This window comes from Bidens hawaiensis, unplaced genomic scaffold, assembly GCF_021521415.1.
Source record: "Bidens hawaiensis isolate Kalapana, Puna unplaced genomic scaffold, B.hawaiensis_p1.1 tig00037226_1, whole genome shotgun sequence".
Taxonomy (NCBI): domain Eukaryota; kingdom Viridiplantae; phylum Streptophyta; class Magnoliopsida; order Asterales; family Asteraceae; genus Bidens; species Bidens hawaiensis.
Window position 1 is genome coordinate 116,236 of NW_027496494.1, and position 72,089 is coordinate 188,324.

At 34.6% G+C, this 72,089-nt stretch overlaps 5 protein-coding genes and 1 pseudogene across 5 annotated transcripts; all 6 read left to right on the forward strand.

Moving 5' to 3' along the window:
- Window positions 1-1,207: 1,207 nt before the first annotated feature.
- On the forward strand, window positions 1,208-2,967 carry LOC143589115 (protein JINGUBANG pseudogene; annotated as a pseudogene).
- Window positions 2,968-12,450: 9,483 nt separating this feature from the next.
- On the forward strand, window positions 12,451-14,558 carry LOC143589116 (uncharacterized). Its single transcript, XM_077069962.1, has one exon. It carries the CDS (start codon window positions 12,451-12,453, stop codon window positions 14,302-14,304), a length of 1,854 nt encoding a protein of 617 aa, XP_076926077.1. The 3' UTR covers window positions 14,305-14,558.
- Window positions 14,559-17,951: 3,393 nt separating this feature from the next.
- On the forward strand, window positions 17,952-31,427 carry LOC143589117 (uncharacterized). The gene is made up of 13 exons (XM_077069963.1): window positions 17,952-18,116; window positions 18,573-18,612; window positions 18,666-18,734; window positions 18,855-18,906; window positions 24,840-24,927; window positions 28,651-28,845; window positions 28,970-29,067; window positions 29,692-29,746; window positions 29,831-30,022; window positions 30,096-30,319; window positions 30,415-30,505; window positions 30,594-30,810; window positions 30,884-31,427. Exons 1-13 carry the CDS (start codon window positions 17,952-17,954, stop codon window positions 31,084-31,086), a joined length of 1,689 nt encoding a protein of 562 aa, XP_076926078.1. The 3' UTR covers window positions 31,087-31,427.
- A 402-nt stretch (window positions 31,428-31,829) lies between these two features.
- Window positions 31,830-38,652, forward strand: LOC143589111 (protein LATERAL BRANCHING OXIDOREDUCTASE 1-like). Its single transcript, XM_077069959.1, has 3 exons — window positions 31,830-32,356; window positions 35,901-36,228; window positions 38,233-38,652. Exons 1-3 carry the CDS (start codon window positions 31,884-31,886, stop codon window positions 38,491-38,493), a joined length of 1,062 nt encoding a protein of 353 aa, XP_076926074.1. The 5' UTR covers window positions 31,830-31,883; the 3' UTR covers window positions 38,494-38,652.
- A 21,860-nt stretch (window positions 38,653-60,512) lies between these two features.
- On the forward strand, window positions 60,513-61,538 carry LOC143589118 (uncharacterized; the record flags this gene model as incomplete). Its single annotated transcript, XM_077069964.1, has 4 exons — window positions 60,513-60,598; window positions 60,883-61,034; window positions 61,138-61,229; window positions 61,311-61,538. Coding segments are annotated over 4 exons (558 nt in total), but the record flags the coding sequence as incomplete, so codon positions are not given.
- A 1,379-nt stretch (window positions 61,539-62,917) lies between these two features.
- On the forward strand, window positions 62,918-66,028 carry LOC143589112 (protein LATERAL BRANCHING OXIDOREDUCTASE 1-like). The gene is made up of 3 exons (XM_077069960.1): window positions 62,918-63,411; window positions 64,295-64,622; window positions 65,690-66,028. The coding sequence occupies exons 1-3, from the start codon at window positions 62,933-62,935 to the stop codon at window positions 65,996-65,998; spliced, it is 1,116 nt and encodes a 371-aa protein (XP_076926075.1). The 5' UTR covers window positions 62,918-62,932; the 3' UTR covers window positions 65,999-66,028.
- Window positions 66,029-72,089: the final 6,061 nt, after the last annotated feature.

Consider the following 72,089-nt stretch of genomic DNA (forward strand, 5'->3'; position numbering starts at 1 on the left):
AATACAAAGTCAACATAAATGCAATAGAAAGTCAACTCCTTTTAGATGTCAGACTGATGTCATAACACCTCATCATCATCAATGGAAAAGTAGATATTTGTACTATGTGGTATACCTTTTATATCGTAATAAATTTAGAATTTACATATATTGTCACGATTCGATAAGTGAGTATTAATTTATCTTTAACATATGTGACTAAGAGTTTCATTTGATAAGTGATAGCATACACAATACATATATATATATATATTTATTTTTTCCTTTTGAATTACAGTATACAAAATATTATAATGATTTGTGATTAAAATTTGGAGTTTCTTTTTCTTATATTAATGTTTTACCAAAAATAATCATTGTAAGTTGTGACGGCACATAAAATTTATCATGCAAGTATGGGTCCATATTATTCTATAAAAATAAACAAAAATAAGAAGGATGAAAATGATTTATAATAAAAAAAGCCTTAAAATAATCAAATTATAACTCAAAACTTAATAAAAAACAAAAAAACAAAAAAAAAGTGGAAACATAAAAATATTTTTACCGTATTCCTCGTTCCTAAAAAAAGACACAATGTTAAGAAAAAAAGATCATTGTGTCTTTTAGTTATTATTGCGTTTGTTGTTTATTTCCGTCATCGGATATGTTTTTTCGTGACATTGTGTCTTTTTTTTCTTGATATTGTGTTATATTACTTAACATTATGTTATATTTATTTCATTGTGTTATATTTTGCGATCTGTTGTATTTTTTTTTTGTTTATAGTTATGCATTTTGTTTATTTTCGTCATTATATTTTTTTTCTTGCAATTGTGTCTTTTCTTCGTTTTTTAAATCGGAATGACGGAGAAAACATTTTAATTTTTGTTTTTCTTTCGTTTTTTATTTAGATTTTGAGTTATGATCTTTTTATTATTATTTATTTTTGCTACAAATCTTTCACACACCTCTCATCTTTTTCTTACTCTGTATTTTAACTTTTTCATGTAACTAAATATCGAGATGTCAACGAAAATACAACAAAAACCATCTTTTTGAAAAATTGGAAACCATAGTGTAAACACGCAAACGCGGGGTACCATTCAAGCCACCTTTGCTAGAAGGTGCTATAAATGCCCATTTTTTCTTCTCCTCCATCAACTTCCATTATCAATCTTTTTCAGTTTACCTACAAAATATCATACCCGACTTACATTAGTCAAACATGTCGAAGGACAAAACCGATAACCTCCCCCCACGGCGAACCAAGCTCGGGGTCCTTTTACACAGCCCTGAGCCAATCAGTTCGCCGTCGACTTCTAATCAAAAACAACAAGAAGTCACCGGAACCAGTTCACATGGCCGCCGTGGCACTACATCGGTTCCAAGCCCTTCCATGTCTCCATACTCATCTCCCGCTAATTACTTCATGTCGCCGTTCCATCAAACGTCGCCGTTTTCGAAGTCTCCATGGAACTTCTCTTTGTTTAATTCACACGGTAACATATCTTTCAACAAAATAAACTCTGATATATTTACAAATTGTTTATTTCTCTTTTATTTCAATTGTAATATTTTCCGGCCTCAGGTGGTGCCTCTATAACCCTCAACTTTCTTGACGAAGTGCAAAATTAGTGTAATTTTTTCCTTCTTCATTGTTTTGTGTATTGTTTATGTATATATGGGTATCCTAATATTTTTGTGTAGCCCTTAATTTTTTTGACGAAGTACAAATTTAGTTTAATTTTTTTTTCTTTTTAATTATTTTATGTATTGATACTGGCCTCTTAGTAGATATTAGGATACCCATAGGTCCAAAATTTATTTAATAATTAATACATCTGAATTTTTCTTTTAAATCCGTCTCTGACTATTGTGGTATATATATTTTCCCATTCTTGCAGGTAACCTACCGGCAAGCGGGTTAATCGGGTCGTTGGTCCGAGAAGAAGGACACGTCTATTCATTAGCTTCATCTGGCAACTTATTATACACAGGATCAGATTCGAGAAACATTAGGGTTTGGAAGGATTTAGCCGAGTTTTCCGGGTTCAAATCCAGCAGCGGGTTGGTAAAATCGATCATTATTTCCGGTGAGAAGATATTTACGGGTCACCAAGACGGTAAAATTCGGGTATGGAAGTATTCGGACTCGAATAATTTGAACAAGAAGGCGCATAAACGGGTAGGGAGTTTACCGACTACACGAGACTTCATCAAGTGCTCCATGAACCCGAATAATTACGTCGAAGTAAGGCGTCATCGAACCGTCCCATGGATTAAGCATTACGACGTCGTGTCATGCATGAGTTTGGATGAACAACATGGGATATTATATTCCGGTTCATGGGATAAAACATTGAGAGTTTGGAGACTTTCGGATTCTAAATGTTTGGAATCGGTTAATGTGCATGATGACGCGGTTAATGCGGTTGTTGTCGGGTTCGACGGCTTGGTTTTCACCGGTTCGGCTGACGGGTCGGTGAAAGTGTGGAGGAAGGAGTTGGTTAAAAATGATACAAAGCATATTTTGGTTTACACGTTGTTGAATCAAGAGACAGCGGTGACGTCGGTGGCGGTTAATGTCGTTGACGCCGTGGTGTACGCTGGGTCTTCGGACGGGTTGGTCAACTTTTGGGAGCGGCCGAAGGATGTGCTGGTTCAGGGTGGGGTTATGCGAGGGCATAAGCAAGCGGTGCTTTGTCTTGCGTCCGCAGGGCGGTTGTTGTTTAGTGGGTCCGCGGATAAGAGTATTTGTGTGTGGAAGCGGGAAGCTGGAGGCTTTCATTCGTGTCTCTCTGTTTTGACCGGTCATGGTGGACCGGTCAAATGTTTAGCGGTTCAGGAGAATCTAAACCAGGACGATGGTGGTGGTGGTCGAGAGTGGGTGGTGTATAGTGGTAGTTTGGATAAGTCGGTGAAGCTATGGCGAGTGTCGGAACCGTTGTGAGGTAGACGCGCTGCTGTGAGACGGTGGAGATGGTGTTCGTGTGGCATGTGTCCATGTGGGTCCCACATTGATGACGAGGATTGATGACTACCTATCCCTAAAAAGGTCCAAGAATTTGAAATTTTATGGATGATATGAATTGGATTTGAATTTTGAAGTATTCGAATGATGGGTATATATGTGATGGATTGATGTAGTGATTGTGTAGGTGTAAGCATAGCCATACATGGGTGATATACTGATACTGATATGAGACGTAAATTATTTATTTAACTTATGTAGGAAATAGATATACATATTGGAAATTATTTTGTTTTTTCCATTTGTTACTATTTATATTGGTCTAGTATTTACCTTTACAAACGTACTATACTGGTTTCTTGTAAGGGGGTGTTTGGCCTAGTTTTTATTTTTTTGGTTTATGCTTATATTTTAAAGTAGCTTATAGTTTATTTTTTATTATTTGATAAGCTCTTTTTAAGTGTTTGGATTAGCTTATATTCTACAATTTGATAATAAGTTGTTAAATTCACCATTCTTTAATTTGTTACATAAAGAAGTTGTTTCAATAATTATTAATCCACCACCATTTGAGGACAAATAAGTAACTTACACACTTACACTACTAAACTTCTTCATATAAGCTAAAAACCATCTTCAAATAAGCTTCTTTAAATTAGCTTATATAAGCTTATAAGCATAAGCGTAAAAAGCTAAAACAAACACCAAATTAAGCTTATTTTATAAAAAAAAAAAGCTATAAGCTATGTTAAAAAAGCTAGGCCAAACACCCCCTAAATACATGTATGGATAATTGATAAGTTATGTCACTTACGTGACTTTACATGATTTTCGCACGGGTCATTTCAAATAGACGGCGACGCAGTTTGTTACCCGCTTACCTATCTTTTTATTATAGTTGGACCCTTTTATTCCTGTTAATAAAACATTTAGAGTAACATAACACATGATAAGAAATCGTATAATATCTGCAATATTGTATGAGTCCATAATTTATATTATAGAGTTAAATGCTCTTCTTGTTTATCTATTGTTCATGCTTATTAGTTTTTTATCTTCGAAATTTTATTAACATGTTATTCAAACAGAGTGAAATGACTAATGTTCCAAAACAATGTAAATGCATCTTTTATTGTATACACGGTTAGGCACATTGGCGGACTCAGAAATTTTATCCAACGGGGTCCCAAATTTGGGTGGTTCGGATTTTTCGGGTCGGGTCGAGACAAGGAATATAATTAAAAAAAAAACAATATCGTAATAAACAGAAATTTGATCATTACCGTTACAAAATCAATCAATTAGCTCTAAAATTCAAGTTTTTAACAAAACTAAGTCATAGTTTGATAATACAACATAAATTACCATTACAAAATCAATCAATTACTCATAAAATTACCTTTTGTGGCTTGTATGAGACAAAGTCGGAGACTAGGTTAAGAGGGGCGGAGGCTGGAGATGGCATAGTCCGGTGACGTAGAGGAGGAAGGTGAGCTGTAAATTTTTTGTTGTTTCGTTGCTGCAAGTTTAAAGCCCTAATAAACTTATATCTAGTAGGAATTTGTCAAATAATACACACACGGTTGTTCCCAATGCTACTTCATATAAATATAGGAATTTAAAAAGAAAAAAAACAAGGTTCACAAGACTTGAACACATGACCTTTCACTTGGAAAACAAGAAAGTTACCACTCCACCACATAGAAGTTTGTAGTATGGGGTCCAACTACTAATTTATATGGGGTCATTCACAAATTTAATATACCGTATCTAAAGAATTTTTAAAAAACATTGGTGTCTCGGGACCCCAATCTCATATATGTGGGTCCGCCCCTGGTTAGGCATATAACTATTTTCATGCCAATAACAACATTAACATTTCATATAAATGTGACGTCTTGGGCTAAACTGATGCCCAATAGGTGCCTAACGCTCGTTGCCCAGGCTCTTCAAATGTCCAACTGTGTAGGTTATATTGATGTCTAGGCACTCGCATCTAGGTGGATTTGGAGCCTAGTCCCAGCACATGTGTTTTAGATAATAATACTAAGTGTTGGGAATAAGACTATTTTTGTCTAGATTTGTGCTGGGACCAGGCTTCAGGTTTGCCTAGGCGCAAGTAGTTAGGTACCATTTTGGCCCAACCAGTTGGGCATCGGTACAACCTAAACGACAATGATCAGACATTGTTTCAGCCTAGCAAGTCGTGCACTCATACATATTGTTGTGGGCAAAAATCTCAAGGATCTTGACATGCAGAAGCCACACAATGATCCTCGCAGAGCATAAGGATCACATACATAAGACGGTATCCTCAATAAGTATCGTTATTAACCTTCATTATCCTATCACCCTTGACTTGGTCTTCCAGGCAACAACCAGCAATTAATGCTCAGTTGAAGACTTCGTTAAGCCATTCAATATTAAGGATGTTGGAGGCTGCTCCAACATGTTAATGATGAGGATATGGTATTTGTAATTGTCTCAGGATCCTCGCCAGGGCATTAATGCTAGTTATTGATAGTTTTGACTTATTTAACTATATAATGAAGCTGCCTTGATCGTCTAAGATGTAACATCTCAGATTTTTCGTATTTGTTTAAACAGATTTGGGAACGTAATTCGGATATTTCAAACTATTTAAAACTTGTATTTATTGGTATTTAACTTGGTTTAACTTATTTTATAATTTCATAACTTTTAATTATGCCAGATAGCCCTTAGAAACCTTTAAAATCACTTAAAATGGTTTAAAAATGCATTTTTGAAACTACGGGGACTAAAACTGCCAAAAACGGAAGTCTGGTGGAAACCCAACCTTCGTGCGACGCGAAGGATTGAGCCCCAAGCTTCGGCGCAAAGCCTTACCAGATCAGCTATTTTCGTTTTCGATATTCGTTTAATGCTAAATCTTTCCTTAATCGATCCTAAATCTTTCCTTAATGCTAAGTTATTATATCTGCTAGGGAATAATGTCTAGGTTCATTCTCTGCATTTACATCAATATATTGATGATTATATGATCCGATTTCGTCTTTAATTGTGTGATTCGGTTACCAAAATCGACTCGTTTCTTGTCCAACAATTTGATACACTCCATATATAAACCTCTCATAACTCCAAAACCTAATGGTTACTGCAACTAAGCATTCTTAGCTGTCACTTATCATCAATCAACATTCGTTTGTTCGTTTTTTCTCGTTTACGTGAAGTATTGAAGCTGCAGTTTGACTTTGTCGTTTAGTTAGCCTTTGACCGCGATTTCTCGTTAATACATTCATTATCCGGGTAAGTTGTTAACTGATCAAACATTCATTAATATTCACTTGTCAATAACCCGTAATCAATTTCTAATATTTCGTGGTATTGACTGGTCAATTCGAGTCAAACCCGTTTAAGGGCAAAATAGTCAATAACTTTGACTTAACTTTTTCTCATACTTCTGGTCGAATTCAACGTTCGGTACAGAAGACTTTTATTCTCGTAACAAAATTTTAAGGCTACTGACCAAAATCCGACTTCCGACTCGCTGTTTGGATTCTGGTCAGTACCAACTCGCTTAAATCTTAAATATAACATAACTTGAGTTCTAAACGTCCGTTTGGTTTGATTCCAGCTGCAAAGAGTCCGTTTTTATTCATATTATCATATCTTAAAGTTTCATTCTGATTTGTTTATATCATTTGACGTGTAGTGGGCAACTCGCTTATTCGTTAACTCGCTTATTCGTGTTTATATTCGTTTGTCTATAATCTAAGGTTAGTTTTATCATTCCTCTATTTTACTAAGTTTTCTAAACGTTTTTTTTTGGGGGGGGGGGGGGCATATGCGTATTATTCGTATTTCATACTCTATCTCTCTTTATATATATATATATATATATATATATATATATATATCAAACAATAGCATACATGTAATTGTGTGTGATTTAATCAAATATATCTGTTACATGCTTACTTGTATTAATTATTAATTCATTCAAATATTCGAAGGGGTCCAACGTATTCTCATGTATTGGGTGCTTATGCTATTGACCAACGCTTGAATCACTTGGCATACATGTTTATGATTTGATTCATTTACCGCACTTACTACGTTATGCTTATTTATAATGACATGCAAAACTGGTGATATTCTCACTCAACTTTATGTTGACAAACTCTGTTTTCTACACATATGCAGGTTGCTTGAATTGAAGTTTGGATATTTAGTCAAGTCCATAGATTTTAATGAAGGTAATTGTTAAATCACGTTTATAATCATTTATTTGAATTGTGTGTACCTTGGAAAAAATAATTAAATAGATATTGTCACTTTATATTATGATAGTATCTTCGAGCTGTGAGCAATTGGATCATGTCCCGTTATTTCCGCCTTAGGTTGGGGTGCGACAATAAGACACATACACACACCCATATTCACTTACATGTACTCATAGCAGCGATCATAGCAACTTCTAACCTTGTAATCACCGATTTTTACTCAAATAATTGAGGCAGTGTGATAATTTTCCCCTCCCAAGGTTTTTGTCAGAGATCCTCTAAGGATCAAGGGTTTTTCCTCGCTAAATCGTTGTGTCACGTGTATTACTTACTTGCTATTTCGATTACACACATAACCATCATACCTCATATTCAAAGTTTGGTTACATGATTATCCTCGTGTAATTTTTGACCAAAACAGTTTGGGCGCCCACTGTGGGCAAGTGGTGCTTTACACGATTCATCAGCTTTATGATTAATCATCACTTGTTAACCATCACCAATGGCATCTTAGTCGAAGCAATCCTCTTCTCAAAATAAGTCTACTCACCCCGCAACTTAGTCTTCAAGTGTGGGTTTGAGCCATACCATTCCCGTGATGCCACCACCTTCAAAACGGCCAGATAACCCCATAATGAATGCATCTACTAGCTTGCTTTATACACCATTTTCTCGGGTTGAGGATCTTATCATGGTTTCAAGTAATGATATCCTTTCTTTGTTCAACCAAGCCTGGAAGCAAATGACCGAGCAACAACAAACTAACAAAACATTCTTGGAAGAGATACAAAAGTTGACATCAGAGAAAACCAAAGCAGCGGAGCCAGTAGCTATCTCGCAGCCTAGGATGCTAAACTTTGAAGCCTCATGATCCAGGAGCAAAAGCAATGAAAATTTCAGCACATTAAGATCCCTGGGGAAAAGCATTTAAGATTTCATTCTTATGTATCCTCTACTTGAAGCATTGAGGATCAGCCTTAAAATAGTTATTGAGTATCCCTCCTAAGTCAATTACCTTTTTTTGCACATTTAGTAACTTATTTAATAATCATTTTTTTGTAGTATGTCATTTGAGAAGTTAACTAATTATTTATATAGGATTACTAAAAAACATGAAGAATATCTTAGGGATTATGCTGGCAGGAGAGAAGCGCTAGACATCCCAAATATTGACATGGCAATAGAATTCCAAACTTTCAAGATGAAACTAAAAGTGGTTTTCCATTCTATGAGTGTCTTGTTACGAATCCTTGTAGGAACCTAGATGAAGTTAGAAACCGAGCTCTAAGATTTATCTGGCTAGAAGAGGATCAGAGAATCCAAAAAGAATCAATTCATCAACACATAGCTATTATTATTCGTGTGTTATTATTATTCGACATGCCTATATTAGTTGAATAAAATAATCAATGCCTACCTTTTAAAAAGTCAAATATGTCGGTTTTTTTTACAATTTTCCCTTTATCGAAACCCATAAAAGTTTGCTTATGTTGCAAACAATCAAATAAATAAATAAATAAAAATAATAAATATGATAATTACACGAATGACATGAAATCTTAAAAATAACTCTTTTATTATTTTATCACTACTACCACAAATATTAAGCTAACTAGATTTTCACCCAGCGTGTTGCGTCAGCGCAATTGATAAACCGCAACATTGAAACATAGGTGTTGGTAAAACTCGAACATTGGTAAAGCCCGAGTGTTACTTTGGTGAATTGACGCGAATACAGTTAGTATCATTTATGTTCCTTACAGTATAAACACCTTTGGTATAACCTTAGCGTCCAAAAAATATATATTCGTCAAATTAACATATTAAAAGAATAAACTATTTAAAATGACGTTTGGTCGGTAAACCCGATGGTGGTAAAACCCAAGCGTTGTTGGTCCAGAGTGTTGAGGCAGTAACTAGACACGAATTCGGTCGGTTTTGGCTATTTGTTACGGTACTGGAGCTAAAAAAAGGAAAAATACAAAAACTGAGTGGACCAATAAGGTGGAGTTGGTCGGTAAACTCCAGCGTTGGTAAAACCTAGTGTTTTCGGTCCCGGATGTTGAGACGTTGAGTCTATGCGAATTCGATCGGTTTCTGCCACGTTGGTTATGATATCGGAATTAAAACACACAAAAGAAAAAACAAAATTGTCATCCGGTCAGCTTCCATTATGTTCGTTAATTACGCTACCAGAACAGTAAAAAAACAAAATGCTATGGACAAGTAAGGTGCCGTTAAGTTGCCCAGTGGTGGCTTAGCGGCACCAAACTTGTCATTTATAGTCTATAATAATTGTGTATATGGCTGCAAACAAATCGATCGAACAAGAACAAAGTCTTGTTCATGTTCGATTGTTAGACAATGTGTTCATGAACGGTTGCGAACGCTTACCAAACAAGATTTTATGCCTGTGTTCGTTCGTTAAGGAAATAAATATGTTCACGAACACTAACAAACACAAGCAAAATCAACGAAGACTAGAGATTCAGATCGATTTATACATTAACGTGAATAATGAGAAAGGAAATGTGAACAACGTAAAAACAATGTGAGAATATGATTTCTTATTTTATGTTAGGGGTAATAAATTAAAGAATATAAAATGTTTAGATAAAATAAATAAACGCACAAAAACTTTCATGAACATATACACAGATGAACATTAACGAACGTGCATGAATACGTTACCGAACGTTCAAGAACACAATTGAACGAACAAAGGGCCCTGTTATGTTCGTTTGTTTAACTTCTCGAACAAAATTTTTTGTTCATGTTCGTTCATTTATTAAACGAACAAATATAAACAAATTTTTCATCGAATGGTTTATATACTGTTTGTTTAACATTTATTTCGTTTACAATCGTGTGTTTTCCAGTCTCATTGGTCAACCAAATTCAACCTAAACTTTAACCATAAACTTTAACACCGCATTCTCGGGTTTAAAATACAAGAAAAAGAAATGATAATATTGGACAGTGGAAGAAAGGAAAAGAAGTTATATACTTAAAGACATTCTCGAGTTAAAATAAAATAAAATAAAAGAAAGTGTTAATTACATTATTGAGTTAGATCGGAAGGAAAATATAGGAAAAAAAAATTGTAACTTTACAATTATGCCCTCATAGCCAAATGAAAAAAATAATTAAAATATGATAAATTAGTAATATTGTAATGAGCTATAAACTTTGATTCACGCCATATTTGATTGGAAAGTTTTAAAAGAAAAAAGATTAAACTTTCTTTAAATTCTCTTTATTTTATTAAAAAAAAAACTGGCATGAAAAAACAAAAATTTTCTTACTTTTCTTTTCAAAACCTTAAATAAAAACTAAAAAATCACCACAAAACACAAATCACAGGCGCTGTTATCAGAACCTACTTTATTAGGCTGAAGGGTGTGGGGGGGCGCGAGAGGGGGTACGAGTGGGGGCTCCAGCCAATAATATTGTGACGTGTGGCAGAGAGAGAAACTTGATAAGATGGGTGTTGGTTGTGGTGCTCGCGCCCCGGGCCCTGGTGTGGAGGGGCGCGAGAGGGGGCGCGAGCGGTTTTTTTTTATTTTTTTATAAATGTATTAAAAAAACGTATTATTAAAAAAACTCATAAATTATTTAAAAAAACACACATTAATTAAAAAAACACATTAATATATAAAAAAAAAATTAAAGTACTAAAAAAAAACATTATTCTTATTCTTCGGCTTGGTCTTCTTCGATCAACCTCTTCCGGATACGTTCCTTTTGTTTTTCCATCAGCATTTGGTCGACCGGATTTAGGTTACTGAAGTCTCTTGTAAGGAAGTCCAAATCTCTCATTCTTTTTTTTTTCCTTTTTGTCATTAGAGACCACCTCCATGGTTTTGTTGAATTTATTGAGGGATTCAACAAGATCGGTGATGTTTACGGCTTCCCCCACAGCCGGTTTTTTCCCCCTGGCGTCCCTTCCCAATGGCCGCCTCCTCGGCGGTGAAGACGTTTCCTCCCCCGCAACGTTTAGGTCGAATCCAACCCGGCAATCCGACCCGGCGGAAGTGCTATACGCTCCAGACGAATTAGTTTTAGTCCGTTTCGGCCCTACTTCCGCATCAAGGTCCGGCGCCACCAGCTCAACCCACTTAGAACACGTTCTCAACCTCTCCCACACCTTTACATCGTCCCACGTCTTCACCGTCCCATACCTCCGCAGGCACTCCTGCTTCCACTCTTCGACAGTGAAATTATAAACCGCCAAATCGTCACTGCCACTTGGTCTCATACGACCGGCGTTCCTGTTGAACAGATTAGTAAACAAGCCGACAAATTTTCTGATTTCGGTCCACCGACCCGAAATCATATCGGCGTTCCGCTCTGTACTCCCAACGAGCGAATAGAACGTCTCCCTAACCTTTGTCCAAAAGACCTTGCTCTTTTGGTAGTCCGCTGCAAAATGCATAAATAAATTTGTAAGTCATTTAACTTTTTTATTTAACTTTTTTATTAAAAATCATTTTTAAAATCGTTAAAACAATTACCGCAACGCCGATCCTCAGAAATGACTATCCAAGCCCGACACAGGGCTTCCTTCTCATCCGATGACCACGGAGTGGTTTTCCGTTTCGTCCTTCCAGTCGAAGCCGAACCCGACCCGTCCGTTGCAACTTGTTTTTTCCGGTGGACGCGTCTTCTTTGTCCCGCAGCTTCACCTTCTGGTTCTTGTGTCTCCGGAACAACAAAGTTAGGAGACGGTTGTATGTTGGATGGTTGAAAGCCGGATGATTGTTGCGACCCCGAATAAAACATCGGTTGGTCCGGTGCCGACCATAAATCGTCGTAACTGTAATCTGAATCTAGGTTTGGGTACCAATTTCCAGCCATGTTTTTAAAAAAAGGTTTCGAAGATGGGGTGATTTTGGGTTTTGGGTGTGGTATGTGATATTGGTATGTGATATTGGTTTATATAGAGAAAAATTTTTTTTTTTAATAAACATTATGAGCCCAACGGCTCTATTTACGCATCCCAAGACTCCTTCACGCGTATTCCCAGCCGCTACCCCTCTTGCGCCTGCCTCTTTTTCCGCGCTCGCGCCCCTCTCGCGCCTCGGTGGTGTGGTGCTCGCGCCCCGGGGCGCGAGCGGATGGGCTCACGCGCCCCCAGTCGCGCTCCACACCCCTCAGCCTTATGGTTTCAAGCTTTAACGTCTCAGTAGTTTCACACCACCTTGAAATCTCGGAAGCTGCCGGCATCACATCATGAGGCTCTTCAAGATCCCCAATCTCCGAACACTGAATCACCAAACCACTCGAGGTCAGTCCACCCTACAGTCGCCACACATAACCCCATTATCCCTTCACGAATCCATCACTTCTTCTCAGTGGCATTTCGTCGAACACTTGGCAGACACCCTCACACCCACCACAATCTCCACCACCCTTCACAACCTCCGCTCACACCCACCTCTAGTCCTCAAATTCACCCAATATTTCAACCCCAACAACACCAATCTCGATTGCTATTGCCTATCAATCGCCATTATCTCACAGCTCCAGTACCCAAACCCTAACAACACCAAATTGGCCTTAAACTTCATCAAATCAGTAATTAACTCACAAAGGTTCACTTACAGTGAACTATTTAACGGGTTAGTTAAAACCCGTGATCAGTTAGGGATATCGAGTATCGTCATGTTCGATTTATATATTAAAGGTTTTTGTGAGTTGAAGAAACCCGATGAGGTGATTAAATGTTTTTACTTGATGAAACAGAAAGGGGTTTTGCCGAAAATCGAAATGTGTAATGATATGTTGAGTTTGTTTGTTAGGTTGAACCATACGCATACTGCTTGGATTTTGTTTGCTGAGATGTTTAGTTTAAAGATTAGTTCGACCGCGTATACTTATAATATTATGATTAACTTGTTGTGTAAAGAAGGGAAGTTAAAGAAAGCTAAGGAGTTTGTTGCGAGTATGGAAGCGTTAGGGTTGAAACCGAATGTGGTTACGTATAACACGATTGTTAACGGGTATTGTGCGAAGAGGGATGTTGATGGTGCACGCAAGGTGTTTGAGAAAATGAAAGTGAAAGGCATTCGGCCCGATAGTTATAGTTACGGAGCGCTTGTTAGTGGTATGTGTAAAGAAGGAAGATTCGACGAGGCGTCTCGACTTTTGCGCAAAATGGAGGGACTCGGGTTGGTTCCGACTGCTATAACTTACAACGCTTTGATAGACGCGTATTGTAATAAAGGGGATCTTGAAATGGCGTTTCGTTACAAGGATGAGATGGTTAAAAAGGCAATACGCCCGTCTGTATCTACATATAACTCATTGCTTCATGCATTGGTTTTTGAAGGTAAAGAGTCGGAAGCTGAAGATATGATAGAAGAAATGGAAAATGAAAAGTTGGTACCGGATGATATTACATATAACATATTGATTAATGGATATTGTAGGTCGGGTAATGCCAATAAGGCGTTTAACCTCCATGATGAGATGATAAGTAAAGGAATTAAGCCTACACATGTAACCTACACGTCGCTTATAAACGTGTTAAACAAAAGAAATAGAATGGCCGAAGCAGATAATTTGTTTGCCAAGGCTATTGAACGAGGGGTGGTACCGGATATTGTGATGCTTAATGCATTGATTGACGGTCACTGTGCTAACAAGAACATAAAACGGGCTCTTTTATATGTAAACGAAATGGATAGATTAAAGGTTTTTCCGGATGAAGTGACGTATAATACTTTGATGAAAGGGTATTGTAGGGAAGGAAAGGTTGAAGACGCGATTAAGGTTTTTGATGAGATGAAGAAAAGAGGGATTAAGCCTGATTTTATTAGTTTTAATACGCTTATTAGTGGTTATAGTAGGAGAGGTGATATGAAGGAGGCGTTAATGGTTAAGGATGCTATGCTGAGTTCAGGCTTTAATCCTACGCGATTGACATACAACGCGCTTATACAAGGATTATGCAAAAATAACGAAGGGCGTGTTGCGCAAGAGTTGTTTGATGAAATGGTGAGTAAAGGCATTAGTCCTGATGACAGTACATATTATTCTTTAATTGACGGGATACAAAACGTTGACGAGTTTTTGGAAAAATGATCTTTGACCGTATGTAACTCAAGAAAAAGAAAAGAAGGCACTTGTTGAAGGCTTTCTAGTTAGCCGAAGAATCTTGAGATCTTAAAAAGCTGTACAACCTATCCTAAGGTAAGACTTTCTTTTCAAGAGAACGGTTGTCCGTGATTCTTTTGACTTGCCTATAATCCTATATGGCTATATATATCGAGTCAACCTCAATCTTGTAATATAGATGATTCAAAAATTAGTTACAGAATCACAGAATTTTTGAATATACGGTGTGAGGATACGGGAATTTTTTCATTGGTTTAAGACTGGCTTCTAAAAGTCTCATGTTTCTTTTTTTTTAATTCAGAAATTAAATATTTGTTACGAAAACATGTGATGAATATGCTCTTTTTTGAGTTAGTTGTTAATAAAGTTTTTAAGTTCACTTATGACTAGTTTGTTACCAATACTTTTTAAGTTCACTTATGACTAGTTTGTTACCAATACTTGTATGTTCCTTTGAGTATATATAGATATGCTGCAGTATTTTTTTATTGTTTTAATCATGCATATAATATCAGCGCGGTATTGGATTTTATTAGCAGACACCACAAAAAAAGTGTGATTTTTTATTCTTTATAGGATCTTTTGTCTAAAGTTAATGTTGCAGAGCAACATATAGTGTGGGACTTTTTATGTATTTCTTCATTGGTGCCGTCTTTCTCTGTAATTTTGCAAGCATTTAAGACTGCTGCTTATTTCTCTTTTTAACCTTTTTATATTATATAATGCATAACTTGATGGCTGTTTGGGTATGCATTTTTAAATTGATTGCCTAATTTTCACAATGTTTGATTGATCAGGTAAGGTCAGTTCAGTCATTTTTTACCAGATACATGCTATGATAGGCAAGCATCTGATTTATGGTTTTAGTCTAAAAGGTTCATTTATCATCGTTTTTTTTCCTGGAGTGGTTATCGATTTCTTAATCAAAGGTTAATTTACTAGTCCTATTCGGCTATTCTTATCCCGATTCAACCTGATAAAGAAATCTGAACTTAGTTTCCTTAGTGACCACTGACCAGATCCAATTACTGGGTAAAATTCTAGACCGAAAAATTAACTCTAGTGAAATCCTTCTTTGGGTCTGCAACTGAATATCTGTATCACTGTATGTACATCATAAATCTTAATGGTTTGTGAGCATCATTTTCTTTGGCAAGTGTAAGACATCTGTTCAATTCCATTATCCGCCAAAAATAAGTCGTTTATTTAATATCTAAAGTTGATTTATTTTATACCTAAAGTTATAAATTAAAATGCTGAAACAAAATCATAACCGCTCCCACTAAGTTTTAGTTACAAGTACTTTTGTTTCCTGCAAATTTTTTTCGGTCGATGTTTTATGTATTAAAGTTAGGGTTCTTTAATTCTAAGAAACCTTGTAATCGATGTTGTCACTAAGTTTTAGCAAAATCCATATTTTATGTATTAAAGTTAACCTTGTAATCTGGAGATTAGCCCATCTCGAATCAGGTTGTTTATCTTAATTTTAAGCTTTTGATTTCCGATTCTTATTACAGTGTGGTAATATCTTAAGTCATTTATTTAATATCTAAAGTTGATTCTATAGAGTAAAGCAACTATTTTTTTTCTTTTTGACCAAAAGTATTGTGAAGAAAGGATTTGAACCCATGATCTCAAGGTCATGACCATGGCAACTATTGGCAAGCTCCCAAAAAGGCTCTACTTCATGCTGACTGAAAAGTGAAAACTAATATAAAAACAAGGATTGAATGTGCCCCTCTACCGGTGCATTTGTTTATCAAATCTTGATAGTTTTTTCTCTTGTGTGCGCGCGTGCGTGCATCTATGTTAATGGTTTGTATATTAGGTCTTAATGGTTTGGTACATAAGACTAATTTGTTTCTTGGTTTTATACAGAAGTATGGCGGATTCGTTTTGAATATCTATGTGCATTTCTTGATATGTATAGGCGTATAGCTATGTTTCTTGTGACTTGAGGTGTATGCAACTATGCATTGATAAGAAGTATTCAAATTGTATATGTATGCAGGTTCAAATTTTATAGGAATATATGCGTTGATACGGGGATGAGCTCTGTACCATACCGGTGTCAATCCCGAATTTTTTATAAACTTGGTGTCAGTATCGAAAATGTTCGGTCCGGGTACCGATATCATACGCAAATATTCAGTAAATACCGGTACCGATACCATTTTCTTATCCCTACATTGATATGCATTAGGGGTGTTCAAGACCGGATTATCCGGTTTTCAGATATCCGAAAAGTTCGGATAGTGAATATTGATAACTGAATCCGTATCCGAAATTTCGGATATCCAAAATTTCAGATACGGATTCGGTTATTGAAACGGATAATCCGAATTATAAAAAAAAGAAAAGAATTCTTTTATGCATATATTAAAACTAAACATGTGTTCAATTTTTCAAGTTTCCAACATTGAGGCATTCGTAGTCGGGGGCTAAAAAACACCATTTTTTACTGCCACCTCACCGCTTTAGATGCGGTGGGGCTTTTTCTATTTTTACTAAGCAGTGTGACGAAGCTCTTGTAATTACTCAAATCTTTTAAACATTAATCTATATATTATAAATAATAAAAATAGCATAAATAAATAGAACTATTTTTATCAAGTAGTATTAAATACTGATGAAAAAATATTTTATTAATAAACCCATCAAAGTACAACCTGATTAGACAAATCCTCAATAAATATCCTAACATTTTAAGTTGTGTGAACTTTTAAGTCGTACACGGTACACAAAATGATGATTGTTGAGCGCAAAATTCATAGCTTCTTCATCCTTCAATTCAACGGGTCGGTTTATCATGATGCATTAATGATATTTTTCTGACTCATACGAGTGTGAAAGTTGTCATAAACGTTTAACCAAAACCAAAGATTGTGATCGATTAGTTAACCATTAATGTTATCGACCCACGCCATCGACGACAATGCTCCTTCTTCCTTGCTCATCCACGGTTCGTGGCTCACGTTGCGTAAGCCCCCTGATATAGAGGTGGGCAAATAAACTGGTTAACCGAACCGACCTGAAAACTGAACCGAAACCGAATTGGTTTGAAACCGATTATGTAGAAACAGGTTTGGAACCGATTGAAACCGTAGGTTCGGAACCGGTTTGCAATTTTCTCCGCCAAAACTGGTTCCAAACCAGTTAACCGAACCGAAACCGGCCAAAACCCGAACCAAAACCGATCAAAACCCGAACCGGTACCGATCGTACCATAGTAAGAAACCGGTTTCAACCCGACCCGAAAGTCTAAACCGAACCGGTTTTGACTTTTGTTGACTAAACCGAACCGGTTTTGACTTTTGTTGACTAAACCGAACCGGTTTTAACCCAAACCGATTTTGAGTTTTAATCCGGTTTGTACACCTCAACTCTGATAACGTAAGTTGAGAATTTTTTGCCAAACATGGGGAGGAAAATTGTTTAAATTCATTTATGTTAACAGATTTAATAAATTTAATATTTAATATATTTCAGGAAAACGACAACGTTTGGCTGTTGATAAACGTGTCGTGAAATACAAGTCTCGTGAAGATCCAAACCAACAAACACGCGATTCACAGTAACTGCTGCAGGCTTAACCATCAGATTCAGATTCCCAAATGGAACCAAACGCCACCATAAAATCACCATCAAACGATGAGATTCAGCCGGTTGAAGAACCACCAGCGCCCAAACAACAAAATGCAACCGGTGGATGGGGTTGGGGTTGGGGCTTATCTGTTCTTTCAGATCTTCAGAAAGCAGCCGAGGAGATCTCTCGCAATGTAATCCATCCTATTATTATTATTATTATGACAGAATTACAAATTTTGTCCTTTAAAAAAGCCAAATTACTGTTCGTGTCCTTTTATAAGTTTCCTTGCAGGCGGTATCCTTTAAACATTTTTTTCCTACACGTTATGTCCTTTACGATAACTGGGTTAGAAAAACTCAGTTAAATACCCTCATGTGAGAAGCATGTGAGGGCATTTTTATCTTTTCGTCTGTACCTGCAACTTTAAAACCCCAAGACATCTACTTCGTTAGAAAGCCACCACCACCACCGTAAAACAATCTGTGCTGCCACACCGAAAACGCCACCACTCACAGCCCAACCACCACCACCACCACACCCTACAACAACAATGACCACTCAAATCGTCCTATTACCGACCCCCTTGTTTCTCACCGCCGAAAAACCTGGAATCACCGATGATTAGATGGTGGCGGTACTGTTGCAGGTTTTAATCCGAAAACTTGAGTCGATTGAAGCTTCTGATGGTGCGTTTTAACTTTTAATCCCTATATCAGAGATGGCGGTGACGCTGTTGCAGGTCCGCCGGAGAAGACGAGTGAAAAGAACAAACCGGCGGAGACGGCGGCTTCTTACGAGGAGCAAGGGGGTTGATGGAAAAATCGGGTAGGAGATGTTGGTGAACGGTTGTGTGGTCAGAGATTTCGGTAGACGGTTTTGTGGCCGGAGTTGTTAGTGACGACAGTTTCCGACATTGGGTGGTGTTCAGGCATGGTGATGATGGTGGCGGCGATTCTGGCATGGTGGTTGGTGACGGTAGGGTTGGTTTATTTTTAGAGATGAACAAAAATCAGAAATTAAAACCCTAAAAAAGAGGTGTTTTGTGATAGAACCCTAATTCCAAACGAATCAGAATTGAGGACGATGGTGGATGAGGGAATCGGAGATGGAGCGGTGGCTGGTGGCGGAGCTATGGTGGCGGTGGTGATGGTGTTTGAGGAGTGGTTATGGTGATGGTGTGGTAGAACATAGAGAGAGAAGTGAGATGAGGCTGGTGTGTGTTAATAGATACAGAAACAGAAGAAGAAGAAGTTGCAGGGTAGGTAAAAAGACAAAACTACCCTCACATGCTTCTCACGTGATGGGATTTAACAGAGTTTTTCTAACCCAGTTAGCGTAAATGATATAACTTGTAGGAAAAAAAAGTTTAAAGTACCGCCTGTAAGGAAACTTAGAAAAGGACACGAACCGTAATTTGGTAGTGACGACAGTTTCCGACATTGGGTGGTGTTCAGGCATGGTGATGATGGTGGCGGCGATTCTGGCATGGTGGTTGGTGACGGTAGGGTTGGTTTATTTTTAGAGATGAACAAAAATCAGAAATTAAAACCTTAAAAAAGAGGTGTTTTGTGATAGAACCCTAATTCCAAACGAATCAGAATTGAGGACGATGGTGGATGAGGGAATCGGAGATGGAGCGGTGGCTGGTGGCGGAGCTATGGTGGCGGTGGTGATGGTGTTTGAGGAGTGGTTATGGTGATGGTGTGGTAGAACATAGAGAGAGAAGTGAGATGAGGCAGGTGTGTGTTAATAGATACAGAAACAGAAGAAGAAGAAGTTGCAGGGTAGGTAAAAAGACAAAACTACCCTCACATGCTTCTCACGTGATGGGATTTAACAGAGTTTTTCTAACCCAGTTAGCGTAAAGGATATAACTTGTAGGAAAAAAAGTTTAAAGTAACGCCTGCAAGGAAACTTAGAAAATGACACGAACCGTAATTTGGCTTTTTTTAAAGGACAAAATTTGTAATTCTGTCTATTATATTATTATTAACTTTCACTTTGCATTGCAATTTCAAACGGCATTTGCTGCTATGCTAATTAACAGATCATGTCACTGAAACGAGAATCAAATTAGCGTGGTTTTACTTTCAATTTTATATTCAATTTTCACTATCTAGGGTTTCGTTTTGATCAGTCAACGTCAAATGGATTCATTTTCAGACTTCGATTGTTTATGTCTAGTTCACTAATTTTCAAATGCAAATAAATACAAGACTGTTTAATACGTTTTAGGTTTGGCAAATTGGATTTTATTAATCCAGACTTATTGGCCGATAACAATCTGTACTGGCGGTTTGATCAATAACACTCGGAACTTTTACTTTAGTTACCTAGAGCAGTCCTAGTAGCATATTTATCGTTTATAATCATTATTACAAGTGGAGATATAATGCAAATCATTGATGATTATGTTACTAACATTGCTTAGGTAACAAAAGAATAAGTTAGGAGTGTCGTTGGTCAAACAAACTATTAGGATTTAGGAGGAATTATTTTTGACAAACGAGTAATAGTTTATTTACACTTGATTTCGCATGTATGTTTCTCCATTTCACTGATAATCATCATTACGAGTGAAATCTGTTGGAATACCATATGCCCGAGACACATAATTAGGTTAATGCGGCTAGCCGTGTTTGATCCAAGTCGGGTCATACCCAATAACGAGTTAGACACACACCAATTATATATTTGTTAAGATGAGATCTATAAAACAAATACAGAACACGGTACATTCAGAAAATCGGGTTTCTGAATATTTACTTGAAAGTGTTAAATAAATTAATTGGTTAATTTATTTATTCAAATAATTATTATTGGAATAATTATTTAACTATGTATTCTTTTATAAAATGGTTTATAAAAGATGGGGTGTTTATATATTTTATAAAATATAAAATATAAAATAAAAAAAAAAAAAAAAAAAGGATATAATTGGGGCCGGTTTTGGGTGGGCCCCACACCCCATAGTCTTGATCACATCATGTCATATATTTGGTAATGGATACATGATCAAAAATACCAAACATCATGGGTGTATGTGTATGTATAATGAAAATACATGATGATCAAAGATAGAACATTATTAATATACTTTCAAGTAACAAAAAACCCATACAACTTCTTCCTTTCTTTCTTTCTTGTTTACGGCCAAAAGGAAAAAGAAAGGCTCGGGTCTCGGGTTTTTCGTGTTCAAGCTTCCTAGCATAGCTCGGTGTGTGTTGGAGGCTCGGGGTATATTCCGTTTGAGGGTTTTCCTTTGAAAGTCTAACATTCACATCATCATCTTCTTCAACCATCTACTAAACTCTTAAAGGGTTAAGAATGTAAGTGTTTACTAGCTTGATAGTTTAGCTTTTCCGTATCATTTGATCCTTGCTTCGGGTTTCTAGTAAATAGATTATTGGTAATCTTATAACATGAATAAACTAGGTTATTCATGAACATATACATATATAAACACATGGATACATATGTTTAGTTTGTAAATATCACGCTTCCGCCTTAATTGTGACTAGTTAAATGGTTAACTAAGTTTGTTAATTTAATAGAAACCCAACAAATGGCATCAAGAGCCGGGATACGGGAAACTAAGCTTCGGGTTCTCGGTTTTATTTTTTTCCCCTTGAAAGATTTTATACAAAAAAAATTAACATGCATGATTTTCTTTGTATTTAATCTTATTATTGTTTTTGGCTTTGTTCAAAAAAAAAAAAAAAAATAAAAAATAAAACCGAGTATATGGGCCGAAGCCCAAATCGGGTGATTTTGGGCCGAAGCCCACTTGGATATGGTTATTGGGCTAACCGGACATAAAAGGGAAAAAGCTATATGGGCCGAAGCCCATTTTTGGTTAAATGGGCCGAAGCCCGTGAGCTTTTTAATTGGGCCGAAGCCCATGTGTTTTGCACATGTGGGCCGAAGCCCATAATCATGTTATTGGGTCAAGCCCAAATTGGGTTGGGCTAGGCCCGATAAAGTCAAGGGGTTTTGGAACGGGTTCCTAAAACATAACGGGTTATGTTTGTTAAAACTAGACCGAGCCGTAGACCAAAATGGATGTTTGTTTGTGGTTGATGTTGTGATTGTAATTAATTATTCAAGTTTCGGTTTGTAATAATTAATTAGGGGCAATTTTGTAATTTTGTAATTATTTATTCATATGGGTATGTAATAAATAGATTATTTGTAATATCTTTATTTTATAGAAAAAATGTATTAGGACATTTGGTTTTGTAAAATTAAAGAAGATTGCAAAATTGGAAGTTTGGGCCTAATTGGGCCGGGTATGGTGATAATGGGTCTCACAAGCCCATTAAAGGGATTCCAGCCCAAAAGGACCTAAGCCCACCAATTGAGCCCAAATGGAAGCTTATGGAAGCTAAGGCCCAAGTTCAAGCCCAATGGATCACAACGGGGTTGAAGAAGATGCTCGAAGCATTTGGATGCGGGATCGAGTGGGAGCTACAACATCCATGTGTCATGTGTCCCTTAGGATTGGACCTAAGACACACACTTGTTTCGGCTAACAAGTGTGGTCTAATTTAGTGGCTCGTGTCTAGTATAATTATGTATGCTTGTTAATTGATTGTTTGATTGTGTGGTTGTTAGATATTAGGATATCAACTTCGTCACATAGAATTAATTAACAAAGCATAAAACGGGTTCTAATAATTATCGGTAATTACGTGACACATAGTTTAATAAAATGGATTTATTAACTAGCCGTCTCACGCCCATAATAAAATGGCTTTATTATAAATTAGAATTTTGAAAATGGTTTCAAAATATCATGTTACTAAATGCATGTTACAACATGATTTAAAGTTTTACAACTAGAATTATTAAAACTAAAAATCCCTTTTAAAATTAAGGATAATAAGTTAAACACCATCCTTTTTGTATAACGCTTAACATATTAGTAAGCTCTTAGTGGGAAAAAGGTCACCTAACCGCGTAAGAGTAAATTAATATGTTAAGGTAATATTGGCATATAAATGGGAAAAAGGTCACCTAACCGTTTGTATGTTAATATTACAAGTTGATACAAGTAGGACGACTTAAATTAGAACCATGTGAAGAGGGTCACCCAAACATGGGGTCTAATAGGTGTTGATGGGATAAACATGCCGACACGAAATATGATTTCGAACCGGTCCCATAAACTCTAGAAGTTGCAAAAGGGTTTGCAATTGTTATGAATAACTACCTTGATAAATCGACAATGGGAAAAAGGTCACCTAACCGGAGTCGGGTTTATCGTTGGATTCTAGATTTTAATTATTAATTATATTTGGTATATATATAAAAGGGTATTAATAATTAAAAAGGTAAAACACTAAAATGAACTTAATTAAAATTCTGCAGATGGCCGCACACGTCGACGACAACATAATCCCTAACGTCCAAAATGTCTCTCTCCGATCTATTCTCGCTAAAGACCGTCTTAACCACAATAACTTTTCGGATTGGTTCCGAAATTTAAGGATTGTTCTAAAACAAGAAAAATTATATCATGTTTTGGAAACACCTATCCCCGAAGAACCGGAAGAGGGAAGTGAGGTCGAATATATGAATTGGGTCAAACTTACGGAAGATTCCATTCAAGTGTCATGCCTCATGTTGGCGACTATGGTTCCCGAAATCCAAAAGGATTTCGAAAACCATAATGCGTACGACATGATTACTCAACTTAAGGAAATGTTCCTTAAGCAATCAAGAGTTGAAAGGTTCGAAACGGTTCGAGCCTTGCATGCATGTAGAATGGATGATAATCAACCAGTTTCAACTTATGTACTTAAGATGAAAAGTTACATTGATCGCCTCGCCAAGCTCAATTGTCCCATCTCAAAAGAGTTAGCAACGGATTTGATCCTTAACTCTTTGTCGAAAAGGTTCGACACATTCGTGTTAAATTATAACATGAACGGGTGGGACAAAACCATTGGAGAACTTCACTCAATGCTTAAAACAGCCGAGGCGAGCATGGGCAAAAGGGTTTTACCCATGTTTGCGATCAATGAAGGTAGATCCAAGAATCGATCTCAACCCAATCTTAAGGCTAAGGTAGCCAAAAGAAAGGGTCCTCCTATGCATCTTAAGGGTAAGGGCAAATCACCGGTTATGGCAAAGAAACAAAAGGTTATGGAACCGAGGGGTCATAAGGATGATCCTTGTTTTGGTTGTGGGGAGACCGGACACTGGAAACGCAATTGCCCGGTCTACCTAAAAGAGCTAAAAGACAAGAGGAATGCGGCGCATACCTCGGGTAATGTCTTTATGATTAATGTTGAGCTAAATCTTATTTCTTCTAACACATGGGTATTGGATACCGGATGTGGAACTCATATTTGCAATTGGTTGCAGGGGTTCAAAAAGAATGAAGACTTAAAGAAGGGCGAAGTGAATCTTTTCATGGGCAACGGTGCAAGGGTGCACGTGGTCGCTAGAGGAGACTTCACTTTATCGCTTCCAAGTGGTTTGGAAGTTGTTTTGAGAAATGTTTTGTATGCTCCTAGTTTGACTAGGAACATTATTTCTGTGCACCTTCTTAGACAATGTAATTTTGACTTTAAATTTGTAAGATCAGAAATGCATGTATCATCTAATGGTATCTTTTATTTTAAAGCTGTACCAAACAACGGTATTTATGAATTGGTTCATGATAATACCTTAAATAGCTCATTATATCAAACTTCTACTAAAAGACTCAAAAAGGATTTGAGTGATTCCTACATTTGGCATTGTCGCCTTGGACACATAAACAAGAATCGTATAAATACTCTCCAAAAGAAAGGTCTTTTGAAAACAAACGAGTTAGGTTCGTTTGATGAGTGTGAATCTTGTATTCAAGGCAAGATGACCAAAGAGCCTTTCAAAGGTACAAATGAAAGGGCTAAGGATTTGTTAGGTATCATACAACCGGTGGATGGGGTTGGGGTTGGGGCTTATCTGTTCTTTCAGATCTTCAGAAAGCAGCCGAGGAGATCTCTCGCAATGTAATCCATCCTATTATTATTATTATTATGACAGAATTACAAATTTTGTCCTTTAAAAAAGCCAAATTACTGTTCGTGTCCTTTTATAAGTTTCCTTGCAGGCGGTATCCTTTAAACATTTTTTTCCTACACGTTATGTCCTTTACGATAACTGGGTTAGAAAAACTCAGTTAAATACCCTCATGTGAGAAGCATGTGAGGGCATTTTTATCTTTTCGTCTGTACCTGCAACTTTAAAACCCCAAGACATCTACTTCGTTAGAAAGCCACCACCACCACCGTAAAACAATCTGTGCTGCCACACCGAAAACGCCACCACTCACAGCCCAACCACCACCACCACCACACCCTACAACAACAATGACCACTCAAATCGTCCTATTACCGACCCCCTTGTTTCTCACCGCCGAAAAACCTGGAATCACCGATGATTAGATGGTGGCGGTACTGTTGCAGGTTTTAATCCGAAAACTTGAGTCGATTGAAGCTTCTGATGGTGCGTTTTAACTTTTAATCCCTATATCAGAGATGGCGGTGACGCTGTTGCAGGTCCGCCGGAGAAGACGAGTGAAAAGAACAAACCGGCGGAGACGGCGGCTTCTTACGAGGAGCAAGGGGGTTGATGGAAAAATCGGGTAGGAGATGTTGGTGAACGGTTGTGTGGTCAGAGATTTCGGTAGACGGTTTTGTGGCCGGAGTTGTTAGTGACGACAGTTTCCGACATTGGGTGGTGTTCAGGCATGGTGATGATGGTGGCGGCGATTCTGGCATGGTGGTTGGTGACGGTAGGGTTGGTTTATTTTTAGAGATGAACAAAAATCAGAAATTAAAACCCTAAAAAAGAGGTGTTTTGTGATAGAACCCTAATTCCAAACGAATCAGAATTGAGGACGATGGTGGATGAGGGAATCGGAGATGGAGCGGTGGCTGGTGGCGGAGCTATGGTGGCGGTGGTGATGGTGTTTGAGGAGTGGTTATGGTGATGGTGTGGTAGAACATAGAGAGAGAAGTGAGATGAGGCTGGTGTGTGTTAATAGATACAGAAACAGAAGAAGAAGAAGTTGCAGGGTAGGTAAAAAGACAAAACTACCCTCACATGCTTCTCACGTGATGGGATTTAACAGAGTTTTTCTAACCCAGTTAGCGTAAATGATATAACTTGTAGGAAAAAAAAGTTTAAAGTACCGCCTGTAAGGAAACTTAGAAAAGGACACGAACCGTAATTTGGTAGTGACGACAGTTTCCGACATTGGGTGGTGTTCAGGCATGGTGATGATGGTGGCGGCGATTCTGGCATGGTGGTTGGTGACGGTAGGGTTGGTTTATTTTTAGAGATGAACAAAAATCAGAAATTAAAACCTTAAAAAAGAGGTGTTTTGTGATAGAACCCTAATTCCAAACGAATCAGAATTGAGGACGATGGTGGATGAGGGAATCGGAGATGGAGCGGTGGCTGGTGGCGGAGCTATGGTGGCGGTGGTGATGGTGTTTGAGGAGTGGTTATGGTGATGGTGTGGTAGAACATAGAGAGAGAAGTGAGATGAGGCAGGTGTGTGTTAATAGATACAGAAACAGAAGAAGAAGAAGTTGCAGGGTAGGTAAAAAGACAAAACTACCCTCACATGCTTCTCACGTGATGGGATTTAACAGAGTTTTTCTAACCCAGTTAGCGTAAAGGATATAACTTGTAGGAAAAAAAGTTTAAAGTAACGCCTGCAAGGAAACTTAGAAAATGACACGAACCGTAATTTGGCTTTTTTTAAAGGACAAAATTTGTAATTCTGTCTATTATATTATTATTAACTTTCACTTTGCATTGCAATTTCAAACGGCATTTGCTGCTATGCTAATTAACAGATCATGTCACTGAAACGAGAATCAAATTAGCGTGGTTTTACTTTCAATTTTATATTCAATTTTCACTATCTAGGGTTTCGTTTTGATCAGTCAACGTCAAATGGATTCATTTTCAGACTTCGATTGTTTATGTCTAGTTCACTAATTTTCAAATGCAAATAAATACAAGACTGTTTAATACGTTTTAGGTTTGGCAAATTGGATTTTATTAATCCAGACTTATTGGCCGATAACAATCTGTACTGGCGGTTTGATCAATAACACTCGGAACTTTTACTTTAGTTACCTAGAGCAGTCCTAGTAGCATATTTATCGTTTATAATCATTATTACAAGTGGAGATATAATGCAAATCATTGATGATTATGTTACTAACATTGCTTAGGTAACAAAAGAATAAGTTAGGAGTGTCGTTGGTCAAACAAACTATTAGGATTTAGGAGGAATTATTTTTGACAAACGAGTAATAGTTTATTTACACTTGATTTCGCATGTATGTTTCTCCATTTCACTGATAATCATCATTACGAGTGAAATCGACTGGAGATATAATGCAAATCATTGATGGTTATGTTAATAAGATTGCTTTTGGTTCAAACTGTTAGTTGTAATTATTATCAGCCAATGAGTAATAGTTTGGATTATAATAATCCAATTTTGACTGTTATAAGTTAAAACACTATTAAACCTTTTTGGAATGTTCTGATGAACTATGATTTTAAACCTAGTAGCCATTAATGAAGTTTTGATAAGGATTTTGTTGCTGATTTACTTATACAATTTAGTGCAAGTGAAGATACCATTGTTGGGTTTCAGTGGTGATTAGTCAAAATTTTATTTATTAAACCCGGTTCAGTAAATGTGACAAATAATAATTAATCGTATTAATTAATAAATGCGCAGCGGAATATAAACAAATAATCAGCACCGAAACTAAACCCGACAGGATCCAGTTACAAAATCATACGAGCACGGTAATATTAAACAATATATTATTAACTACCGATGAGATAATATATACCTCGGTTAATGGATAACCGGTCGAGACACCAAGGTTCAACGAGCGAGTGCTAGTCGACGAACCGAACAACGGGTGGTGGCTTTGCGGCAGCACCGGACTGTAGCAGTAGCGGCGGAAGCGAGCAGGTGCGGCCGTAGGGGCGGACCTGGTCGGTGGAACAATCGGCGCGGCGTGGAGCGGGCAGCGGCGGTGGCCGACGTCTCATAGGAACGGCGACCTCGGTGGTGTTCTTTTGTTTGCTGCCGTGTGAAACAAGAATAAGAAAAAGCTGTGTAGGTTTTCGTGACCTGCCTTTTTCTTTGCTTCAAACCCTTTGTCTTAGGTTATCACATATCTTATGATTATAAATCATAATACTTGTAAAACTATAAACGGGCCTTGAAGTCTAACTCGTTCCATCTCTTGTTTAAAGCCCGAACCAGTTTATTTAATTAGTAAATAAACTATATTATTTATAACTATTATAAATAATAAATATTTTCGTCATTACCGGTTAAGCTAGTTAAGCGGTTTATTGTTTGTTGCCCAAGGTGTAACTCTTACGGGTCATAACTCGGTCAGCCGCGTTGACTTACCTGAACCAGTCCATAAATCCAACAACCATAACGTTTGAAACGTGAAACTGACCAATTTCACATTTGAATTAACTGTTGAGTTGAAGAATCTACATGCTTGACATACAAGCTGAAAGTAAAACTCCATTTGGAAGAATGGTAGCATCATTTTTAAAGTCAAAAGTCCCACCAATTTGTGAACATCGTTGCGCAATTACTTGTTTTTTCCAATGATATGCCATTGACCTGGTCATACATTTAGTTTTTATTAACCGTTGTTTTGTGTTTACAGGCTGCTGAGGTTGCCAAGACAGCTGCAAGTAGTATCTCTGACTTGCAACATGAATTTGAAGATTCTGAATCTTCTAAGGAGGATCTTCCAGAAGCTTCTGATAAAGATCAAGAAAGTGAAGATGAAGACGATAAGAAGCGAAAGGTGGCTTTGGAGAAACTTGAGAAAGCTAGCGAGGACACATTTCTTGGCCAGGCAAGTTCTAAACAGTACTAAGAAAAACATGGCTAAGTCATTATAATGTAAACATCACACAATCATAATCTATTATTATTATAATTATCATTATGACCTCAATTGTCTTCAAATTTTGTTACAGGGTATAAAGGCTATTGATACTTCTGTGGAGAACTTTGCTTCTGAAGCTTGGCAAGCTTTAGGTAAAGCTTGGAAAGGCGGTTCCAGTTTTGTTCAGAAGTAAGTTAACACAGTAGCATCTAATTATCAATAGTCTAATAAAATGTACAAAACAAGTGTTTGTAGGTCAAGACTCAAGACAACTTATAACCCGTTCTGACAATCTGACTCATTTCAACCCAGACCTGTTTTGACCCTTTGGTTTTAAAATGCGCGATGTGCTCTGATGCGTTTGGTCTAAAAAGCCGAGGCGTGATGCGTGCGTATCAAGTATGCACTGTGTTTGTTATTAAGAAAATACTATAAACTATCTATAGATCATATGTTGACTTGTTAACTTTCAAACACTAAAAAATTAGAGATTAAAATATATAAAGTTTTAAAAAGCTATAGTACCATTGTAGAATTTTATATGTATAACCAAAATAAGTCTTTAATTCTATGTGTACAAGCAGTCTATGCATAAGGTACAAGTAATCTATGCAGAAACTCACTTTTACTCAGAAATGCGCGCATCAGACAGCATTGTGTGGATCGGCATTATGTGATTTAGGCGCATCATCCTTGCATCATGGAATTGCAACACGCCACTTCACATGACGCCATCTCACATGCGCACCTGATGCGCTCATTTTAAAACCAAGTTTGACCCGTTAAGCTATGTTCTTATTAATATTTCTTCAGGCTAGAGAACTCTATACAACAAGGTGGTTTACCCGCAGCAGAATCTGTTCTAGAGGTTAGCACAAACCCTTTCTTGTCATCATCGTATTAAAAGATTCATTTTTATTGTTATGCTTAATGATATGATTCGATGGAACAGACTGGAAGAGCTTTTACTGCAAAGGGCATCCAAGTTCTCGAGGAAACCGTGGATCTTTTAATCACAGAATCCGGCATGGAAATTGACAAAAATGCAGGCGAAGGTGGACATGAGACAGAAGAGGGTCAGTTGTTGGAGGAGGTCACGTTTGACAGATGTTTTTACATCTATGGAGGACCAGAGCAGCTGGAGGTACTAAAGGATAAACCCTACACCCTAACACTTAAAGGCCAAATGAAGCCTGAATCATAATATTGACTTGCAGGAACTCGAGGCACTATCAAACCATTATGCGTTATTATTTAATAGAAGAAAAACAAAGCTGTCAACGGAAGAAAAGTCTGTATATGATGTAAAGCTTAAAGAGGTCCAACAAATGCTGATATTAGAAAACGGAAATAATATGGAGAATGCACCTGATAACATGGATGATGAGATTAAGAGTTTTCACAAATCAAGTGTGAGCAAGGCTGCAGAAATGGCTGCAGGGTAATATTGTCGTTTCATCTTACTTAAATCCATCTTTTTCTCGTGTTCAAACTTCAAAGTAATCATCTATTAAGGGTATTCATGACATTTTGCAGCTTTGCAAATGCCTTAGCGGGACTGTCTACAGTTGACATTGTTCAAAAAACTGGTGGCAGACTAGATTCTCTTCACTCTGAGGGCATTCTTGTACGAATACATTCTTTTTTCCTAGTTATCTTACAATACAAAGTCATGAAAAATTGAAAGTAAATTACCTTTTATTATCTTCATGCAGAGACTTTCAGAAACGTGCTGCATTGCATTATCTCAACTTTTGATTTTAGGGAAATCAGTTATATACAATGCAAACAAAGCCCACGATCCTGTTAATGATGAGGATATGGTGAAAATTGAATGGCCCGAGGATTCTGTTGAAAAGGCTAAAACATTGAGAATGAAAGTAGAATCTATGACTGGATACCTGGAGGCCGTTGCAGTCAGTTTTGTTACCAGTATGTGTAGTTTATGTTTTTTTTAATATATATTCAAGATGTTATTTATCCTAAATATGAATATGATAAACAGGCATATCAGATGTAGCAGAAGCTTATGCAGCAGCCACCAAATCTGATTCTTCCAAGGTTTTGCCAGCAAAGTCAATTCAAGATAAAGTCAACTCGTTTTCTGAGGATCTGCGTGCTAATCAGATAGCAGCCGTGGGTAAAGTTCAGGATGGTTTACATTTCTTGGCATACGTTATCCTTTCTACTTCAATGCCTGCTGTTTAGGTAAACTCGATTCTTAGATTTTTGTAGTTCTTGTGTTGTATATACTTATATAGTCAGTTGCTTTTAGTTCGTGATTGCAAATTTATCCTGTGATATTTTTTATTATACATGGATCTGTACTGTTGCTTGCAACCTTAAGATGATACTATTTGAGTAGGTCTTTTTGTTTGACACATTCGTATTAGGCGATTATTATAACGCTAGTAAGAAAAGCTGATAATCCCTATCATATTTATGAGATGAGATGCGATGATCACTACCATATCAATGATATATTATAGACCGCGTATATAAAGATGTTCATAGTGGAAACCACACAATTGAAAACTAGTTTGTTAACATTTACCCGTACTGTACATTCGATATTAATTATTTACCTGTAGTTTCAAAAATAAAATATATAAAAAATAACTTCCTTACAAAATCTCAACCATTTTCGCAAAGGTAATGGTTGTGGTTTTTAGTCTCATTTGAGACGTGGGGCGAAATAAGTGGAGAAAAATTAGTTGTTTAAAAAATAAAATAAAAAATTCATAGTTTGAAGACGTTTGCATTGTTTATTGGTTTCTAGTTTCATCGATGCACACGTAAGTGCATGTTCATCATATTTAATTATATAACTTAAGTCACATTCAGAAACAAACCAATAATGCTCCATGTACACAGCACAAAAAGACGTCCAGATTTATCATTTATACAACACCAACCAAGTGCAGCTAATTTCAGACACAAATCCACTTCACTACAACCTTTTAACTCACAAATTCCCTACTACAACTTATCATCAACCAGCAGCCATGGGAGACTTTGATCCAGCCTTCATCCAAGACACCGAACACCGCCCGAAACCTGCTGTAATCGAAGCCGATGGTATCCCAAAAATCGACCTCTCACCTTACATAACCTCATCTCCAAACACAAACACCGCAGCAATACACAATCTGGTTGATCAAATCCGTGATGCATGCAAAAACTGGGGGTTCTTTCAAGTGATCAACCACGGGGTTCCAATCGAGAGCCGCGAAAAGATACAGTTGGCTGCTAAGAGGTTTTTTGATCAGTCAACGGAGGAGAAGAGGAAGGTGAAAAGAAGTGAGAGGAATCCGTTTGGTTATTCTGATACTGAGCATACTAAGAATGTAAGAGATTGGAAAGAAGTGTTTGATTTCACGGTGAATGCTCCTGCGGTTATGCCGGCATCTTGCGAGCCCGATGATGAAGAGACCGCAGAGTATGATAACCCATGGCCTCAATATCCTCCAGAATTAAGGTACTTTTTAATATGACTAGTATTCAGTTTAGGAACCAGAAGAACTCTTTGGTAAGAGGGTCATGCTATTAGAGATCAATATTCTATAAGTTCTCTAATCGCAAGGTTAAGCTTATTTCTACTTCGACTACGGTCCAACTCATGTTTTTCTTAAAAGTATTCGATTTTTATATATAATTTTTTAATAATTTTCGGTGACTGGAGGGTCAGTGGACCCTCATGACCCTCCCTTGGTTCCACCAACACTAACAGCTTATACGAGTCATACAACATTTTGCATATATTATACATACCCCCGTGCATTACACAGAATAAGTTAATGTATAAATTACAACGGATAATTTAATAAATAAATTAATAGAAATAAAATAAAAGATAATTAATCTGAAAAGCAATACCACTGGAAGCAACATTTAAAACAATTAGGCCTTTAGATCTGAAGGATAATTAAAGACTTTCACAAAAATGTTTTTCACTCCATACCCTAAACCCTAAATCATAAACACAAAAAGATACCAGATTTTTCTTTTTGAACAGTTTTCATGTTATCCTTATAAACACACTGTTGTTCAACTGTCACAATAGTCTTATACTAAATATAAAAAATAGAAAATTTGTTTTTGATTTTTAAAACTTATTAAACATTGGATATTTGTAAAAAGTAAACAAAAATTATTATAGTTTTCTTCAATATGAAGATATCTCAAAAATTAAATGTTAATGTATTCTTTAAACACAAATTCTTTTATATACATTTTAATTTTAAAGAAAATATATTTATGACACGTAATTATTATATATATTAAATTAATATTATTTTATATTATGTATGTTTACAATATAATTTATCGCATGAGTAATTCAATTGATAGAGATTGACCAAGTAATACGGTATGTTAAATTTATAATCAATACTGTTCACAACAAAGATATTAGAACAAAGATATTTTTTTGTTTTCCATCAATAGAAGAGAATTGATTTAGGCGGAAATTTGATAGTGAAGATTAACCTCATAATGCCATGTGTCCAGATTATTTTCTTTTATTAGTATAGGTAGATTGTTTAACCTTATACAACATGTAGAGGTGTGTAGGGGTGTACAAAACCTTTTTTTCCAAACCAAACCAGTTTGGGTTTTGCATGTTCAAAACCGGTTTAAACATAGAACTAATCAAACTGATCTGAACCCGTTGGGTTTTAAAAGACAAAAAAAAAAAATCGGTTTGATTGTGAAATAACCAAACTGCTATATGAACCGGCAGTTTGATTCGGTTTGGCAGAAACCGGTTGTAGAAACGAATTGGTTCAGTTCAGTTTCCGGTTAACCGGTTATGGACCGGTTATTTTAATACCTCTAACAACCGTATAATGCTGAAAAAAAAATTGTTGTATGGACCTATATAAAAATAAAATACGGTTTTTATACGAGCTTACATGATATGTGGAAAATGCTATATGGACTTGTATGATGTGTGAATACGAGCACGTATGATATGTGAAAACTGTTATGCTATCATATGATATGATTGTAATCGCCATATATGACAGTTGAATATTCTTCATAAGTTAGACGGTCAATATGAAATGTGGGTCGTGTACAATGGTGGATTTATGTCTGAGCCAGGGGGTGTCCGGGATATCTTCAACTTTCTTGGCAAAGTGCAATTTTATGTATTGTATACCCCAAAACTTTAAGTTCCGTCATTTAATATAACAAAAGTACAAAATCCTTTCTTTATATAATAAGATACCTCTGAGTTTTTCTTTTAAATTCGTCATTGGTAGTGTACATGTAAAAATACTCAATGTTATTATACATAGATAATTGTAATGATAAATTAACACAATTTTATTATTTAGAATATAATTTGACATGAGGCGACGTTTTATAGATATGACTTTTTATAGCATACATATGCATAATTCTATAGGATAAGGTTAAAATGAAAACCCATTTGAGTTGTGAAGACCCTATGTAACATCGTTTTTTTTTGTTACATGTAATATATGTTGTAACATTTAATACAAAATATCGAAACATCAAAAAAAAAATGTTTTGCTATTTTTTAACATTTTTACTAATTTTTATATGTGTTTTCAGGAGAGAGAGAAAATTATATTTATATTTACATTTTTTATTCACTTTAATTGTGGACCACAAGATTTAAACATTAATTAAAAACATATGGTTGAGAATGAGTTTCTAGAGTTTTTTCCCAAGTCAAGTATGTTTTCATTTTATACTTAGCCTGATTCTATAAACTACAAGAATCCACATCTCATTTCCCATATAATCTATATCTTTATAATTGAAGAAACAATATAAGATTTTCATTTAATGTGACACTACATTCCATTTCTACACTTCGTTATAATTCTCAAAATTGGGACGAAATTTAGGGGCTCACTTTCCTTTCCCCGCATTTAGGGACTCGTTGCTTATTTCACATAGATAATTGTAAGGAACAATGAAAAAAGATAAGAAAAGAAAAAAAGGAGAGCCCCGTTGCCCCCCTCTGGCCAGACTATGTTGTCTCGCTGTCTTTCAGAGTTTGGCTTAGGTGTTCCCCCGGAAAACCATACCGCCGGTTGCCACTTGATAGTCGTTGTGCCACCACAAGAGCAGAACTCTCTGGTGTAATACACGGTGGGATGAAAACCCGGGTGGCTCGGGGTTCAAACTGACAAGCTTTGCGTAAGGCCTAGCTCAAGTCTCTTTACTGCCAATATTCACCCAAAGTGACACAAGTGAGATTCGAGCTTGAGTCTCCATTGAATAACCTAAGCCCTCCCAGACCACAAGTGAGTCTCCATTGGATTTTGTTAATCCCATCTTTTTTAGGTTAGATGATAACAATCTCATGTCGGAAAATTGTTGTTAGTGGTCCCACCTTTCACACAATATGTTTTCATTGGACACCCGCTATAAAAAAAACTTAACTTCATTAAGTGTTCTTCAAATTTCAAACTAATGTTTTGGAGCTTTTGATCAAAATGCTGATATAGATGAATTGATGTAAAAGTTATCTCAAAACGATTTTTCAAACAACTTGATTTTTGTTAACTAGAATTTTATAATCTAATAATTTGACACAATGTGACATTTTATAACCATAACTTTGATAGGTCTGTGACTAATTGTACGAGACTGTAGGTTTTGTTATATAGACCATTCACAACCTTTTCATGTCCCTATTTATATAATTACACTATAAATCATTACTTTTTTTATATTATTTTTAATTAAATAGTACTTTTTTATATATTTATCATTACATTTTTTCTCCTATACTTATAATCACTTTCAGAAATTATTAAAAAATTAATAGAGTGGAATAGGAACTTTTCAAATACATAGATAAACACTAACATTTTTTATTCTTCTCTACTCACAGTCATACCCTAAATTATTAAAACCCTACTAACATATAAGGGAAGGGTTGTGAATACTCTTAAAATCTGATTTGCAAAGTTTTATTAACAATGTATTGTGAGTTGAAAACTTGTAATCATTAACTTGAGTGTTTTATTGTTTAACAAAAGGGAGGTTTGTGAAGAGTATGCTAAACATGTGCAAAAACTATCGTACAAATTATTGGCATTGATCTCTTTGAGCTTGAACCTCCCTGAGGACCGGTTCGAGCCTTTTTTCAAGGACCATGGCTCTTACGCTCGGCTCAGCCACTACCCACCTTGCCTCGCACCTGACTTAGCCCTTGGTGTTGGTCGACACAAGGACGGCGGTGCTCTAACCATCTTGGCTCAAGACGATGTAGGCGGTTTAGAAGTTAAACGGAAATCCGATAGAAAGTGGATCTTTGTCAAGCCTACACCAAATGCTTTTATTATCAATGTCGGGGACGTTATTCAGGTAACAATGTATCAAGATGATTGATTATAAAGATCATATAAGATGAAAGTGGGGAATCATTAATTATTATTGAAGCATTTGTTACACAGAAACATGATACCCTATACTTACCTATACTTTATAAAAAACATGATTTCTACCAGATCCAATCTCTAGTTACCTATAGCCTAAAGATTAGACTAAGTCTATAAAATAGTTTGCATTACTAAAAAATTATTTATTTACTAGCTTGAGCCTCGTTTACTACATAGGTAACCGATGAAAAAAATAATATTTAATAATTAAGCAAAATACAAAAAACAATAAATTTAACCAATACACTAATAAGTTATTACTATATTTGTGGTTGTTTTGGTTAATGTACTGCACGGGTTTAAGGAAAATATTACATATAAACAATAAAATTAATAGAAAATACTAAACATCTTACTAATATATTAAAGCAAAATGATTCGCTTCACATGTCCTTATTCTAGCCTATCCACATAGAATTCTATGTAATCACATTTCCATATCAATAATTTCCACATATTCATAATTATTTTTAATCCACTAAATTAAAATCAGCATTCCAATTTAATTCAATTAATTCTACAATTAAATCTATTTATTCAAATTAATGCAATTAACTCTATGATTAAGTCTATTTATTCCAACTAATAACCACCTTGTCAAATGTATGTCTTTCTTTTTAAGTTTCTGTTTCATTTAAATCTATTTATTCAAATTAATGCAATTAGCTTCATGATTAAGTCTATTTATTCCAATTAATAACCATATTGTCAATGATTTAATTTACTCTTGAGGAAAGAAGAAGAGCCAGTGAATGGTGATCAAACCGAATGTTCTTTAAGTTTTATTTATTTATTTATTAAGAAATGACATGAAAAATGCTATAAAAATATAGATATATCTGAAAATTATTTATGAAAAACATCCTAAAAGAAAAAAGAAAAAAAACGTTCTTTAGAACAATTAGGAACATTTAAAAAAAAATTAAATAAAGCTGTTTACAAAGATATTTTTGGAAACTTAATGTGATACAGTTTAAAGCTGGTATGTATTTGTAAACCTAGTTTTCAATTAATATTACAAAATCTTTTACTAATATGTGTTTTTTATTTTTTTTAGGTCTAATGGTTCATTTATGTTATATTATTTCTTATTTATTGCATTATTTATTTATAAAGTATTTTCTTTTTATATTATACACATAGTTTAACATCTTTTGTAACATCTGAGGGTAAAAAACTTATGTCAAATATTTGTGTTGACTGAATGAGTAGTTTATATTTTATATTGTTTATTGAAATGTTTCTACCCGTATGTAACACGGGTTATTATCCTAGTAAAGATAATATAATAGAAACCAAATTTATCATATATTATTAACAAGTTGTACATTTTATATTATTATTACAAAAGTAAAAATGTAGACACTGTGTAATAAATCAAAAATTAGTAAAAATTTTCTTTATATGCTACATTTGATGTTGTATTGGTTAGTTTATATTATTTATCATAAACCATAAAATACTAGGATTTGAAATCAAATATTTGTGATATTCACTAGTCTAACTTTTGGAAGCTTTAATCATAAATAAGATATACAAATTTAGTACTCCGAAAATAGTTATCTTTTATACAAGTTAAGTATTTATTATAGTTACTATACTAGAACCCATGTGATACACGAGTGGTTAAAAAAATATAATAAAAAAAATGAATTTAATATTATTTTAATAACATACCTTATGATTTATATTATAATAACCAATTTAATGGATTATTTTACATAAATATGTTAGAATGAAAAAAATGAAAACTAATAAAAAATTGTTTAATAACACAAATAATAAGATATATAAAACATTGTAGATTATTATTAGAAAGTATAGATAAAGATTCTTGTTACATTTTATTTATTTTTTTATTTAATTAATATTCTAAGTCTTTTAATATTTTGTGGGTTAACATTAAAGATTTGTGATTCTTATTTTGCAGGTATGGAGCAATGATGCATATGAGAGTGTTGAGCATAGGGTGAGAGTGAACTCCACCAAAGAAAGGTTTTCAATCCCTTTTTTTATGAATCCTGCACACTATACGATGGTGGAGCCGCTAGCAGAGTTGACAAATGAGCAAAATCCAGCCAAATACAAGGCTTATAACCGGGGCAAGTTCTTTGTGGCAAGGAAGTATAGTAATTTCAAAAAACTTGATGTTGAAAACTTACAGATTTATCATTTTAAAAAAACTGGATGAGCGGAAATCGACGATGTTGCTTAATATTGTTTCTCATATCCAGAATGTTGTTATATAAGTAAGAAAAGATTGTGCTATCATGTTGGAAATTAGATATCGTGGACCCTGTGTTGTTGTAATGACACTGATTGTCAAGGATCCAAGATTTGGGTCATTAATAAAAAGATGTTTCATGGTTCATGATGTCTTTTTTATTTAATTATTAATTTTCATTTACTCTTTTCTGATTGGTTTTTACAATTCTCATAATAAAAGGACTTTCTATTTGATCGTCTCTCATAGAAGAAAAGTATGCATATGATGTAAAGCTTAAAGAGGTACAGCAAATGCTGATATTAGAAATCGGAAATAATATAGAGAATGCCCATTGATGTTGAGATTAAGAGTTTTCACAAATCAAGTGTGAGTAAAGCCATAGAAATGGCCTCAGGGTAATATTGTTTTTTAATCTTACTTTAATCCATTTTTTTCTCGTGTTCAAACCTCAAAATAATCATCTACTAAGGGTATTTATGACATTGCAGCCTTGCAAATGCCTTAGCAGGACTTTCAACCGGTGATATTGTTCAAGAAACTGGCGGCAGACTAGATTCTCTTCATTGTGAGGGTATTCATGTACGAATATTCGTCTCTCTCTCTCTCTTCTAATTATCTTACAAGATGAAGTCATTAAAAATTAAAAGTAAATTAATTTTTATTATCTGGATGCAGAGACTTTGAGAAATGTGCTCATTGCATTATCTCAACTTCTGCTTTTAGGGAAATCAGTTATACACAATGCAAACAAAGTCCACGATCCCGTTGATAATGAGGATATTGTGAAAATTAAATGGCCTAAGGACTCTGTTGAAAAGGCTAAAACGATGAGAATGAAAGTAAAACCAATGACTGGATACTTTGTCACACCCCAACCTAAGACGGAAATCCCGGGGCGTGATCCGATTGCTCACAGCTCGAAGATACTATCATAAATATAAATGATAATATCTAATTAATTATTTTGTTCAAATAATACACACAATAATCAAATACAACCAAACAATTCAAATAAATAAATACAACAAGTCTAAATCTATGTATGTCTTCATTATAATCCTAAGGTCTTTCTAAGTGTCTATCCTTCAACTCAGGCAACCTGCATATGCGTAGAAAATGGAGTTTTGTCAACAAACATGTTGAGTGAGTTTATCACCAAGTTTTTGTCACACCCCAACCTAAGGCGGAAATGCCGAGGCGTAATCCGATTGCTTACAGCTCGAAAATACTATCATAAATAAAATGTGACAATATCTAATTAATTATTTTAATTCAAATGTACACACAATAATCAAATACAACAAAACAATTCAATTAAATAGATACAATTAATTAAATTTAAGTTTGTCTTCAATATAACCTATGGTCTTGACTACATATCCATACTTCAATCTACGCAACCTGCATATGCGTAGAAAATGGAGTTTGTCAACAACACATGTTGAGTGAGATGATCACCAATTTTGAAACATTAACTAATAGCATATATATATATATATATATATATATACATATATACATATATATATATATATATACATATATATATATATATACATATATATATATATATAGTTGATAAATGATAAATACGCAAACCAACCATGTGATAATAATCAAACGAATCATAACAAACATGCATATAACCAAATCGTGTCTGCCAATGAAATCATTGCCAAGCGAATCGGGCATTGATTACAATGACTAAGGTTGTCGTTTTACCTTTGCCAAGCGAATCAGGCTCCGGTTACTAAGACGGTTGTATGATCATACTAATGAGAACCCTCTACAAGGGGATATGTTGGACCTCTCCGAAACGTTATCAAGTAAACAATTAAATATGTAGCAATTAGCAAATAGCATTCAACTGATATTCACACAATGATTATATTTGCGATTTTGTGTATATATATAGATAGAAAATATGAATAAGTCCCCAAAATGTTTGAAAACAGTAGATAAAAAGGGGAATGATCAAACTCACCTTAGACGAAAGGCAAGTGATTAATAAATTCGACAAACGAACTAATGATTTAAGCGAGTCGTCTAATACACGTCCAACGAGATTAATGATCAGAATCTGAAACTTTGTGATATGAAACTATAAATAAAAACGAACTTAATTCCACTGGAATCAATCCAAACGGATGAGTAGAACTCTAGTTATGTTGATTTTAATGTTTAAACGAGTCGAGTCTGACCAGAATCCAAACTTCGAATCGGGAGTCGGGTTTTGGGCAAAACCCTTAAAATTTAGTTACGAAAAGAAAAGTCTTCTGGACCGAACATTGAATCGGACCAGAAGTATGAGAAAACGAGAAGTCAAAGTTGCTGACTGTTTTACCCTTTGTCGGGTTTTAAAGCAATTGACCGGTCAATACCCTTCAATCTCAGAAATTGATTGAAGGTTATTGACTAGGGAATATGTATGAACAATTTTACAGTTACAACTTACCCGGAAAATAAAAGGATCAAGAGATATAACGAGTCAAAGATCAACGTATAAGCAAAGTCAAACGTCAAGGCTTGTGTCTTTAAGGAATATGCAAAAACCGAAGGGTTTGAGAATGAGCAGAGGTAGGTGACGGCTGGAGGAGATGTAGTAGGGTTAGGTTAAGGTTTACAGCAGGGAATTATGATGTGTTTATATAAGAATAGCTAAAACGAACCAAATATGGGCTTTTTGGCCCGTTTAAGCAAGTATATGCGATTTAAGGAAAGAATCTTCGATTTATTCACAAAGATCTGATCTTGGACAAGGGAAAACGAATTAGGAATGGTATTTTAGTTGTATGATGTTTACTTGGACCTTAATTCACTCTAACATGCCTAAAATAAACGATTTTATACCTTAAACGAACTAGAAAACGAACTAAGGCTTAAACAATCTGTGCAGATACCCCGTCGCACCGCGCGGCCACCTAGCGTGGTCCCGTCGCGCAGCGCTCCGGGCCACAATGGGGAAAGTTTCATTTTTTTCATTTTTAGTCCCTGTAGTTTGATATTTGGTCAATTATTGAACTTTTTTATGTTTTAAATAAGGATTTAGACATTATATAAAGTATGAGAGGTATAAATTGAACATTAGAAACATAAATATATTATTTTTGTTTAATAATGAAAATCTAAATTATTCCCGGTCGGTTTAAACGTAAACGAAAAAACCGAGATGTTACAGTTTTGACACCAAAAATAATGTTAATATAATAAATAAGCAAAACGTAATAAATGCAGTAATGAAATCAAACCATAAGCAAGTAAGTTTACGAATAAACCATTGTCAAGCGAATCGGGCGCCGGTAAATCAACCATGAACAAATAAGAATAAGACCGTTGCCAAGCGAATCGGGCGGTGGTCAATAGAATGAGAACCCAATACATGGGGATATGCAGGACCTCTCCGAGCACGAATGCGCACATAAACAAGTAAGCACATAACAAGTAGATTTGATTAATCACACACAATTACACGTTTGCTATTTTTTATATGTATGTAAATATAGATATGTATGTATAGTATGATATACGCATATGTCCCCAAAACGTTTGTGAAAATTGAGTAAAATAGGGGAATGATAAAACTCACCTTAGATTAAAGGCAAGTGAGTACAATTAAGAATAAACGAGTCAATGGATAAGCGAGTCGTCCAATACGCGTCAAACGAGATAACTGATTAGAACCTGAAACTTTGTGATATGAAACTATAAATAAAAACGAACTTAATGGCGTTGGAATAAATCCAAACGGATGAGTAGAACTCTAGTTATGTTGAATTTAAGATTTAAACGAGCTGATACTGACAAGAATCCGAACAGCGAGTCGGAAGTCGGGTTTTGGGCAGTAGCCTTAAAATTTTTCTACGAGAATAAAATTCTTCTGGATCTAACGTTGAATCTGACCAGAAGCATGAGAAAACGCAAAGTCAAACTTGTTGACTGTTTTACCCTTAATCGGGTTTTAAAGCAATTGACCAGTCAACACCCTTCAACCACTGAAATTGATTGAAGGTTATTGACTAGGGAATACGCATGAACGATTTTACAGTTTACAACTTACCCGGAAAGTGAAAGGATTGATGAGAAACGGAAGTCAAAGGTCCTAACGCAAGCAAAGTCAACGATCAAGGCTTGTATCTTTAACGAACATGCAAAAACCGAAGGGTTTACGAGATGGCAGAGGCTAGTGATGGCTTGAGGAGGTTTATTAGGGTTAGATTAAGTTTTACAGCAGATAGTTATGACTTGTTTATATAGGAATAGCTAAACCGAACTAATTATAGGCTTTGTGGCCCGTTTAAGCAAGTAAATCATACTTTTATGAAGAAATCACTGAATATAATCGAAATATTTGATCTTGGATGATAATAAACGAGATTATACTTATGTTTCAGTTATAGGATTGTTTCTTGGTCCTTAATTCTCTCTAATATGCCTAAAATTATCGATTTCGAGCCAAAAATGAACTAGTAAACGTGTTTAATCAAAACGATCTGCACAGTATGGCCATAGCGCCGGGTGACGGCCACCACCCTTGGTGGTCGCGCAGCGTCCCGGCCCAGAATGGGTTTGGATTTTGGTATTTAACAAGTTTAGTCCCTAAAGTTTAGTATTTGGTCATTTGTTGAACTTTTATGCAATGATTAAGGAATAAGCATTGTATAAAACATGAAGGGCCTATAGTGAACATTAGGAACTTAAAAATTCATAATTATTTGATTTTTGATTAATTATAATGATCTATGTGCTTTATGTCCAAGGCTTGATGCAAAACTACTATCGAGCCGGGGGTCTCATCGGAAGCAATCTCTCTATTCCTATGGGGTAGAGGTAAGACTATCTACATCTTACCCTCCTTAGACCCTAACATAGCTTTGCTATTGGTGGGATATACTGAGTACGATGATGATGATGATGATGATGATCTAAAATATTCCCGGTTCGGGTTATATGTAAACGAATACGGTTTAGAAAATCCGAAATGTTACATACTTGCCGTTGCAGTCAGTTTTGTGACATGCATGTGTAGACGTGTATATGTTTTTAATATATTTTCAAGATGGTATTTATCCTAAATATGAATATGATAAGCATGCATATCAGATGTAGCAGAAGCTTATGCAGCAGCCATCAAATCTGATTTTTCTAAGGTTTTGCCAGAACAGTCAATTCAAGATAAAGCCAACTCGTTTTCTGAGGATCTGCATGTTAATTGGACCGCAACCGTGGGTAAAATCCAGAATGGTTCGAAGGGGGCTTGTTTTCTTGTTTTAGTGTCAAATAAATGGGCTGTTGCCTAACATTTATGTTTTAATTCTGCATGTTTAATGCATCAGTTAGAATAGTTATTTGAGTCATTATGCATTCTTCTAGATTTATGAAGGTGTGTCTTTCCAGGGCTAAGGGCTTTAATTTCTTTAAGTTATTATCTTGTAAGCTATTTATATCTATATTAGTTAGAATTGTTTTCTTGTCAAGGCATATCATAAAACCCTAAAATTATTAATTCAATACCAGCCCCCATATCTACATCCCACAAAATTTTTCTTCCCCCATTGTTGGTTTCTTCAATTTCTTCAAGCATTTGTTGACTTTTAAGCTTCAAGACCCTTTAACCTCGATTATCTCTTGTTCCATTTATCGTTCGGGTAAGTTGTCTTCTGTGTTTTTGTGTATCTTCATCCACTTAACAAAATTCTTCAATCAATTTCAGTGATTGAGGGAGTTTCGGTGGTCAATTGCTTTCCGACCCGTTAAAGGGCATATTGGTCAACAACTTTAACCAGTCGATTTCTAACACTTCTGGTTGGAACCGGATTTCGGTCCAGAAGACTTTTATTCTCATAATGAAATTTTAAGGCTACTGACCAAAACCCGACTTCCGACTCGCTGTTCGGATTCTGGTCAGTACCAGCTCGCTTAAACGTTTAATCTATCATAACCGGAGTTCTAGGCGTCCGTTTGGAACGATTCCAGCGCAACAGGTTCAGTTTTACTCATATTTACGTATACCAAAGTTTCAGGTTCAGTTGGTTAATGATATGGGCTTAATCATATATAAATATTTTTACTATTTCTTACACTTTAGAGTAACTTTTGGGTTGATTTTATTAATTAATTGGCTTAACTGGTTCATATTTAGATTTTAAGGTTTTCAAGAGACAACAAACTAAATTGGGTTACTTTTACTAAGTTTTTTAATCAACTAGTAAATAGTCGAATCCATTTTATATATTATTATGTTTAAAAGAATAACTTAAATTAACTTAATGTTGAGATCATTTAAATTTTGGTTCTTAAAGTATTACTAATTAAATCGAGTTGTGGGTCTGTGATGTGAATAGAAAGATTAAAAAAAAGAAAAAGAAAAAAGAAAAGAAAACGAAATCAGATTGTTTTGTTTATGCATGCACATATAATTTCGATATAGTGCAAGTGGTGGGCTGAATTAGTTATTTTGGGTTTCAAATTAATAACATTTATAACTAAAAGAAACAAGATTATGGGTTTAGGTTGAACGTGTGGCTCATATAACAAGATGCTGGTGGGCCTGTAATAAGAAAAAAAGAAAGTCGGTGAAACAATATATATTCATCTAGGGCAGATTGGAAACGGGAGTCAACAGGGGTCCGCCCCCTTTGTTGCGGCTGGGAAGTTCGAACAAGAAAGAAACAAAAAGAAGAAAAAATCAAGCAGGCTTGCTGCTTGATTATACTCACGACACAAAAAGTCAACAAGAGGAAAAGGAAATTAATTTAAACAAGTAGGCAGGCAGCTGAATTAATTTAACCAGGCTAGTAGCTTAATAATATTTCTTTTCTTTTATGATGAACCGTGATTCATATATTATTTTTGTTTCATCAAATATTATGAGCGGCTAGATTGTGAAACTACCTGGGTTTGGATAAATACTTTTTAAACTTGTTTTATTTTCGGTTTTGGATTATTATTTATTGGTTCATGATTTGGTAAAAATTTTTATTGTCTTTGGTTATGATGCGTATGCGTATTTGATATTAATTTATGATTAATTTATTGTTCCATACGCGTCTTTGTGAACGTCTTTCATGTATGGATGCGTATTAGGTTGTTTACTGTGTGTTTACAACTAGTTTATGGTTTATTGTTAACATATTCCATAGGAATGGTAATTGAGAGTTTAGAGATACCTTATATTCTGCCACTTGAGAGACCGGGAGGTAATTAAGTGTCGTCAGTTTTGGTCGTTTGCGAGTTTGGGTAGTGATTGCACGGGACTGAGTTGCCCTAGATTCCTTTAGATTCTTACAGATCTTAAGTATAACCGAATTTAATAAAAATACCCCTTTATGCCTTAGGGTATATTGTGATTAGAGAGACCGGGAGGTGATCCGAACCATTAAACTGTTGAGCTTACATGATATTTAGGGTTCTTAAGTATTGTTGGTGAGACCGGGAGGTGATTTAGCATACTTTAGTTATGCTTTAAGTTTCATATTTTTAGAATCCGGTTACCGATCATAAATCCAATTCCGAGAGTTTACGAGTTGACTAGTAGGATTCCTTACCTAAGTAGTTGCTTCCCCTATATAAGTTTCGTTCCGATTTTGCTTTCGTGTCAGTTTTAGTTTAAGTATTATTTATTTTATAGTTAATAAAAAAAACACAAAAATCAATTAAATCTATTTATTTAAGTTATTAGTCAGAGTCTAGTTTATGTGTCGCTAGTGTCCTGTAGGTTCGACATCCGGACTTCATTAGGCTTTACTGTAGTCGATAGGTACACTTGCCTGTCTAGTGGTCTAGCATTAGGAGAGTCTAGATTTATAAATTTAAAACTAGAGTGTCTAAGTTAGGTTAGGTTTTTATAGACCGTGTTTCAGCACATCAGTTAATATTGTTCGACACGTTAACAGACGATCCATTTACTTAACCGTTTATTATTGTTCTTATTCGCTTGCCTACGAATCAAGGTGAGTTTGATCATTCCCCTTTATTTTACTGTTTTAAAAATGTTTTAGGGACATATGTGTACCTATTCATATATTATATCACTAGGTTAGATACCCATGTCATACATGGGCTTGACAACTTAAATTCTGTAAGTGATAACTTTTGATAAATAAAGTTGAGTAATACATTAATAAGTATGAAGTTAAATTACAACTACTATTAACAATCTTAAAAATAAATCATAAATCTTTAAATACTTCTTTCGATACAACAGTAGACGATACACTAAAAATATGGTAACAACTAAAGTAAAATAGAATTATGAGAGCATAGATGGTACAATCGGACCAATACGAACCAGTCATTAATAGAAGAAAGCTTTCAATCAGTCGAAATGTGCAGTAAAAGAGAATCGACAAGGTTTTGATCGACGATATATGGATAGAAATAAAGAGATTATGGTTATAGGGGAAAAGAAGGCCGGCTGAGTTCAATTAAAGATCCACGTATTTTTGACAATAAACCCACCAAGTAAGTTTCAGGAGCTAACATGTTTCATATACATGTAAATGTTTTCTTACATATAAAAACAATATAATTTATATTAGACAAATTAAATAATGAAAATGTTCAGTTTATAAAAATGTTTTATAAACAAACCTAATGTTTTTAAGAAATAAAATACGTTTTGTAAAAGCGTAAAAGAGTAAAGGGTCCGGGTAGGGTATTAGGTAAAAGGGTAGGGTCATACCCTTTGAACAGTCGTATGCATAATTCAATTAAATGCTATTTGATATTTATTTATGTGTGTTTATATTCTATCAAGTCTCGGAGAGGTCCATTTGAAGTCTAGCAAGTCAGTATAATCATACGCCGTCTTAGTAACCTGAGCCCGATTCGCTTGGCGATGGTAATCGACAATCTCAGTCAGTCATTGTAGCCAATGCTCATTCGCAAGGCAACGGTTAAATGGCACACTAGCATGTCTATGGTTTGTTTGTGGTTTGATTGATTATTACTCACATATGTTTGTTTGCGTATTTAACATTTATCACCTATTATATATATGCTATTATTATTCATGAAAAATTGGTGATCATCTCACTCAACATGTGTTGTTGACAAACTCTATTCCATTTTTTATGCATATGCAGGTTATCGTGTGACTTGAAGCTTGACATGAAAGACATCTGGAAAAGACCATAGAGAACTTAATAAAGACTATCTTTATTTAAATTTTGATTAGATTATTTGTTTTAAATTATTTGTTTTTGTTATGAATATTGTGCACTGTAATACGAAATACTTAATTTAATAGATATTGTCATTTTATTTATGATAGTATCTTTGAGCTGTGAACAATCGGCTAACGCTCTGACATTTCCGCCTTAGGTTGGGGTGTGACAGCTCTTTTGTTGATCAATGTACCAGGAAATTTGAGTGATTCTTATTCTTTGATATAACCATTTACAAGTGGTATCAGAGAAATCTGGGAGAACCATTGAGAGAAAACAATGGCAGCAAAAAACTCAAACTTTCAAGTACTTAGCGTCCCAAAGTTCGATAGGGATTACGAGCATTGGAGCTTGCTAATGAAGACACTGCTGAAATCAAAGGAGTATTGGGTTATAATAGAGTCGGGGTACACTGAACCTCAAGAAGGAACTACACTTATGGCTGCCCAATAGACCAGATTTGAAGACCATGACTCACAAAGAGGCTGCTAGGAAAATTTAGGACGCTATGAAGAACAAATATCAAGGCAACGTAAGAGTGAAGAAGGCACAATTACAGAGATTACGAAGGGAGTTTGAAATCTTAGAAATGAAAGACGGTGAAAGTGTGACTGAATACTTTAGCCGAGTAATGACCACAACTAATGAAATGAGAAATTTTGGAATGGAAATAACAGATGTAATGATTGTCGAGAAGATCCTCATATCATTAACTGAAAAGCGCAACCATGTGGTTTGCTCCATTGAAGAATCGAAGGACACTGACACGATATCAGTGGATGAATTGCAGAGTTCTTTGCTTGTGCATGAGCAAAAGCTTGTGAAGAAACCTAACGAAGATCAAGTCTTAAGAGCAGAATTTGATCCGGTTGGAGGTCATGTACGGGGGCGTGGCCGAAGTCAGATTAATAAAGAACATGGTCGAGGTCAAGGAAGATCAAAATCTGAATTTGACAAGTCAGTAGTAGATGCTACAAATGCCATTAGCTTAGGCATTTTTCCTATGAATGCACTCGAGGAGACAAGTCTTTGAATTATGCTCAATTCGATGAAGTAGAAGACTTACTTTTAATGACCTGTACAGGAGTGAAAAAGGAAGGCAAAGAAGGAATCTGGTTTCTTGATTTGGCTTGTTTGAACCATATGATGGGAACCCGAGAATGATTTGTCAATTTAGATGAAGGATTTAAGCATTTAGTAAAACTAGGGAATGATCATCGGCTTACAGTTAAAGGAATTGGTGAGGTGAGATTTGAAGTTGAAGGAATAACACAAGTCATCAGCCGTGTGTATTATGTTCCTAAACTTACCTCAAATTTACTAAGCATTGGGCAGCTACAAGAAAAAGACCTGACAGTGGTTATACAAAGAGGCATGTGCAAGGTTTATCATCCTCAACGAGGTGTGATAACCACCTCTAAAATTACAAGAAACAGGATGTTTTTAGTGAATGCAAGAATGAAACCCATTGAAGGTCAATGATTGAAGCTAGAATGAGATGTAAACGAGCAAATTTGGCATAAACGACCTGGGCACGTAAACAACAAATCATTGAGAACCATGCAATTTAGACAAATGGTAAAAGGGCTTCCTAAATTAGCAGAGCATGACAAGGTTTGTGAGTATGCAATCTGGGAAAGCAAAAAAGAGTAGACATTCCCAAGAAAAGTAATTGGAGGGCCTTAAATCAGCTCAAACTTATCCACACATATCTGTGTGGACCTATTAAATCTGAATCACCAAGTGGGAAAAGATATGCTATGGTGTTTATTGACGACTTTTCTAGAAAGGGATGTGTTTATTTTCTGTCTAAGAAAAGTGAAAGCTTTGAAACATTTAATAAATTCAAGACCATGGTTAAAAATGAAACTGGTTAACAATTAAGGGGATAAGAAGTGACCGAGGATGGGAGTTCACTTCAAAGAAGTTTAACGATTTATGTGAAAAGTTTGGGATTAAAATACAATTGACCGCTGCCTATACTCCACAACAAAATGGAGTAGCATAGCGATAGAACAGAACTCTAATGAATATGGCTAGATGTTTGTTGCTTGAGAAAGACATGCCTAAATGGTTTTGGTTGGAAGTTGCTAATTGGGCATGTTTCATCTTAAACAGGTGTGTAACCACTTCTGTTGAGGATAAGGTCCCCGAAGACACTTGGTTAGGGCATGCACCAAATGTTAGTTTTCTCAAAATTTTTGACTGTATAGGTTATGCCCATGTGCCCTCTCAGCTAAGAACCAAGTTAGACGATAGAAACACTAAATGTATCTTCTTGGGTATTAGTACTGAGTCAAAGGCAGTTAGGATGTATGATCCTGTTCAATAAATGGTTATTATAAGCAAAGACGTAACCTTCTTAGAAAATGAAGCATGGGTCTAGGATACTAAAGTGTTTGGTAGTAGAGAATTGTTAATTCCTGATGAGGAAGGGGAAGAAAATCAAGAAAGAGATATTGACGAGTCACATTCAACGAGTCATATTCAGATATGGCAAGTCCTACATGGGATACTAATCAAAGTTCATCTAGGATCGCTGATGGTACGAATGAGGAAAGGGGAGGCAATACCCCTTAGTCCATTACTCCTAACACTATGGAGTCCATGAATCAAAATGAAGAAATTGGAAGAGCGGGGCCTAGCATGAACATATAAAAAAGGACAAGAACTGCTCCAATATGGATGAGAGATTATGAGAGTGGGGAAGGATTATCAGAAGATGCAATGGACTTTGTCATGTATAGTTCACTTGAGGACCTCACAATTTATGAAGAAGCAATTAAAGAGCACAAGTGGATACAAGCAATGGTGCATGAAATGGAATCTATAGCAAAAAACAATACTTGGGAATTGGTAGATAGAATGGAAGCAAGCAATTGCCATGATTGATTCTGATTGCAAAAGATCACAGATTGCTTTCTAGAGCGTTTCTGGAATTGGCTTGAAAATTGTCAGGTGTTTGACTATTTGGAGTCAAACTAAGAATTATATACAAAAAGGATTTTTCTTTGCTCACATTAGGCTAGTGGGCAGCAGGTTATTAATTTACTAATATGCAAATTACAAATAAAGGATAGTGTTGGTACATCTTCAATTGTGAAATTGCATATTTGCGACAAGCCGACAAATTATCAAAGGAATCATTGTATTTGCCTTCAACGTTTCGGGTTATACTCGGCTCCTCAAAAGTTAACGGTGTTGGGTTTCAGTGGTGATCAGTTAAAATTTCGTTTATTAAATCCGGTTCAATAAACGTGACAAATAATAATTAATTACATTAATTAATATACGCAGCGAAAAACATATGTTAATCAGCACCGAAAACAAAACCCGACAGGATCTGGTTACAAAAAATACGAGTACGAGTCAAAACATTAAATATAAACTAACAATATATTTAAGTTTACCTCGGTTAATAATTAACTGGTTGAGACAATGAAGGCTAACGAACCGAGCTAGGTGACACAACGAGATCCAACGACCAACGGTGCGGTGCACGACGGCAACCCAGCAGCGGTGGTGGTGTGCGAACAGCAGCCCGCAGACAGCGGCGGCGTACAGCGGCGAGCGGCGATGGTCGGGCAGCGCCGGCGATGGGGTGGAGGAAGAAAGGAGATGGACTTGTTGCTTAGGTTAGGGTTAAGGTTATGTCCATAACATCATGTGTTTATATAACCTATAATTAGGTTTAACTAACTTAGTTAGTTATAAACCTAATGGGCCAACAAGTCCACATCTTGCTCCAAAGCCCGCTTCTTGTAATTTCATCTCGTTAAAGTATCTAACCCGGTTAACTAACTTAAGCGGGTCAATGGCTCTTTACCTCACGGTGTAACTCTTACAGGTCATAACCCTGTTGGCCGTATTGACTTACCCTAACCGGTCCATAATTCTAACAAACGGGTCAGCATATCATAAAAACCTAATGTCTATATTCTTGATTTTAGATATTTGAGCATGCTTTGTTTGTATCTTTTCTTCATTCGTTTAATACAATATTTAATATTTCAGTAGATAAACGTGTTAAATTAGCTACGTAAGTTATCGTTTTTCTTTTCCTCTGATTTAGAACCATTATTCTTTTAAAAAAGACCACAAAAATGTGAATTAACCCGTTTTGATTAATGTTTTCCATTTTGAAACAGGTTTGCGCATGGCTTTGGATGTGGTTTGTACTGAATATGGTTCTATTATGTTTCGCCCTATACATTGACCAACAACTGTTGTAATCATGGTTCAAAGACGACGTCTAAATCATGGTTCAAAGACGGTGTCTGCGCATGGCTTTGGATGTGGTTTGTACTTAATTTTGGATATTTACTTATATTTTCTAATTTTTATTTGAAAATAAGTCGCCTGTGACCATTTTCCCCCTATCATGAGCCCTTCACCGCTTCTTCAATTTGCGACTATAGAAAAGCAAAAAGAAAAAAAAAATCGGATAACGGATCAAAATGGTCAACTAATTTATATGCTAAAATCCCTTTATTTGCTTAAGTTGTACATGAGACATGCTACTATGCTATTGATTATTGAAAACCACCTAATTGCTTTTTAAATACCACACTAAATAAATATTTGGATACTTTTTAACAAATTTCGAATTCAAGTATGAAATGCCTTTCATATTGTATCTGTTTACTTGGCATTGTGCTCGCTCATGTGGATCCCCTTTTCACTGTAGGTAGGTATGTGGATTTAACTGGATTGCAATCACAATTCTCAGGTTAATATTTGTGACAGCGAGTTCAAAATGGGAAGGTTGTTGAGCTTCATGAACGCAGGTAAAACATTATTTACATTGTTACCTTTTTCTCCATATAAGGCGTGACAACTTTCCGTTAATGTAATGTCATACATGCAGAATGGTAATGACACTCTTCCTTTCAAAAGTGCATTCAAGGATTTAAGATGTAGCAGTCTGGCTATTGAGAAATCACTCGGGTATTTTGAAACTTTATAGTAATATTTTTCGTCTTCATAATCAGCATTCTCTTCTTCGTCTTCATAATCAGCATCCAAGTCCTCAATTTCACCCAAATTCCCGACTCTCTCATTACCAGGATGAAACTCATTCTCTTCCCCTGCAAACTGAAACGGCCCTGAGCGGTTTGGTGGTTCAGACCTTACTGATCGGTTATCATCAAAGCTCAATGTTTGTCTTCTATTTTGGTTTCCACCCTAAGCAGTTAATGCGGAAAAATATTGGATATCGGTTATCGCAGTGAGATATCGGTAATTTTAATGTCATGTAAAATTCATATATATAGTAATTTAACACTAATAATTCAGTATAGTCTCCTACCAGGAAATTAACCTTTTGCTACTTGCAAAATACCAACAATTATAGCAAGTAAAAATTGATTAAGACTTAAAACAGTAACATTGAACACTAAAAGTTAATAATTAAGACTTAAACTCTAATATTGGGAATATCGGTGATATATCGGTCAAATATCAGTCCAACATCGGTCAAATATCTGTCAATATTGCCAATATTTTTGGTACCGATATTCTGACCGATATTGACTGATATTCACTAAGGGACCGATAACCGATCGATGATATCGACTGCAGAGTTTCCACCCCCACGGTTCACTTGATTTTTGTTACTATTAATGTTCACATTTTGGTTTTGGTTGGGTGGTGGGTTGTTTAAGGGGAATGGTTGCTTTTGAGTTAGTGGCTGGTCTTGGTTTTCGGGTTGATAGACAAGTGGGTCTTGATAATTCTAGCTATTCATATCTTCTTCTTTTGGTTTTGAGGTTGTGGTTAAGTTTCTGGTTCAAACCCGTCTTTTAAGCTCCTCGGTTTCTTTTTGCTGTTTTTTCAATTTATGGCTCAAATTGAGGCTGCTCTTAATTTCTCTGGAATATCTCATATGCATGAACCGGTAAGAATCCTTGCACACACAAAAACACACAAACTCCGCGTAAAATCAACAAAGAAACAATAAAAATAAAAAATTAAAAACTAAACTAAAGTAGCACTTTATGAGTTGATTCCCTAGTAACGACGCCATTTTGATCTATGTCGAAAGGTTAATCAAAAACATTTGTAAAATACCTTCACTAGCAAAGGCAAGTAAGGTGTCAAATTCACAAAGAATCAGTGGAAAGTACAAGTTTTGCTCATGACTTTTTAATTAATAAACTAAAGGGGCAGACGATGTCAAACGGTTTGAATGATTTAATTATTGAAACACGATTACTCTTTGAATATAAAACAATATTATTAGAGAGAGAATAACCAATCTCCAAGTTTCGAGTTTTGAAGCAGGCTATACAAATAATTAAAACTATTGGGATTTGTTTGTATAAATAAACCAAAAGACTAAATGTTTGGCTATGCTGATTATCAGAACTTAATCCAAATGATTGGCACGGCTAAACAATGATCTAATTGATTATCAGTTTTAGGTTTTGATGAATGAAATCAATGTTATGGTTAATGATAAACGGGTCAATGACAATAAGAACTCAATCCTAAATGTTGATGACCACAAATCAGTTAACTAAAAATCTTCAAAGCATTCAACTATGAAAAATTGTTTAAGCACACAAACAAAAGCAAAGATTCAACTAACCGAATAAGTAACAAAATCCAAACCCAAAGTTAAGGTTTATAAATATTGCATCTTCATATTAAATTGTACCAAAAAACCAAAAGACAACTGAACCCTACGCCCGAAGATGGTTATGAGATCTTTAGCATTGCATCTTCATCTTCAATGGCTCAATTATGGTATAGAAGAATGAAAGCATGGATGATTATGGTGATTAGTATGTGTTAGAATGATGGAATAAGCTCCGAAAATTGCCCCTAGATGATAAAGAATCAAGTCCAATCGATCTTAGGGTTTCTTAGGCTTAAATATTGAGTAAAATAATTAAAAAAAACCCAAAATCCCCGTCAGACCAGCCGTAGACTACGGCTGGCCACCATAAGCTACGGCTGCTAGAGTACCAGAAAATTGTTTTCTTCATAAAATCTTCATTCTAACTCCATTTTCGGCCACGTCTTCGTATTTCAAGTCTCTATCATACCATATATCATTACTTTCATTTACACTCCATTCTAAATACTCCAAATTAGTTTCTTTAAGCTCTGATCACCTACAATCATAAAACCAATCAAAGTACTTGTATTCGATACATATAAACAATTAAAGCACACCATATTAAACACTCAAAACACATTCTTTTACCCCACATATCAACATGTGACAAACAACGGTTCAATTTAGGGCTTAATCAATTTCACTTGTTAATTGTTCCTTCATGTAGCCTTATGGGTGGCCGGTGGCTGGGCGGAAGTCGTTGGAGAGATTGGGGAGGGATTTTGTGAAAAAAGAAGATGTGATTATGAACTGTAATACAGATGGAAAGGATATGCACCAACGTATGTGAACACGTGGCAGCAAAGTATCTCATAAAATGCAGTTATAGTGGTTTTACAACCAGCTTCACTGATTATACTCTTGAGCTATAGTAGAAAATGTGAGAGGACCATTGAATGTCATATATATATGGGATGGATCTTGCGAGAAGTGATATTATAGCGAGAAGTCGATTTCAACCATTGATGTTATTAATCAATGGTCATTAACGAAAGTGGGATTTTTGCAATTAATAAGAATTTATCATAAGGATTATTTTAATTAAAAAGGGTAATGTGGTAACTTGTTTAACTCAATTAAAATAAAAGAAGAGTATAACTCCCAATGTTCCTTGTTAAAAGCTTCAACCTTTAATTTTCATTGATTGATAATTAATTGAATTTAATTCATTTGTGATTTATTTAACTTTCTTTTATTTCATATATTATTATGATAGTCTTTTTTCTTGTTTTTTTAGTGTTTTTTTTCCAGACTAGCTTACATATTGCATACACATACAGTGTTTGTGATATAAAAATTTGTGTAGGATCCATATATATATATATAGTGTGTGGATGATATATACACGTATAGTGTTTGTGATATAAAAATTTATGTATGATCCATATATTGTTGTTTAATGTAATAAAAAAAAGTTTATTTTGTAGTATGTAATTTCATATATGTGCTGTGTATGTGGTATTTTAATTGTGTATGTCTAATTTTTATCATGTGTAGGTTCATTTATGTACTGTGTAAGTTCGTATATGTACTGTGTAAGTTCGTATATCTACTGTGTATATGGTACTTCAAATTGTGTATATATAAATTTTTATCATCTGTAGGTTCATTTATGTACTGTGTAGGTTTATATATGTACTGTGTATGTGTAATTTTTTTATCGTATGTAGGTTTATTTATGTACTTCGTACGTTCGTATATATACTTTGTCGGTGGTATTTCCGTATTTCTAATTGTGTGTGTGTATTTATATTCAGGTGTAGGTTCATTTATGTACTATGTATGTTCATTTAAGTACTATGTGTAATTATCAGCGCTATTGAATTTTGAAACTATTATCTGGACAAATATATGAAATTCAAATTAGGAGAATAAAAAAAATAATATGGATTAATCGACAATATTGAATTTGACTAAAAAATCAAGAATTTAACATTGGTTGATTTAACTATTTATTAAAAAATATAAAAAAAAATTGTAACTTCTCCATAAATTATGACCTACCAAATATGCAAAAACACATGATCTTTTACTATAACACCATTTCCATTAAATAAATGATAAAGTAAAAGAAAAAAATGTGATTGGTCGAATTCATTTCTCACACTTCTCGTTATAAAAAACACTTCTGAAATAAACTTAACCCTATATATATATATATATATATATAGGGCAAGTATAATTTGAAAACCCAAATGAATTACAAACACTATTGGAAACTCAATTAATGGCTACTATGCTTTCACATCACCCATATTCATTTCTTTACTAGATTTGCCAATAAGGGTAATTAAGTCTTTTTACACTTCTACCTCTTTCATGACTAATGTTGTACTAGCTTTTTTAATTCTTCTTTTCCCTTTCGTTTTTCCAAAGTCTTTTATAAATTTGTATCTCAAGTTTCCTTAAATAGTTAAATATCATAATTTATTTTAAGAACCAATAAATAGCATAATTTAACCATCTTTTTGTCATTCATCTTCTTTATTGTATTTTTATAAATAAGTAAACTTAGATATTATCAAATATAAGTTTACATATAAGCATACTTTTATATATGTAAAAATAATTTTAAAAATATGTAACAAAATTTAATAAGTTTATATGTTGATATGTATACGTATTAAAGAATAATGTTACAAACTTTTTAAATAAGTAAGAGTAATGTAACAAATATTGTTTATTTAAAAGAAAAAATATATGTAAATATGTAAATTTTCATAGCTTTTTTAAACGAATATGTAAATATGTGAAAAAAATTAAGAATTTGTAAACTTATTTACATATTTAAAAATTTGTAAATTTATTTAAAAATAATTTTTTAAAGATAAACATATTTTTACAAATATTAAAATGTGTAAACTTATTTAAAAATATTTACACACTTTTTAAAAATCCGTTACATACTTAAGAATTATGTTACGCATTATAGAAAAATAAAATATTTTAAAATATGTAAACTTGTTTAAAAATATAAAAATACGTAACATGCTTAGGAATTATGTCACACATTTATAAATAAGTAATCTTATTTAAAATATGTAAACTTAAATTTGTTACATACTTAAGAATTGCTTTGCACATTTATACACATTTAAGCATGTTTGATGTTTATAAATAATCGGCCCTTAATATTTTTCGTGATATTTACTTATTATTTATAAACATGTAACATTTAAAAAAAACATGTAAATATATTTAAAAATTAAAACATTATTGAAAATATGTAAACATATTTTAAAACATGAAAAGTTATATTGATACTATGTAAACGTATTTAAAAACATGAAAAGTTATATTAAAAATATGTAAATTATGTTAAATATATTTATTAGCATAAATATATACTTTAATTTTTAAAACTTTATACTTTAGTTTTTATTATTGAATTTAAAAAGTTATAACATGTAATAACAAAGTAAAAAAAAATATTAAAAGATTATGTAACAACAAAAAGACTAGAATATCCTATTGTTACTATGATCTCATAAAATTATCCAATAGTTTGAGAAAAAAAAATTTAAGACCGTAATATTAACCAAATTTCATATGGGAGATTGGTAGGATTTACAAACGTTAAGGGTCACATGCCTAAAATATCATCCACACAAATTTTGTCTCAAAAATATAAACTTAAATAAAAAAATCATATATTATATTTCATTTTCTTCATCCTTATCGTCATTGATTTTGACTGGAAAAGCCCACTTATTTCTTCACCTCATCCTAACCGTCGATACGAGGGTTTGGGAAAATTAAATTGCAATAAAGACTGTTATCAATGTAAAACTTGGTCCGTTGGAGCTTGTATTGAAAAATTAAAGGAGAAGAATATATGCGATTGATTGATTGATCTGTTGTGGATACGGATAACAAGGATTCCGATTCGTTAATTGAAAGAAGAACCAGAGACTGGCATCCTCACTCGTCATTGTCCTTAGAAAGGAGTATGAGAGCCGGAGAAGAATGAAGAAAGGGGACGGCCGGCGAGTGTTAAGAGTTAATATGGAAATGTTTTTGAAAGTTTGGATCTGAAACTTGAAAATCAGATTTCAACCTATATAACATCGCTTTTTTTTCTTCTTTTTTTTACACACGTAATATATGTTGTAACATTTAAAACAAAATATCGAAACATCAAAAAAAAATTTGTTTTGCTATTTTTTAACATTTTTTTACTAATTTTTTTATATGTTTTCAGAAGAGAGAAAATGTTATATTTATGTTTACATTTTTATTAACTTTAATTGAGGATCACATGATTCAAACTTTAATTAAAAACATATGGTTGAGAATGAGTTTCTAGAGTTTTCACAACTCAGGTGGGTTTTTATTTTAACCTAACCCTATATATATATAGTAACAAGTATACACTATATAACAAAAAAACAATTTACCATCATAGAACATCTATATACATCTATATATATAGAACATCTATCATTTTAAAGTACTGGATGAGTGAAAAATCGACGATGTTGTTTCTCGTATCGAGAGTGAAGAGGTAGGTCCCAGCAGAGCCCAGTTGGACCCGCAAGACTCACCTTGAAGAGGGACGTCTGCGCAAGGACCAACTGCTTCCGCAGGACCCACCATGCTCAGAGATGAAGACCTTACGCGCAGTACGCCAGCTGTTCCCGTAGGGAAAGCCTCCCAATGGTGAAGTACCCCGCCTGTTCCCGCAGCTGCGGATACAAGCCATCAGGGAAGGCTACCCGCACTAATAGCAAGGCTACACGCACAAGACACTAACTCTTGATACTTCAGTAATGTCACCTGAAGGAATGAGCAAGGCGGGAATACTCCCGCCCAAATGAGCCAGTCGGTATGCTTCTGGAAGATCTTTTGTACTATACCTGCCAAGGTATGGACAGAATAGACAAGATCTGACCAAAGCAGCCCATGAACCAATCACAGGGTGACAGCTCACCGACAACAGTACTAGGAGGAGCACCCTCTAGTACTGTTTATCACTATTAGCCGCTGCTTACTCACCAACCCTCACTGTGGGACGTGCGTAGCCTACAGTTAGTGGAACAGTGCATAGCCGGCAGTAAAGGAACAGTATACAGCCGGCCTTGTCACTATCAGCCGCAGCCTATCCACCAACCAGCATGGCTCGTGCGTAGCCCACTGTTGGTAGAACAGGAATACTATTCAGCCGGCTGTACCTTCTTGGAAACCTACATTCGGCTATAAATACTCCAACACCTTGGAATGGTAAGGACATTATCTGATATCTTGTTATCTTATCTTCTCTAGCAATCTCTTAATATACACTTATATTCAGAGCAATCTAGTCTGATTCTCACACCGGAGGGTGGTCACAAGGAGGAACCCCCCCCCTTCTCAGTGACGAGCTTACGGTGTCTGTTTTGCAGGTCACCTGAAGAACAACTTTCTTTGCTGGACCTCATCCACGTGGGAAACATCTATTTAACCCCCAGATTATCCGTAATCTGCCCGGGGTCGATTAGTGTTTCTTCAGAGAGTGTTGTTATATATGTAAGAAAAGATTATGCTATCATGTTGGAAAGATGTCGTGGACCCTGTGTTGTTGTAATGACACTAGTTATCAAGGATCCAAGATATGGGTCATTAATAGAAAGATGTTTTATGGTTTGATTTATATTCCACAAGGTTTTAACTTTTTTTTCCAGTGTAGTTTTAAGTCTTTATATGTCCAATAAATGGGAAATTACCAAAATGACCATTTTGACTAACCACAATTCCTTGACTAGCCCTCCTTTTTAGAAATACCCAAAATGGCCATCCCAAATAGTGGGTTCCAACTGTCTAAAACTATCACCTACAAGTTTTTGCAGCCACCCACATTCAGACATGTGCCCGCATAAACGGTCGGGTCCGACCGTTTTTTTTAAAAGCGACTGATTTTTTTTAAAACGACGGTTTATTAAACAGTCAGTCCGATTGTTTATAAATAGCCTTTAAACAGACGGATACGACTATTTAAAGTTCAGTCGGCCCTTTTTTAGACGGACGGAGATGATAAGAGACGAAAGGCTGCTTTGGAAAGACTCGAGAAGCTAGCGAGGGCACATTACTTGACCATGCAAGTTCTAAATAGTACTTAGTAAGATAAACATGCCTAACTACATTTTCTTCTAAACATTACAGCCATAATCTATCGTTATTATCATTATAATTTATAACCTCAATCCTCTTTGAATTTTACCATTGACACTTCTGTGGAGAACTTTGCTTCTGGAGCTTGGCAGGCTTTAGGTAACGCTTGGAAAGGTGGTTCCAGTTTTGTTCAAAAGTAAGTCAACACAGCAGCATCTATATTATCAGTGCAATGCGTGACGCACACACATCATGTATGCAAGGCGTTTGGTATTACAAAAATACTAAAAGTTTGTTTATGGATTACATTTTAACTTGTTAACTTTTAAATACTGAAAATTAAGAAATTAAAATATATAAGTTAAAAAAAAAAGTTATAGTACCAACATATAAGTTTTATGTGTAACCAAAGTATAAACTCTATGTGTGCAAGTAATATATGCATAAGTTGCAAGTAATTTATGCTTTATTATTTAACAGAAGAAAAGCAAAGCTGTCAACAGAAGAAAAGTCCGCGTATGATGTAAAGCTTAAAGAGGTCCAGCAAATGCTGATATTAGAAAACGGAAACAATATAGAGAATGCACCTAATAACGTTGATGATGAGATAATTAAGAGTTTTCACAAATCAAGTGTGAGCAAGGCTGCAAAGTAATATTGTCGTTTCATTTTACTTTAATCCATCTTTTTATTATGTTCAAAGTGATCATTTACTAAGGGTATAACATCTTGCAGCTTTGCAAATGCCTTTGCAGAACTATCTACATGTGATATTGCTCATAAAAACTCATGGCAGACTCGACCCTATTTACTCTGAGGGAATTCATGTATGAATATTCAAATTATTTAAATATCTTAGCATCGTACATCTCACACAAACTAATTCAATTTTTATTATCTGTATGCAAAGACTTTCAGAAATGTGCTGCATTGCATTATCTCAACTTCTGATTCTAGGGAAATCAGTTACACACAATGAAAACAAAGCACAAGATCCCGCTGATGACATGGATATTGTAAAAATTGAATGGCCCAAGGATTTTATGGAAAAAGCTAAAACAATGAGAATGCTACTTCTTATCAATGATTGTATACCTGGAGGCAGTTGCAGTCAGTTTTATGGCTGGTATTTGTAGTTTATGTTTTTTTTATATATTTTCAAGATGTTATTTATCTAAATATAAATTTGATAAATAGGCATATCAGATGTAGCATAAGCTTATGCAGCAGCCATCAAATCTGATTCTTCTAAGGTTTTGCCAAAAAAGTCAATTCAAGATAAAGTCAACTCGTTTTCTAAGGATCTGCGTGTTAATTGAACCACAAGTGTGGGTAAAATTCAGGATGGTTTACATTTCTTGGCGTATGGCGCTCTTTCTACTTCAATGTCCGCTGTTTAGGTAAACCTGACTTTTAGATTATTAAAATTCTTGTGTTGTTTATACTATATATAGTTGTTGCTTGTAATTCGCGATTGCAAATTTATCCTGTCATATTATTTTTTATAATGCATGGATCTGTACTACTGCTTGTAACATTAAAAAGATAATACTATTCGAGTAGGACTTTTTATTTGACACATTCGCATTTGACAATTAACGTTCGTAAGAAAAGCTGATAACCTTTATAATATTTGTGAGATGCGATGTGATGATCAGTATCATATTAAATTGTATATAAAGATGTTCATAGTTAAAACCGCTCGTTTGAAAACAATTTTCTTAATTTTGACCCATGCTTATACTGTTATACATCCAATATTAACTATGTCCTTGTAGTCATAGGAGTCCAAAAAATACATAAAATACTTAGAAAATTACAATTCTTGTCCTTTTGAATATCCAAAATTGAAGCGGGTCCTTTTCGAAAATGACTTTCACTCTTTATTCTTTACATGCATTTTCGCCCCAGTTTTAATCCTTTACATTAATGGACATTAAGTTTATTAGTTAAGTCATCAGATGTGTGCTGACATGAGGGCATTGTAGTCTTTTTACCCGTTAAAGAGCTATTTATGTAATTAACTTAATTTTGTAACTTAGTCAAATTATTTTAAAGGGGGCTATTTATGTAATTCTTTTTGTAACCGGGTCACATCGGTAACTAAATATAAAATAAACTGTTAATAAGGAGAATTAAAGCTGAGACAAAAATACGTATAAAGGAGAAATAGCAAAAATTATTTTTGAAAAATACTCAGTTCATAAAATTCAAAAGAACAAATATTGTAACGTTCTCAAAAATATATAACTTCCTTACTAAGACTTCTAACATGAAGACGTTTGCATTGTTTACTATTTTGTATTTTCACCGATATGTACATAATATTCATCATAATTAATTAATTATGTAACTTCAGTCATATTCAGAAACAAACCAATAACTTTCCACGTACACATCACAAAAGACGTCCAGATTCATATGACACCAAGTGCAGCCAAATTCAAACACCCATCCTCACCATATTCAACCACCACAACCTTTTAACTCACAAATATCCTGTATCACAACGTCTCACCCACCATCAGCCATGGGAGACTTTGATCCAGCCTTCATCCAAGAACCGGAACACCGTCCTAAACCCGCAGTAATCGAAGCCGATGGCATCCCACAAATCGACCTCTCACCTTACATAACCATAACCTCATCTCCAAACACAAACCCTGAAGCAATACACAATCTGGTTGATCAAATCCGTGATGCATGCAAAAACTGGGGATTCTTTCAAGTGATTAACCACGGGGTTCCAATCGACAGCCGCGAAAAGATACAGTTGGCAGCTAAGAGGTTTTTTGATCAGCCAACTGATGAGAAGAGGCAGGTGAAAAGAGGTGAGAAGAATCCGTTTGGTTATTATGATACTGAGCATACTAAGAATGTTAGAGACTGGAAAGAAGTGTTTGATTTCACCGTAGATGCACCCGCGGTGATGCCGGTTTCTTATGAGTCTGATGATGAAGAGACTGTAGAGTATGATAATCAATGGCCTCAATATCCTCCAGAACTAAGGTATTTTTATGTGTATATGAATCGTTTAAGTTATATGACTTGTTAATTTAGTTCTATATGACACGTATAATTTTACTGAAATTGACTGAACCAATATTTAGTGTCAAATTTATATGACATCTACAACCTTATAATTATAGTGACAAATGTATTTTATTATTTAGAATATAATTTGACATGACATGAGACCTAACATACTTTAATCATTTGAGTTGTAAAGATTTATATCTCAAGAACGACTTCATTTGTAATTTGAAGGAAAAAAATTAAAATTTTCATCTAACACTTCATTCCCTTTCTGAAAATGAAGAAGAAATTTAGTGGATTCTTTTTTCTATTCTCTGCATATAAAGACTCATTTTTGTTACACTGTACACTGTTTTGCTAGTGTTTCCAAATGATAGAAAGATAAAATAATAATAATAATAATAATAATAATAATAATAATAAATAAATAAATAATATAGAGTACTATTTAATTGAAATTAAAAGAGTTAAATGCATCGATAATAAATGTTTGTTATTTTAAAATCTTATTTTAAATGATGTGAAAGATTAGAAATGGGTCCAAATTCGAACACTAGGACCCGCTATCCGGACACCTCCGTACTATTGTCATGTACAACTACGAACCATCTATACGAGTTCAATGAGGCTATACGACTTGTATAGATTTTGGCAAGCTGGTGTATCGAAGAGGGGTGGTGCATGATCATCACATCCTAAATATATGATTGTGCAAAATTTGTGGATGATTCATTATATGTACATATCATGTGACGGTAACGGAAACAAAGTTATATATACAATTATTGAGTCTTTATTTTATTATAAGTTGAAAACATCTAATCATCAAGTTGTGTGTTTGCTTGCTTAATAAAAGGGAGGCTTGTGAAGAGTATGTTAAAGAAGTACAAAAACTATCTTTCAAATTATTGGCATTGATTGCTTTGAGCTTGAACCTCGCCGAGGACCGCTTTGAGCCGTTTTTCAAAGACCATACCACTTTCGTTCGGCTCAACCACTACCCACCTTGTCTCGCACCTGACTTAGCCCTTGGTGTTGGTCGACACAAGGATGCCGGTGCTCTAACCGTCTTGGCTCAAGACGATGTAGGCGGTTTAGAAGTTAAACGAAAATCCGATGGAGAGTGGATCTTTGTCAATCCTACACCAAATGCTTTCATTATCAATGTTGGAGACATTATTCAGGTAACATTGTATCCGGATCATTAATCATAATATGTAAAAAGGGAAATCATTTATTATTATTATTATTGAAACATACAATGCATACAAAAATATTGCATCAATACATAGGCGGATATAAGAAATTTTCTCGCTCGGATCGGAAATTTTTTCAGCTGATTATCGCTATATACTCACAGAGGTCGATTGAGAATTTTACACTATAATAGTACTAAAAAAAATTCACATGGGACGGTGGATCTAGGCCGACCTGGGTAGGTCCGCCGTCCGCCTAGTATCAGTGCTAGCTTGAGGGTGGTGCAACCCGGACAACCAGCTGGTGCACTTACTTTCGAAGGGCATAAAATTTTATATATATATTTTTATAGAATATAAATAAATCTTAGTCCCCTTGTTATATATTAGGCCCAATTTTGTGTTCTCATAATCCATTTGTGGTATTGGGCCCAAACTAATTAAAATAAATAAATAAGAAGTTTTTCAGTCACGGTGGCATCCACACAAAAAAGATTTTCAAAATTAAAGTTATTAAAATTTTATTTACGAACCACAATGCCCAAGAAAGACATAATGGATTGACGATGATAACTATCGAGAGCGAAATCTTAGATAATATAAGGTGATCAAACAATTTGTTGTTAAGAATGCTAGGAGAGCTTCACGAATCATCGGTTAGCCGTTAGCTATTATTGTATTTGAGTTTATTTCTATATTTGTGCTATTTTTATTGTTATAACGTTAACGTCGGTTAAATAAATTATCTTATATATTTCGTTACTCGTTAGGGCATACGGGCCTTTTTTGTATGTTTAGCCGGTATTTGAATTCTCAGAGACGGACCTGCTTAGTATCAATACAGTATATATGGCCTAAAGCACATAAATATTGAGCTGAGTCTATAAAATAGTTTGCATTTCTAACAAATTATTATTATTATTATTATTATTATTATTATTATTATTATTATTATTATTATTTGTGTTGGTAAAGGCTTCTAAAAAAATATTAATTATTCTAAGTCTTGATATTGTGTGGGTTAGCATTGAAGATTTGTGACTCTTGTTTTGTAGGTATGGAGCAATGATGCATATGAAAGTGTTGAGCATAGGGTGAGAGTGAACTTTACTAGAGAAAGGTTTTCAATCCCCTTTTTTATGAATCCTGCACACTATACGGTGGTGGAGCCAATAGCTGAGTTGACGAATGAGCAAAATCCGGCCAAATACAAGGCTTATAACTGGGGCAAGTTCTTTGTGACAAGGAAGTATAGCAATTTCAAGAAACTTGATGTGGAAAACATACAGATTTATCATTTTAAAAAATCGGATGAGCGAAAAATCGACGATGTTGTTTCTCGTATCGAGAATATTGTTATATAAGTAAGAAAAGATTGTGTTACGATGCTGGAAATATGTTGTGGACCCTGTGTTGTTGCATGTAATGACACCTGTGATCAAGGATCCAAGATTTGGGTCATTAATAAAAAGATGTGATATGGTTTGTGTTATCTTCTACAAGGTTTTAACTTTTTCTTTTCCTAGTTTATGCCTTTAGATGTCCAATAAATTGTTTGTGAGGTTATGTGGCTTGTCATCCAGAATAACCAAAAGACAAAAATGTAGATGGTAATCACATAAAAAAATATCTTGGGCCCAGGAACTCTACTCATCATAATTATAGATTGTTGGCATATTGTTACACACTGAATTATATGTGTGATGTAGAAAAGAGAAGAGGGTTAAGGGTAGATCAGAGCTTCGTGTTAAAAAGGATTAAACGTAAAAAATGGCAATTTACATTCGAGTTTGTTTTACAAAGAGTCGAAGACTATGTCGAAATTCATGGCAACATATAAGAATAAAACAAGAATTTGCCACCAAATACAGAAATTCTTTTCTAAACCTATGATAAAGAAGAGATAAAAATGGGATAAATTTATCTACATGATTTAGAACTTAGATGGGATGTGAACCATATGGTAGCTAGGGAAGAAGGCCAATATTGAGATGGGGATGAGGGGTAGAAGAGTAAATTGACTGTGACTGGTTGGCTTGATGAAGAACATACTCCACTGCTTCAATGAACGCTATCACAAACTCATATGCCAAATTCAGTAACCGTATACACAATTCCACTTTTTGAATCATCATGTTTTATAACTATGTGCTTATCATCTTCTATCTACAACTCTACAAGCATGCATGCTCCATATATATAGTTTGTTGGCAATGGTCAAACTAAATTAATATATGGCTTTTGGTACTCATGAATGGCCGTTATAATCACATACATTTATGTCAATACATGCATATACATATATATATATAGAGAGAGAGAGAGAGAGAGAGAGAGAGAAAGAGGAATTTTTTTATTGTGATTTATGTAATGGATAAACATGCATGGGTAATGGGTTGTTCAAATACAAATATATGAATATGATGGGGGGATATATAATTATAGACAGAATATCTGGATATTCCCTTAATTAAACAAATAATAACTGCAGTATTCTGTTACATTAATTTTTTGAAATTAAATTTTAATAGTACTAATTATGACATGTTGGTAGATATAATTTGTAGTTATGCGTTGATGTAACACCCCAGCAAAAGCGGAATACGCCCGAGTGTAACGTACAGATCACTCATAAGCTCGTAATACTATTAAAGCAACATTTATTTATTTCATTTCATATAATCGGAAATACACAAATTGTTCATAAGTCAAAATGAAACAATAACACTTCATCGAAAAAGTAAATAAGTCATTTATTCAAATAACCTAAGGTATACTAATGATCTTCATCCTTAGCATATCATCGATTTAACCTGCAGCAAGTTGAAAATAATATATTTTGTCAACAACACATGTTGGTGAGTTTTCATAAGTTTTCGTGTACACACACACACACACACATATATATATAAAACTCACGATTCAACAATCGTCATGCAATAAGTATTCAAGCGTAAAGTGAATGAAATCAAATAGTGTTGTCCTCCCGTTCATTTAGCCGAAGCCGTTGAAGTCAGGGAAACGAGAACCACCTTACGTAAACAACCGAAGTCGTAACGTTAGACGGCATGTGTACGTCCTGTCAGACCCTCCTACTATGTGTATGCGTTTGCGTTTGCATAACATCCACCAATAAAATAATAAGCACGTTACAAACAAGTTCACGTATAATCATAAACAATATGCACGAATAATATTAACATGTACGATATAAGTGAATCAGTTTGTAAACAAGCGCATAACTAACGAAAGAAAAACTTGTGACGTGCTACACCCCAAAACATTATAAAGTGTTAAAAATGGGGTTATGAAGAACTCACCTCGAAATCGAACATAAATATTGCAATATAAATTGAATGCACGATAACGAAACCGAAGAAACCGAAAGTGCGTTAAAGAACTCAAAACGGGTGAACTTCTTGAACTATAATTAAAACAAAAGCAAAATCTTATTAATGGGATTATAAACTTTAAACAATTTGATTTTAGGAATTAAGCATTATGGTAATGTGTTTTATTAGCATTGTATGGCCTTCATCTTATAATAATATATTTAAGTTTAATGAAATTTTAACGATGTTTAGTATTTAATATTATAACTTAATACTAATATAAGAGTTACGATAATTACAAGGCACGGGCTTTATATCGAAAATTAATTATGATACTTGATTAAAATTTAATGAAATAATGTAAGTTAATGGAATTGTAGACTAATTTTAATGGTGCAACGAATTATAAAGTTAATAAAGTAACGGAAAAATATGAATCAATTTTAATGATTTAACGGGTTATAATGTTAAAGAATATATATTAAATTTTAACGATTTAATGAAATATGGAAGTTGGGTTTTAGTGGAAAAGGTTGATTTATAATTTACAAAATTTTATTTAGTTAAAAAAATAGTTTTATTTGATTTAAAATAATTTTCTTTTTAAGTATTTTATTGGTTTGATACATGTAAGAGAAAGGTTTAATATATATATATATATATATAAACTGAAATGGCCTGACACGGGTTCGAACCTGGGTCCTTTCGTTTATACTCTAGCGTGCTAACCAACTGATCTAACTTGCAATTTTGTTCAGAAATGGAAACAGTTAATTATATATTAATGTTCAGATCATCATCTTCTTCCTTCTTACAAAACCCTAGAATTCAATACTCTTAATTGGTTTCATGTATGACCAATTAAAGTTAGGGGTTTTGTTTACTGATCAAAAACTACTCGAAACATATAATAGTTACCTGGATTCAGATTTGTTTGAGGTTAGACGACGGCTTGCCGGAATTTAACCTTTCTGACCGATTACGAATTATCAAGAATGTTTCAGTGATTATAGAGATGGGGAATGGGTTTAGATTGAGATTGGGTCCCTATTTATACTAGTTCATGGAGCGTATACTCGTTAATGATGTTTAATTGATTTGGCTAAGAATCCGGCAGTTTTACGAAGCTTACGGAAATTTATTTGAACGTTTTTTAATCTAACTAATATATTAAAGCAACACAATTTTGTCCACATGTCCTTCACCCAAGTTGTCCTCATAGGCTTCCATGTCATCAACCTTCCATAAATCTAATTTCCACATATTCACAATAAAATTTTAATCAATGATATTGACTTTTATATTTTTGGAACTTATTAATGTAATTATGATATTAATTATTCTAACTATTGTTAGAATTTAAAAACTTATTAAATTTACTAGGTTTAAATTGTTCATCGTTTCTTTTTTAAAAGGCACATGCTTCGTTCAAAAATCATAACGTTTCCCATTGTTTGTAACAAGATTTTTCGCCTCATCTATAACCGACATTTTTTGTTTCAAAAGGTTTTTGACCAAAAACTCCACACGAGTGAAAATATAAGTTTAAACCTGGTATATATTTGTAAGCTTAGTTTTCAAATAATATTACAAAATCTGTTACTAATGTGTTTTTTTATTTTTTTCAGGTATAATGGTTCATTTATGTTATATTATTCCTTATTTACTGAATTATTTATTTATAAAGTATTTTCTTTTTATGCTATAGACTTAGTTTAACATCTTTTGTAATATATGCTGGTAAAAAACTTATGTCAAATATTTGTGTTGATTGAATATGTTTTTTACATTTTATATTGTTTCTTGATATGTTTTTCACCCGTGTGTAACACGGGTTATTATCCTAGTGTTATAATATAATATAAACGATGATTATACTTTGGCGTTATGGTATTTAGTCGTTACGGGTTTTAGTTGATTTAGGAATACGAGATTTATGGGAAAAATGAGCTCACCAGAAAAACTCTCCGTCGCCGGCCGGAGATTGCCGGAAAAACGAGGGAGCTGGGGAGGAAGGGACGGTGGGCTGGGTGGTTATTTTATAATAATATAATTAAAAGGGTATTTACAATATTAGTCCCTGCACTTTAAAGTTGTTTTAAAAATTCATTTAAAGTATAACTACAATTTGAACCCTATACTTTATATTAGAATAAAACTTGGAATATAAATTATAAAGGTATAGTTAGGAAATTGATTAATCATAAACTTTAAGGGTATGTTTGGTTGGAGGTAATAGAATGAAGGGGGAATGGAATGGAAGAAGGAATGGAATGGACAAGGGAATGAAATGGATCATTACCATTCCTTTGTCTTGTTTGATTAATCTATAAGAATGAAATCAATGATTAATTTTTATTGTTTGGTATCCAAAAAAATTGTAGAAATGAAATAGAAATAATAAAAACACTCATATCTCAAAATACTTTTTAACCCCCCCCCCCCCCCGAAAAAACCCTACAATGGCGACGGTGGTAACTCCGGCGAGGAAAATGGTGGCGGCGGCGGTGGTGGTGTTAGCGGAGTTGGTGGTGGTGCCAATAGTGGCGGTGGTGGTGGTGGTTAGGTGGTAGTGTTGTTGAGAAAGTATGGTGAAGGATGAATGGAATGAAAAAAAAAGGAGGGGATGGGAATGAATGGTTTTGATGGAATGTGATTCCATATGTAATGGATGATTCCATTCCATTGAGCAACCAAACACCACTTTTTTCATTCCTACATAATGAATCATTCAATTGCTATTGTCACTCCTGCATACCAAACACTACCTAATCCTCGGTGTTTCGTTAATTGAGCAAAGTAGGGCTGTAAATGAACCGAACGAACACGAACAAGGCCTTGTTCATGTTCGTTCGTTAAGTAAATAATGTGTTCATGAACAGTGCACGAACACTTACCGAACGAGATTTTATGTTCGTGTTCGTTTATTAAGGAAATTAAAGTGTTCACGAACACAAACGAACACAAATAAATTCGGCAGATCCTAGAGATTGGGACCGATGTATTCATCAATGTGAATAATGAAAGCCTGTAAACGAATCGAATGAACACGAACAAGGGCATGTTCGTGTTCGTTCATTTAACTTTAAAAGAACACGGACACTTAATCGAACAAATATTTATGTTCATGTTCGTTTATTTAAAAATGGACATTTATGTTCGTTTGTTTAAAATCTAAACTAACATAACTGAATGAAGATAAATGAACACGTATGAACAAACGTAAATGAACACAAATTAATAAATATAAAGCCTTTAAGCAGATGACATATCAGGATAATATTTAATTATTTTCTATTAATATTAATACATAAATGAACATAAATAAACAGACATGAACGAACGTTCATGAACATAAATGAACGAACGAAACATGTGTTCATGTTCGTTCGTTTAATTAAACGAACACAAATTTTTTGTTCATGTTCGTTCGTTTATTAAATAAACGAACATAAACGAACTTCCCGCCGAACGGTTCACGATAGTTCACCGAACGTTCGGTTCGTTTACAGGCTTAGAGCAAAGCGTACAGAAATGAACAATCGATAACCATGAATCATCGAGAATATCATAAAACAAGAATTGTATATATATATATATATATATAATAATCGAAAAACAAAACCCAAAAAAAATCAAGATGGGTCGGGTTTTCGGTTTTGAAAAGTAACGAATGTTACAGTTGACAAAAGATAATCTTAATTTTCATTTTTGTTGTAAAAAACATTTATGGTATGCATAAGCTTCAAAAATTTATACTTTGTTTTTACTTAAGATTTATGGTTATCATTAGTACCATAAATATTTAGATTAGAGAAAAAATAGCCTCTTTTAGTGAGAGAAGTCTCAAAATAGCCATTTTTTCCTCAAAATCTTTTATAATTTGGACTGTTAAGACGTATTGGGAAAAGATAGAAATAAATACGAGATTTCGAAAGAAATTCAGGTACAGGATGAGATTTGGGGAAATAATGTCGGTAAAGTCCAAATTATTTGTAATCTTGGAGGAAAAGTTCAAATTTTTCAAAAACTTTTTTACTTAAAAAACCGTATTAAGAGACTATTTTTTTATGTTTCCTACCTTTCTCATCCAAATTTTCAAATTCTTGGAAAATTTTATTTT

Coding starts and splice junctions, on each gene's coding strand:
- LOC143589116 (XM_077069962.1), top strand. CDS start 12,451: ATGAGGCTCTTCAAGATCCCCAATCTCCGAACACTGAATCACCAAACC.
- LOC143589117 (XM_077069963.1), top strand. CDS start 17,952: ATGGAACCAAACGCCACCATAAAATCACCATCAAACGATGAGATTCAG. Junction 18,117..18,572: donor CCGAGGAGATCTCTCGCAAT/GTAATCCATCCT, acceptor GTACTGTTGCAG/GTTTTAATCCGAAAACTTGA. Junction 30,320..30,414: donor GCTGCAGAAATGGCTGCAGG/GTAATATTGTCG, acceptor GACATTTTGCAG/CTTTGCAAATGCCTTAGCGG.
- LOC143589111 (XM_077069959.1), top strand. CDS start 31,884: ATGGGAGACTTTGATCCAGCCTTCATCCAAGACACCGAACACCGCCCG. Junction 32,357..35,900: donor CAATATCCTCCAGAATTAAG/GTACTTTTTAAT, acceptor GTTTAACAAAAG/GGAGGTTTGTGAAGAGTATG. Junction 36,229..38,232: donor ATGTCGGGGACGTTATTCAG/GTAACAATGTAT, acceptor CTTATTTTGCAG/GTATGGAGCAATGATGCATA.
- LOC143589112 (XM_077069960.1), top strand. CDS start 62,933: ATGGGAGACTTTGATCCAGCCTTCATCCAAGAACCGGAACACCGTCCT. Junction 63,412..64,294: donor CAATATCCTCCAGAACTAAG/GTATTTTTATGT, acceptor GCTTAATAAAAG/GGAGGCTTGTGAAGAGTATG. Junction 64,623..65,689: donor ATGTTGGAGACATTATTCAG/GTAACATTGTAT, acceptor CTTGTTTTGTAG/GTATGGAGCAATGATGCATA.